Source organism: Centrocercus urophasianus, unplaced genomic scaffold (assembly GCF_019232065.1).
Source record: "Centrocercus urophasianus isolate 14NV4802_14NV808 unplaced genomic scaffold, USGS_Curo_1.0 seq_9, whole genome shotgun sequence".
NCBI lineage: Eukaryota > Metazoa > Chordata > Aves > Galliformes > Phasianidae > Centrocercus > Centrocercus urophasianus.
Window position 1 is genome coordinate 22,255,530 of NW_024885532.1, and position 53,851 is coordinate 22,309,380.

The window sequence follows — 53,851 nt, forward strand, 5'->3', positions numbered from 1 at the left end:
AAAATGCTCTCATTGTTTCTAATGCAGAACAGCAAAATAAAAGCCCGTGGTGCAGACAGAACGATTCGGACTGTGAGTCCCAGCTCTGATCTCTCCGTCGCAAGAAGTGCTACATTTGTCACAGCGTGCCAAGTATTCTTTTGCTAATGCTGTTCTCCTGCACTATGTAAAGGATGTTTATACGGTCCAGCTGCTATGTTTTATTGCTGTTAATAGGGATCACAGCTCTGCTGCAGAAGCTACAATGGTTTAAGTAAAATCTTTGAACCATTTCTGGGCAGGTATCCAGAAGCCAATGTCTGGCTAAGCTTGTAGGGTTTTTCAGACGCAACTAAACCTGATAGTTGACACTCTTTGATTTCAGAGGGGTTAACATTAAGTAGGCTGGTAGAAAAGTATGTGCTGGCACAATAGACACAGGCAGCAGGTAACCTGGTAACCAGGTAAAGCAGGTAAGATCTTTGCTGATTAAAGACTTGCTAGGCTAATTGAATGAGCTCTGCTCAGATAAACTTAACGGAGATGCAGGAGCCTGTGCCCCATGAAGTCTTTAACCAGACCATTTAAATGCCTGTACTCTGAGCCAGCCAGTACAGAGAGAATAAGGTCACCTATGTGGTAATACCTCATTGCTCTCTCTTTGCTCGTGCTCCTCTCCCAGAGGCTGTGCACACACTGATCAAAAACCATCTTCTGGGATTTCCCTGCTTCTGGAACTGTTTCCATGCTCAGAGGTGTTGGAAATACAGAGCAATCTGTTTATAACCTCCACAATTCAGCGTTACAATGTCTGCAGTGACAATCAGCGTAGAAAAAGTGCATATTACTGGAAAACATTACGAAAAAGATATTCCGTAGGCTGTGCATTTACCAAAACTTCATTCACAGCAAAGCAAATGAATGATCTCACTGATGATGATGCAAGTTTACAAGGACAAAGGAAACTCTCCAGTGGTGACAAAACAACAAGCCAGGCTGTGTAATCCCAGGCTGGATGTGACTCTGGGCAGCCAGGTGTAGTGGTTGGCAGCTGTGTGCCCGTGGCAGGGGGGGTTGAAACTGGATGATCATTGTGGTCATTTTCAACCCTGGCCATTCTGTGATTCTGTGATTCTATGATAACGACCAAAACCATCTGGATCACTTCACTACCATTCATTCAAGCAGTAGAACACCAGGTAAAACTCTATTCTCACAGGCACAGAGAGCAGAAGGGGAATGATTTCCCCTTGTGAGGAGCAGGGGAAACACAGTGAAACAAGAATCAAAACACAAAAAGCAGAGCTCTTAGGCAGGATACTCTGAGGGTGTTTTGATTAAAAAACAAATATAAAGAACACGAGGAAAACAGAGCAGTAAAGTCAGGTGCCTGGGAAGCAATCAACCAAAGCTCAACCCTGACACAGTCCAGCAGAAAGGAACTGGCTGTGGGACAAAGCCATGGTGAGGGTGTGTGACCAGCAGCACACAGGGCACACAGAGGCACGTGAAGAGATGCTGAGCACCAAAGCCAGCTGCTGATACGGCACTGATGTCAGGCTTGAGGCAGCTAGCCAAAATCAGTCTATTGGCTGTTGATGAAAGCATTACGGTATCTTCTAACGTAAACTGGGTTGAAACTGCACGGAAAGAGGTTATGGAGAGGACTCATCCGAATGTTCTGAGTAACTGAGAGAGCGGTGAGGTGCTGGCACAGGCTGTCCAGAGAGGCTGGAAGTGTTCAAGGCCAGGTTGGATGGGGCCCTGGGCAGCCTGGTCTACTATTAAATGGGGAGGTTGGTGGCCCTGTGTGTGGCAGGGGGGGTTGGAGATTCATAATCCTCGAGGTCCCTTCCAACCTGAAACTCAGGGACAAATTAAGGTCAAGCTGGAGCTGAAGTGCTCCTTCAAAGGAGACTGCAGTCTGCGAATCCGGGCAGGATCACTTTCCTCGCCCTGCTGGCTATACCCTCCTCTTCCAGTCGCGGATCTCCCACAGCTCGCTGCCTTCCGTTCCTCGCACGACAGCGCGGCGCCCACAGCCTCGCCCCGCGGCCCCTTTAACCCCGCTTCCTCACAGCTTCCCCCCCTCAGGGCGGGGCTGCGCGTTGAAGCCGGAGCGCGGCGGTGCGGGGCGGGGCCGTGCGAGCAGCGGTGCGGAGGTCTGTGGCGCTTGGGCTGTCGGCAGCACGCTGTTTCTCGGTGCGTTCGGCGAGCTGGGCGATGTGTTGCAGGCATCTTGTTGCAATCGAGTTTACTTGTGAGTTTTGGAAGGCGAGTATGGAGGAAGTTTCCTGCTAACCCAGCACGCGTTCCTTTGGGTGTCGTCTCCGCGTTCCTGTTGACGTTCGGGTAGCGGCGGTGCGCTCAGCACGGCCGTATTTTTTTACCGAAAAGCTGAAGGCGTCCGTTCATCTTACGTCCGGAGTCGGATTTCAGGTACTTTTCCATTCGTGCGTGTGATGTGAATTTCTTGAGGAAGCTTCCTGTTCTTCTGTCAGCGTGCAGAAGGAACCGAGTAAGAAGCAAAGCGAGAACTCAACACATCAGCTGGGGTAGACGGGCCGAGTGGACCCGTGGGGTTCCATCCTGCTCCAGTCTCTTCCTAGAAGTACAGAAAGCTGGAAGGAGGATGCAGGGCAGGAATGAGGGGAAAGGCACGTGGAGGAGCTTCTGTGTAGCGGCAGGAGACGTGCTGCGTGCCTTGCACAAGCGGAGACCTTGGCAGCAGCGCACAGCCTTAACCCCGAGGTTAATGTCGGGGTACGACCAGGGAGCAGGGCTGCGAAGTTTCTGCATTAGGGTAGCCTATGCATACATCAAAACTAAAGCTTAGTATCTCTGTGCGCATATAAGCCTCTATTTGGCAGTGCTCGTGCACTTCTGTACCGTGTTAGTGCGCCAGTTGCTTAGACGGGGTGAAATGCAGCCCCTGCAGAAGCACGGGCAGATTTTGGATTGCTATCAGCATTGTGGTGTTTGTCAGAAGTGAAACATGTCTGGTTGTGTCCTGGGCTGGGGAGAAGGTTAAGTGGTAAACTTCAATTTTGTCTATGAAGTCCCAAAAGCAAAGGTGGAGTTCTGTGGTGGTAATGGGGAAACTGAGCTTGGGTTTGTCTCTGTTAATTAAGTATTGATTAGCCGTTAATCACGGTACTGCAGAGGCATGTGAGGAACCTGGAGCTGGCTGTGTGCTCTCTGGCACCGTGTGGCTCTGCTGCTTTCCTGGTAGAGGCTGTGCTAGTGGTTCCTCATCTGACCTGCACTGGGTTTGGCAGGATAAAGGGTGACCTTATGTGCCTTTAGTTTTATTTTCACACTTGGGGTGCTCTGTACAATCCTAAAGGGTAAGAGCTGGATTACTCTGGGCTCAGTTGCAGAATTATTTGGTCTTTGCTTTCAGTTTCTTTATGTTGTGTCAGAAGACTGAAGAACTAGGTACCTTCCTCGTTAAATAAATAGGAAATAAGGGAAGTTCGGGCTGCAATAACTATCAAGCATGCGAAGTGTCTACAACTTCTGCAAGCTTCACTCATACACTGGGTTAACAGCACTTCCAGAGGCAGGAAGTTGCCAAAGCAGGTTAATCTTTACAACAGCCAGTGCTAAATACCTGGCTTCTTGGGGATGTTTTCCAACTGGGCCATGCAGGTGAGTAAACAAAGTAAGAGGGAAGAGCTTTCAAATGCAGTTATTCCACGAAATTAACTGGCAAAGGGTGCTGTAGAGTCAAGGTTTAGGAGGCTCTCATAGGAAATGGGGGTGGAAAGTCTTCATGTTACAAGGAAGATAAAATAGAAGCTGTGGAGACACCTGCTGGTTTGGGGGAAGGCTGGGCCAGGCTGTTTTTACAGCCTTTAGCTCCTTGCTAAGAAGGCTGGATGACTTGAGCACCTTGCAAAGCATATGCCATAGTTCATTAGGATTTGTGGTCACTTTGGCAAATTCTCTTCACTGATGTCTGAATTGGAGCAGGCTTCTGACTGTGGAAAGCCTTACACAAAGGCAAACTCTTCCTCTTTTATGATGATTATAATGATTGCCCAGATATCTATATATCAGAAGGACAGGCTTGAATCCAGGTGCCTTTATTCAGTATTTCTGCCTTGTCGTTGTCAAAGGTACTAAATGGTTTAACCCTTAGCTATTTGGTAGATCCATTTTAAATGGCCAAGGCTCAACATTTTAATAAAAAGTTAGTATATATATTTATGTAATACTGGTTTTATTTGTTGAAGCTTTAAATCATCTCTTTCACAGAAAGAAGAGGTAGTTATGTCAGCACTGAGCTGGAAGCCCTTTCTCTATGGAGGCTTAGCATCAATCACTGCAGAATGTGGTAAGCATTTCTGTAACTCTTTGTGATTCCTTTAACTCAGATATAGTGCCTTTTAGTATGTGCTTGGTTCTATGCTATCAGGGATGTGGTCTTACATGGTATTCTCTAGCATACAGCATGAGAGTGTCTCTTCAGGACTGACTGAACAGTTGCTCAGAACTTTGCTCTGGTTTAAAAACACTTCTGTCTGTACACTCATATCCATGTCTTGTTTTAATATGACATTTGTCTTTGGATTCTGTTCTTGGAGTGTATTGATCTGATGGTAGATATACATAGCTCTTATTTTGCAAGGGAAGGCGAGTAAAGCTGTTGTTACCTGTAAACACAGTGAACATGAAATAGTTGGATGGGAAGCAGGGAGGGCTTCTGACAAGCTGTCTAGAAGGAAAGGGGTGATGAGCTAAAATGAACTGCTTTAGTAGAGTCCTGATAAAACGGATCATATGCTTTTCTTTTCAGGAGCATTTTTATATATGGTGATATGAAATAAAGGCTGGTGTTTCTTATCTCGTCTTCTTTGTCTCCTTTGTTTAGGTGAGCACTTGCTTAGCTTTTCTGTTTGTCTTTTTTCTTCAAGGTACTTTCCCAATTGATCTGACTAAAACACGTCTGCAAATTCAAGGTCAAGTTAATGATGCCAAATATAAGGAGATCCGCTACCGAGGAATGATGCATGCCCTGGTCAGAATATTCAGAGAAGAAGGATTGAAAGCCTTATACTCTGGGTAATACAAATTGAGTTGCAGTAGCATCTGCTGACCAGTCTATTGATGAGTATAAACCCATTGTGGTTAGACTCTTGGGTTTCAGGTTGATAAGGTAATTGGAGGAGATGTGCTGTTCTTCTCAGTCTGCAATTTGAAAGCCTGAGCTTAATTACTGCAGGCTCTGCTCTCAGCATTGTCACTTGGTAGCTTTTTTTTTTTAATGTAATGACCTACTTGAGAAATTGTATAGCAAAGCATAACATTACTTTATAGAATGATGCTACAGTTCTTCTGCCTATGCAGTGCTTCTGTAGTGGTTTTGTTATTCATCTGGAGAAAATCGAGCTTAACTCTTGTTAGTTTACTTTTTCTTACTTTGGCACGTATGAAACTATGCATGTTTTTCTTTAAAAGGTGTAAGTAGCATGGATGTAATTTGCAGCTATTTGAGGCAAGCTTGCCAACTATTTTATTGATCAAAGTTCAAGGCATGCTCTGGAAGTAATCCTCCCACAATTCATTTATGCTCTTGCAGTCTTTATTAAAACGATAAACATACACTCACTAAAACTCAAAACAAGCCTCCCCATCCAACACCAAACAAAAAAAACCACCTTGTTTTTGTCTGGATTAAAGTATAGATTTAAATGAACAAGCCTTTGGTCACTAGCTTGCCTTCAGTCTCCCACTTTACAGAAGAGTATTTGTCAATCAGACTATTGCAAATCTGAGCATAAATATTATCACTGCCCATTTTTACAGGATTGCGCCTGCAATGTTACGCCAGGCTTCATATGGAACTATAAAAATAGGCACTTACCAGAGCTTAAAAAGAATGTTTGTTGAACATCCAGAAGGTGAGCAGTTTGTGTGTGGCTGTTTAGCTTCTTGGGAGGTTTCAGGCTTTGTAAATGTGCAGCTAAACTTCTTTATTTTTTTCATGGAGTAGATGAAACTCTGATGATAAATGTTCTGTGTGGCATTCTTTCGGGAGTAATTTCATCATCTATTGCCAACCCGACAGATGTCTTAAAGGTAATTATGTATTTGTAATTGTAATGCATATGAAATTTGTCCTTAGCATCATCTTTCTTTCCGTTGAGGATTTGCAGAATCTCCTTTGACTTAATGGTCACCTCTAATGAAAAAGAAAAAATTCTTCTGCTTATAATTGAGAAGTGTGTTTCCTAAAAGCACTGTGAAATTCATCCTTCCTAGCCTGGTGTGGTTATTTAAAGGCATTTCTAATGGAAGCTTGTGCTTTAAACAAAGCATCGATTAATTGTTTCCCAACGTGGTGTCTGCATTTGGCTCTCTTTGGATTTCAGCAAAGCTCTCAATACTGTCTTCCATGGTATCATGAGCCAAAATGTTTAGCCAGACAAGTGCATAACGGGATGGGTGAACAGTTGGCAGGTGGGTTGCACTCACAAGGTTCTAAATAGGGTTCCATGAGGCTGCTGACCAGTCATGGTGGGTTTCTCCAGAACTCAATTTTAGGACCAGTTCTCTTCAACATTTTTATAAATAATCTGGATACAGTAGAGTGCACAGTAAGCAACTCTGATCTGCAATGACGGGGAGTGGTGGAATCCTTCAAGGGTAGAGAGGCCTAGAGGAAGATTTCAGCAGATGAGAGGGCAGAGTGATCACCAGCTGTATGATTAGAAGCCCAAATCTTCATCTTTTTACTTTCCATTTTTGAGGTGTTCTTATGAGAGCACTGTAAGGGACATCTTGCAGGAGCCACCTGCCTGTGTAATCTAAATGGTGTAATGTCCAAGTACAGAAATAGAGGTGATTTAATGCAGCTAAAAACTACACCTCATACTGATTCAAAATTAGCATCGTGGTAATGCCAGCTATCAATTTGTATTCAGAGAAATTGACCTTCTTGTTTCAGAGACTGCAACTTGCTGTGTTTTTTAAAACTATCTTAAACTGTTATTGGTCTTCTGATTGAAAAATATTCTAATTTGGTCTTCAAATAATCTCAGATCAGAATGCAAGCCCAAGGCAGTGTGATTCAAGGAGGAATGATGTGCAACTTTATCCAGATCTATCAAAACGAAGGAACTAAAGGATTATGGAAGGCAAGTGTTTCGAACCATATCCTGCGTTTTCAGTATGCTTTGCTCAACTGTATTTCATCCAGAGTATTCTCAAGCAGAACATGGATATGCAGGTAGCTAAGATGCATGTGGTTTGTCTTCACTATTTCACTCCTGGTGTCTCAGTGACTTTTAACAAAGAATTTCTACCAGTCTTATATTCAACCACTAGTCGAGTCTTATTTTAAAAACATTAAAAAAAAAAAAAGACTTAAGTTAGGGTAAATGCTTCTAGGGCTTGTTTTTGCTTTGTAAAATATCTTGACTGTATTCTATGATGTTAACAACAACAACAAAAAAAAATCAGCCAAACAAAAAAAAACACCCAGAAACTCACCAATGAAAATAAAACAAATCGCAAACATTCAAGTTCTCTAGCTCAGGATTTCTTGTACTCAGTCTTGTAGGTTGTCTGTTTTACTGCCTACTGTCAGTAACTAATGAAAGCTTATTTTGAAACAGCTGGAGAATAGAAATGGTTTCCTAAAAGCTTCTCCATGTGTTTTGCTTTTCCGCCCATCTTCCCCTACTTGTTAATTTTGCATTTAGTTTTAAGGGCAGCTGTTTCTGAGATCTTAGTTGACCATTGATGTAAATTTAGAGGTTAAGCAGAGAGGTGGAGTAGCAAGAAGAAGCAAAAATCAACCTTTATTCTGGGAAGTACCTGGCAGATTTGTGATTTCTTGCTTTGTACTAGGAAAGGTGATATTTTCTGATGGTGCATGAAGATGAATTGTGTTTTTGTTTTTGTTTTAAACTGTTCAGGGGGTATCTCTGACAGCACAGAGAGCTGCTTTAGTTGTTGGAGTGGAATTACCAGTATATGACTTCACCAAGAAGCAAATAATCATGTCTGGATATATGGGAGACACAGTGTATACTCACTTCCTGTAAGTTTGTCTAATTAAATTTGCTCCCGTAGCTCACCACTGGCTGTGTGGAATTAATCCTGATTTTATTTCATATTATTTCCCTTCTGAGAAGATCCTATTCTGCCCAATCAGCCTAAATGTAACTATATTTCTGGTGTGTTTATGCTTTTCAGTGTGATAGCACTTGAAATGACACGTAACATGCAAGTTTATTTAGGATCTGAATTTAACTTTCTTTAGAATATGGAATTCTATTTTGTGGATGGCCTGAACCATGAAGATTTGAAAATTGAACTTGGGGAAGTTCAAGTCAAATAATTCTTATTTGAAGAGGTACAAACATCTGTAAAAAGTGTCTTTGTATAGGGTGTGTATATGAAATCTTTGAAGATTAGGCATTGTAAATAAGAAGTGATTTTCACATCAGTTAGCTTGTTGTTTTTTGTTTTAAATAAGCATCAGAAGTGCTGGTTTGACTCTTCTTTCTGTGAGAGGCTGGGTTGTTTTTTTTTTTTTGTTTGTTTGTTTTTTCTATTTTTATTTTTTTTCTCTTTTGTGCTTTCTTGTAAGCATGGTAGGTCAAACTCTGTTAAAACTGTCTTTTCTCAGCTCGAGTTTTACTTGTGGGCTAGCTGGAGCCCTAGCATCCAACCCAGTTGATGTGGTGAGAACACGCATGATGAATCAGGCGAGCCAGCCAAATGGGGGGCACTCAAACTACAAGGGTACTTTGGATTGCTTGTTGCAAGTAAGTAGCTTGCATATCATCTTCAGTAGAAAGTGGTGCCTGGACAATAACATAGGTGTAGAACTTGAAATTCTGAGTTCATGTAGAAATTAATCCAAGTAACTTCTGTATGCTCAAGAGGGCTGCACTGCCTCTATGCTTGGTGTGAAAAGCAGCTGCTGTTGTGGTGGGTCAGAAAAACAGCTAGCTTGGTGTACATACAGTGAACAGTTTTCAGTAATTAGATGAGAAGACTACTTAGCAGCATTGTTTTTTACTTTATACAGAGTTTGGAAGTTAGGGATGTGACTTCTGCAAGGTATTTGAAAACTATTTCATAACAAAAATACCACTGTCCTTTTTTGCTTGGCGGTATGTTTGTATGGCTGTGCCATAGGGATGGCTGCCATCCTAGGTACCTTCCAGTCAAGTAGGAGTGAGCAACAGGGAAGAGGTGAACTTATCTTTTGGCTCAGATTTTCTTATTACAGGCTTACTGCAGCACCCTGGAAGCAGATAAGTTAGGGTATGTTTGACCTGGGAAAAGAAACCTGCAGTTTTTAGTGCTTGAACACACAGGTTTTATCATCTTCCTTTTGCAGTAGGTACTCTCATAGAGGCTGAGAGTAGGCTGTGTTCCCCTTTGTCTGGTGATCCTGTTTTTACCTCTGGGTCTAAAGCAAGAAATGGGAGGGTCATATGCATACTTCATCACTTCTAATTTTCCTCACTGATTGAGTTACATAAATGTGTTCCTGTTTTGTTTTCCAGACCTTGAAGAATGAGGGCTTCTTTGCACTCTATAAAGGGTTTTGGCCGAACTGGTTAAGACTTGGTCCTTGGAATATCATTGTATCCTTTAAAGGTGTGCCAAACAGACTAAGCTAGCCTTGCAACAGGTACTGAGAAGTTGTCAGAGTACTTTTCCTTAATGGGCCATCATCTGGTGGATCATTTCCTTAGTCAGCTGCTCCCAGTCAGTCAGTATATATATTTTATATATATATTCACAGTTGTACTTTGAAGTCTTTTTCCATGTATCTTAGTCTAACTCAACTTTCTCTAGTGTTTTATTGCCTGCTAATCAGAGCCCTGCAGAAAGTGACCTGGCAGTAGTAATGCTATTCCCATGAGCAAACCTACTTCAGTTCATTGAAGCAGAGAAGAAAGTCTCAGGGGTCTCCTGCCTCTTATTCTCTTTCCAAGATTCTTAGGAACAGGGCTGGGAGAACCATTGCCATAGCTAGTCTTGAAGTTCTCCACATACAGCAGTTCTCTGAAAGCAAGTTTGATTGTATTATGTAGTACTACCAACAGTCAACACTTTATGAAGGAATGAGGTAGCAGTGGAAGGAAGTTTGATACACGTAACTATTTTTCACTGTGTGAACGAGAAACAGTTCTTAACAATTGTTTCAGTTCTTTGTGACGTATGAACAGCTGAAGAAATTAGACTTGTGATGTCCTGACCCATATACTGAATTCAGCTCACTGGCTTTAGAGCAACTTGCAAGTTACCTTGAGTAGATCCAAGGAAGAGGTAATCAGAAGACTTTGGAGGAGAGCCATCTAGAAGTGAAGTGACTTCACTGCAAACTCTGGCTTCTTTGACACGGTGGCTTGCTCACGTGATTAAGTGGATGATGTGCACTATTTTTGAGTCTGAACCAAAAGAAAACACCAAAAACAGCAATGCCAAATGGCAGAGACACTCACAGAATCAGCAACAACTGAGAATGCTAAAATGCTGACATCCCACATAGGTCCCTCCCCTCCCCCCCAAAAGGGTGGAGCAGTCTGGAAGGGATGCCATCTTTGCCTTAAAATAGGAACCACTAAAAGGCCAGCCGCCAAAAAGCAATATTCCCCCACATAGCACCCCCAAAAGGCTGGTTCCCTACTATGAAAACAAAACACAGCCTCCAAAAGCAGACACTTCCACAAAGAATTTTTGTACCTCTCCAAAATAGCCACTAACCCTAGAAAAGGTCTTGGAGGTCTTCTCTGACCTTAATGTTTCTATGGAATCCCCGGTGTCTAAAGACCCTATCCGTCAAGTAATAACCCAGATAGGCAACTTTTCCCCCTGGGCTTGTGCTCACTCTGGCTGCCCTGTGGATGGGCATCCCACCACAAGTTCATGGTTAGGAGGTGGGTTGTTAATAACACACGAGGCCATTTCTCAGGTCAGATGGGTTTTGTGTATCTGCTCACATTCATCTTCACTGTAGTTGTTGCCATGCTGCAATTGAAATATTTGTAAATACTTTTGTACAAATTATGTACGTCTAACTTTTATTATGTGTATTAAAGATTTTGAGATAACCAGGTAGTGGCACTAAACTGCTTTCACATCTATTCCAATGGGGGGTGGGAGGGGTGGAGGGTAGCTCTTTAGATACCTTAGGGTCATTCCTAACACTTGGGTCCCTCTGCTCCAGCAGAGACAGCCAGAGCAGGGTGTCCAGGACACGGGGAAATGGCTGCAAGTTGTACCAGAGGAGGTTTAGGTTAGATCTGAGGAAGAACAACTGCTCCCGGAGAGTGGTCAGGCACTGCAATGGCTGCCCAGGGAGGTGGTGGAGTCGCCATCCCTGGCAGTGTTCAGGAGGCGTCTGGATGAGGAGCTGTGAGATTTGGTTTAGTGCTTGTGGTAGCAGTGGTGATGGGAGAATGGTTGGATGGTCTTACAGGTTGCTTCCAACCTCGTGGCTCTATGATTCTATGGCTCTGGGAGATCTGTATGGAGGAACCCCGCAGCCTCAGGGCTCCCCTGTGCAAGGCTCCCTTATGCTGGGCTTTCCCGCGTCGTCCTCCCCGCCGGCAGGGGGCGCCCGCTCGCTTTCTCTCTCCTTCCCTCCTCGCCACGCGGCCCGGCCCGGCCCCCGGAAGCGCCGCCGCGTTCCGCCCCCCTCTCCGTCCCGTCCCGTCCCGTCCGCCGCCGTCAGCATGGAGGAGCCGCTAGCGGCCCTCGAGCCGGCGGGCAGGGAGTCGCGGGACCGCCTGAGCCTCTGGGATCGCCGCCCGCACCCCGCTGCGCCGCTGAGCGACCGCCAGACCGACTCGGTTCTGGAGCTGAAGGCGGCGGCCGAGAACCTGCCGGTGCCGCCCGAGGTGAGGCGGCGGCGCGGCCTGGGCGGGGGAAGCGCGGCGCCACGTCGGCGGGTCCGGCCTCAGCGCGGCTCCCACGCGGCGGTGCCGGGCCTGCGGTGTGCCCGCTGGGCCCTACGGCGGGCCGGCTCCGGGCCGGTGGGATTCGCAGCGAAGCTGGGCAGCCGCTCCCGTCACGTCCCAGCAACCTGCGTGGCCTCAGGGCGTCCTCCTGAGCCCTCGGTTCATCATCGTGGAGCTGCGTTTCTTGTGGCCTCTGGTTTTGATCCGGTTCATAGGTGCTGTCACCGCTGTCAGTTCCTGGTACACAACCACGGCGTGGCTGAGGCTGGCAGTCCCTCTGCTCCAGCCTCTCTGCTCCGGCACGAACACCCAGAGCACGGTGCCCAGGGCCACATCGAGGCAGCTCTGGGAGATCCCCAAGGAGGAGACCCCACAGCCTCTGTGCAGCCTGTGCCAGTGCTCCATCACTGCACAGCACAGAAGGGCTCCTGGTGTTCAGAGGGAACCTCCTGTGCTCCAGTTTGTGCCCGCGGCCTCTGGTCCTTCCATCAGACACGGCTGACAGAGAGCCTAGCTCTATTCATTTGCACAATTTCCGACTGCTCCAGCAGGCAACATCAATCCAGGAACGGCATTTAGAAGCTCAGTGATTTGTTGTTGCCATGGAAGATGTGTTTTCCCACCCAGTTATAAAATGTCATGCTCTGGTAAAGCAGTGAGTTATTTATGAATGCTCGCCTGCTGCTGTGTCTACAAGGGAAAGTTCAGGTTGGATGTTAGGAAAAATCTTTTCTCCAAAAGAGTGGTGGTGCAGTGGCACAGGCTGCCCAGGGAGGTGGTGCAGTCACCATACCTGGGGGCGTTCAAGAAATGTGCAGATGTGGCACTGAGGAGCATGGGTTACTGGGCGGGCAGGGATGCGGTAACAGTTGAACTAGATGATTTTAGAGGTGTTTTCCAGCCTTAATGGCTCTGTGAAAGGGTAATAAAGTTACAGAATCACAGAATGGCCTGGGTTGGAAGGGACCTCAACGATCATGAATCTCCAACCCCCCTGCCACATGCATGGCCACCAACCTCCCTCCTGTTTAATATCAGACCAGGCTGCCCAGGGTCCCATCCAACCTGGCCTTGAACACCTCCAGGGACGGGGCATCCACAACCTCTCTGGGCAGCCTGTGCCAGCACCTCACCACTCTCTCTGTTTACATTTCCTGTGAGAGTTTCCTATTTGAAGAAGATGATTTTGCAGGTTATAATACCATATAGCTATTCAAGTTAGCAGTCAGCAAGTGTTTGAAAGGTTACAGTAACAAAGGAGAGAGAGTAAGCCAATTTCTTCCTGAAATACACCTGTAAAATTTCATGCTTCCTGCTTCCTCTTTTATGTGAGCTGTCAGTAACTGCATGAGTAAAAGCTGGCAGATACCCAGAATGATTTTAGGAGGATGTCCTGCTGTTGGAGGGTGTTCTTAAGGCTCTGTAACAGTTTTGCAACAAGACAGGTGACACATTTGGCAGTTGGGACAATGGGAATGCAGAGACATTAAGGGCTCTGGCTGTTTTTAGCTTTTAATGAAGTGGGTTAGGACAGCAGCTCCTCAGCTGTTGGAAAAGGAGGGTCAGTAGTGGCCACTGGAAAATCCCCTGCCTATTTTGGGGAAAGGGTATATAGATAGTGAGCAAGATAAGTCAGGCTGTGTTTTAATCATAGAATGGCTTAGGTTGAAGGAGACCTTATAGACTGTTTATTTTCAACCCTCCTGCCATGGGCGGGGTTGCTGCCCATGAGATCAGGCTGCCCAGGATCCCATCTGATCTGGCTTTGAAAGCTTCTAGATAAGGGGCACCCACAGCTTCTCTGGGCAGCCTGTGCCATGGCCTCACCACCCTCTGAGTAAGGAGTTTCTTCCTAACATCTAATGTAAATCTCTCCTCTTTTAGTTTAAAGCCATTCTCTCTTGTCTTGTAACTATCAAACCTGCATAGAATGTTGATCCCTCTCCTGCTTGTAAGCTCCCTTCAGTTACTGGGAAACTGCAATGAGATCTCCACAATGTCTTCTCTTTCCCAAGATGAACAAACCTAAATCCCTCAACCTTTCTTCACAGAAGTTCTCCAGTCTTCTGAGCATCTTTGTGTCCTCCTCTGGACCCACTCCCACAGCTCCACATCCTTGTTGTGCTGGGGGCCCCAGGCCTGGACACAGTACTCCAAATGGAGCCTCACTAAGGACAATCCCCTCTCTCACCCTCTCTCTGCTGCCACCCCTCTGTTGATTCAGCCCAGGATACTGCTGGCTTTATGGGCTGCCTTGTGTCCAGCAGAATTCTCAAGTCTTTCTCCACAGGGCTGCTCTCAGTGACTTCTCCCAGTCTGTACTCAATATCTGGGATTGCCTCAACCCAGATGCAACACCTTGCATTTGGCGTTGTTGACCCTCACTAGGTTCTCATTTGCCCACTTTCTGAGCCTGTTCAGGTCCCTCTGGATGACATCCCTTCCTTCCTTTTATTGTGTCAACCACACCACTCAGCTTGGTGTCATCATCAGGGTGCACTCAGTGCCACTGTCTGTGTCACTGGTAAAGATGTTGAAGAGCACTGATCCCAAGACAGTTTAATGTGAGAAACTGCTTGTGATCAGTTTCCACCTGGCCCTAAAGCCATTGGCAACAACCCTCTGGCTTCAATCAACCCTCTGGTGACAATCCAACCAATTATTTATCCACCTGATAGCCCAACCTTCACATCTGAAATAAGGATGTGGAGTGGGACCATGTGAAAGGCCTTGGCCCTTGCCTTTGATGTAGCCTTGGCCTAAGACCCTGGTTTTTTAACATGTGAATCCTGGTTGCTCTTTCTTAGCCAGAATGGTATTGTAATGAACATTTTACTGAGTAAGCAACCTTACAGAGAGCTGCCAGGTTGTTTTTAAAACTGTTCTCTGCTTTTACGTTATTCGTATTATTCTCAGCACTAGGAAACATGCTTCAGTTGTCAAGTGAATCGGAAAGGTCTTATTCTAACAAAGATCACAGAGCAGTCTTTGTTCTGCTAAACTGTTCTCAGTGTATAAGCTGATTAATTGCCTCTAATAGTATTCAAATAAGATTTCTCCCAATTTGCTTGTTTCCATATTTTTATTGCTTAGGAAAAGAAATAATCCTGGTGGGTAAGAATTTCTGTTCAACAGGAACTATTCTTCTAAAAATCCTTTCTTTTGTGTTTGTCATGCAGTATTTTAGGTGCCTGCACTAGAAGTAAATGCCAGCAGTTTTCTCACATTGAAGCTTTGGAATGTGTTACTGTATTTGAGCTGGGTGTACCAACTTCTAAGCTGTCTGACTGAAGTTTTTGTGTGTTTGTGAGCAGCTTCCCATTGAAGATTTATGCAGCCTGACATCCCAGTCGTTGTCTGTTGCACTGACAGCTGCAGTGCCAGAATCCACGGAAGATGTTCTCCTGAAAGGATTTGCCATGCTAGGGATGGAGAATGAAAGAATTGAAACAGCACAGCAGGTAAATGATGCTGGGGAGCCAGTAGTCTTCAGAGGGTTCTTTAAATATCTGTGTCTCTGCACACTTCTTGGAGGCTATGTTAAATTTTTTTTCGTCTGTTTTCAATATGTGTGAAGGAACATGAGGGAAAAACATTGTTGAAGTCTAAGCTTTTGAGTAATGGATACTTTTTCCATTTTGAGTGAATGTTAGAGAGTAGGGCATATCTTTGGTGTGGCTCATAATGTACAAGAATGGCAGCTCCCCCCAGTTTTCAGTGTGACAGCTCTGTTGGTTCTTTGTGCAAGTAAGAAGAGATGAAGTTCACTCCTTTTCATTTTAGTTCAGTGTTAGAGTTGTATTTTCTCTTGATTAATAATTAAGTTGTTGAATGTCTCTGCTTTTAACAAAAGCTCGTCTCCTGAATTCCTATTTCATAAATGTGTGGTGGTTTCTTTTTGTAACTGATTTTATTGCATGTGAGTTGTGTGTTGTTCTCACCATAAAATCTCTTCCAGTTCTTCTCCTGGTTTGCTCAGCTGCAGACACAGATGGATCAAGATGAAGGTGCCAAGTATAGGTACGTGTTCTTCCTCAGTTCCTTCTGTTGTAAGTAACTTAAATCCTGAAGGACTTAACTGTGTCCATATAATCTTAACACACGTGCAGGTTCACCTGCTGGGTAATTCTGCAGCAGCTGATGCTTTCGAAGGCTGAATGTGCTGTTGCCATCCTTAAGGCTGTTGCTGTGTGGCAGAACAGTGAAGAGACACAGATTTCCTTTGGAACTGCCCAGTATATTAATCATGGAGTCATAGAATCACAGAATGGCCTGGGTTGAAAAGGACCACAATGCTCATCCAGTTTCAACCCCCTGCTATGTTGAGGGTCACCAGCCACCAGACCAGGCTGCCCAGAGCCACATCCAGCCTGGCCTTGAATGCCTCCAGGGATGGGGCATCCACAGCCTCCTTGGGCAACCTAGGCTGTAGACAAAGACATGCTAGGAGCTATCCTGTGCCTTTTCTGCTGCCACTGGTGTTGAAATGCCATTCTCTGAGGGAGGCTCTGGGCCACAGATGGTGGTGGTGGTCATTTCTGCTCTCACCATTCACCAATGACTGTATGTGTGAGGTTGTGTCTGCATTGCCAGCATTCCTTGACGCTTTATTCAGCTCCACTTCTGAGGCATGCTATTCTCATCTATTTTTGTCCAACTGACTTTTCCATCAGCCTCTGAAGAGGCCCTTCCCACTGATTTTGTTTTATACCTCAAAAATGTTATACCTCAAGGCTGCATGGCTCAGCCAGATTTGCAGATGGCCTCTTCAGAAACTGGCCCAATTTGAATCTTAACTTACCCTTGGCTATAAAGAGATTGTGCTGAAGTCCTCTTGTTTTTCCATTTAGCTTTGCTCTGTCTCTTCCTCTTGTTCTGACATTCCTGGATGTGGCATTTCCTAAAATCAGAGCTTTAAGCATATGCTAAGCCTGTGCTCAGATCATTAAACATGTAAAGAATGACAGCCTCACTCTATACCAGTGGGCCTGTTCACATTAAGGCATGCAGATGCTCACCGTGTCACGAACATAGAGTGGTTTGTGGGGTGGCCAATGTGTAATTATCTGCAGGAGACCAGAGGAGCAGAAGTGGTTCTTTGCCTGATTGCATGAGACTAATCAGAGCTGTGAATCTACGTGCTGCTTTGTATGTGGTAAAGAAGAACTCGGAAGTTTTAGCTGACACCAGGAGTCATTCATGTGAAATGGTGTTTAAGTCAAACGGTCCACTTGACATTAGAGTTTGTCATCACTGAGCCTCAGACAGGCTTGGTGACATTAGATACAAAGTCTTTTTCATTTAGGCCTCTTTCAGTTCTCATGCTAAGTTTTAACTCTCTGGTTGACTGCAGCTACTTTAGGAGAGTAAAGTCATTTCTAAATGGAAACTGAAAATTGCCTTAGTGGAAGCAAGGTGGGTAGAATTTAGCTGTGAGCAGTAGCCTGCAGTAATTGCTACATTTGTGTTGTCCATCTAAACATTCTTTGCATGCTGTAGACAAGCTGAAATGTGTGTTGCTTCATTCTCTGTAGTTTTGCTGTAAGGGATGCCAAGGCAATGGAGTCACTGCAGTGGCTATTTCAAGAGTTTCTTTATTTCTGGAGGCCGTGAAACATCTGCTTGACATACACACTTGTTTGGTGTGAGTCTTTTATTCCCTGAGACAAATTAACACTAGGAGAGGTAGGGCCAGTTTCCACGTAGGCAGTTGGATTTAGAAATGTGGGAAGGGAAATTTTACTTGTTTCCTGATGATTCTCTTTTTTCTAGGCAGATGAGGGATTACTTGTCCGGCTTTCAGGAGCAGTGCGATGCTATACTGAATGATGTCAATAGTGCCCTTCAGCATCTGGAATCACTGCAAAAACAGTATCTTTTTGTGTCCACAAAGACAGGAACGCTGCATGAGGCCTGTGAACAGCTTTTGAAAGAGCAGGTGAGCTTTGCTGAGAAGATTACTGGAAGCTTCTGATCTACCGTACACCAAAGGTTTTCTTCCTTATGCTGAGGAGATTTGTGAGCTGTGCTGGCAATCCCTACATTTGCTTTGAACCACATTTGCATTGTTTACAGCAAGCTTTGTTGAGATTAATAATTCCTATCATTTACAGACATATTTTGAGCTGTTTTTGTGAAGAAATATTCTTTTTCATTTTCTAGCTTATTTCCCAGGTATTTTCTTTCTCTGCTTGAACTATTTCATCAGTGATATAGGGAACGTGCTTTCTTAGGCTTTAGAATGTCAGTGGTGCAAGGATTTCTTGAGACATGATATAGCATGCAACAAGGTCTGACTACTTCAGAACTTGTAACTTGTAAAGATCCTGCTCCAAAATTAGTCTCAATCGTTGTTTTTCTGACATAGCACATAGGTAGGAGTTCATCTGTTACTTATGCTGAAATGTTTAAAGAAAGAAGTACCTGGTAGGAGAGGGATGCTAGAGAAGATTTGATATCTCTTCTGAGAACAAAAACATGAGTAATTTTTTGGGGGATGTGCTGCTCTCATCTTCACTTACAGCAGTAGCAGTGCATCTTTGTGAATGGAACCACTTTCAAGGTAGCCAATAGAAGAAAGTTCTTAAGTCATAGAATCATAGAATGGCCTGGGTTGAAAAAGACCACAATGCTCATCCAGTTTCAACCCCCTGCTGTGTGCAGGGTCACCAACCACCAGACCAGGCTGCCCAGAGCCACATCCAGCCTGGCCTTGAATGCCTCCAGGGATGGGGCATCCACAGCCTTCTTGGGCAACCTGTTCCAGTGCATCACCACTCTCTGTGTGTAAAACCTCCTCCTGATATCTAACCTAAACCTCCCCTGTTTCAGTTTAAAGCCATTCCCCCTAATCCTATCACTGTCCACCCTCGTAAACAGCCGTTGCCCCTCCTGTTTATATGCTCCCTTCAAGTACTGGAAGGCCACAATGAGGTCTCGCTGGAGCCTTCTCTTCTCCAAGCTAAACAAGCCCAGTTCCCTCAACCTTTCCCCATAGCAGAGGTGTTCCAGCCCTCTGATCATGTTAGTGGCCCTTCTCTGGACATGTCATTCCTGTACTGGGGGCCCCAGGCCTGCGCACGGTAGAAGCCCAGCTGGGGCTTCACAGGAGCTGAGTAGAGGGGTACAATCACACCTAAATATGTAGGTCAGAATTAGAAACAGCAACTACAGTGTCTAAATTGGTATAAAGTCCCTATTTTGTACGTGGTGAGGGATTTTTGTTCAAGTAAAAATAATATGTGCATCAGTGTATAGCCCCAACAACTTTTGTCCTGCTATATATTTGCTGGGTAGTGTGGGCTGCTTCAGTGCACATGGAAGCAGGATCAATGTATTGAAAGAGAAAGTAGCTTCAAATTTAATGTCTCTGCAAATCTGTTCTGACATTTTCTGCATTTTTGTGGATGATTTGAGATACTCAAAACTGGAAAAAGAAGTCTGAACAGCTCCAGTTCTGTAATACAGGTCACTTAGAGTTCTCTGAAATACTAATGACAGCACAGCTTGTGTATGCAGGAGTACCTATGGAATGCTGATAAACCCACAGAACAGACATTTTTGAAAGTTATGTGTCTTTCTCTGATATGAGAGAAAGCAAGTGTGAAAGAGAAGAGCAAGCATGCATACACTGCTGCATTCCTCATCTTTTATTGTATGTGTTTGGGTGCAGGTAATTTGGAGCTGGTTAACACTGATGTGTGCTGAGAGCATTTGAACTTTTAATTTTGTAGAAAAGGAAGCTGAATGTTTCTTAGATATAAAATTGCATGCTAACTTAATGATTTTCCTTATTTTTAATAGTCAGAACTTGTTGACTTGGCTGAAAACATCCAGCAGAAGCTGTCATATTTCAATGAGCTGGAGAACATCAACACAGTAAGTATTATTGCACTGCTAAGAGCATTGGTAAATGAAAGTGTACCAATCTTTTGAGCTTTGTCACTAAAACAAAGTTGCATTGATTCTTGCAATGATACTTTGTCTTTTTTCCAAAGAAACTGAACTCCCCTACCTTGTCTGTGAACAGTGAAGGATTCATTCCCATGCTGGCTAAGCTTGATGATTGTATTGCATATATTTCATCCCATGTAAGTGACTCTCAATTGTTTTTAGTCAAATCTTAAGTTTCACAACTATTCAAGCAGGTTTTATTTTCCTTTAGAATATTCTGTCTGCCACTAAGAATGAGGAGATGACTGTTTATATTTATGCATGTAAAATTTTTTACTGAATATATACTTAATATTCTGCTTGATTTTAATAAAATGCTGCCGTTAGTGTGTGGAAATTATCATTTCTAGCTAGTAAAATAGTATTTTAATTTTTGATAAACTTTTAACACTTCTACTGTTCTTATTTCGAATGGATTTCTTATTTCTTTCAGCCAAATTTTAAAGACTATCCTGTATATTTGACTAAATTCAAGCAATGCCTTCTGAAAGCTATGCACCTTATCAAGACATACACTGTGAACACGCTGCAAAACCTCACAAACCAGTTAATGAAAAGGGTAAGGTGAAACAGTAAGTGGTAACTTGAGCTGTACTGAAATCTGTAGTGTAATACTGTGTAGTTTTCTTCAGTGTTTTTTTGCCTGTTGGCCTGGTTTGTGCCCAGTAGCTCTGAATCAGCCACAATACATGCTGCAGTTTGTGTTGACAAATAAGGGTGCATGACAGAAATATGGAACTGGGGGGATCAGGTTTGGAGGTTGTGGAGAATAATTCAAGGGTTAATGCAAGAGCTGGGAATCAGAGGATAACAAAGAAAGAGGGACTGTAGACATTTTTAAAGAAAGCTGTTGCTGATGGATACCCTCAGAGTAAAGTTGGTTAAATGGTGCTGAACATGTTCCATGTTCAGTTTGTGGGTGTTTTGCTCAGTTCTCTGAAACTTCTAGTGTTTGTATCTGCTAGAATTGGTTGTGGCCAAGTGTTGAGTTTTGTTATTCCAGGACAACAGAGATGTTGTAAGAGATTAAAAAGGGCTGGTGAGAACTAATGTTGTGCCTCGTATGCAAGTGTTTTAAACATTCTGGCGTTTTGGTCTGTGTTTGTTGAAGGAGGATCAGGTTGCTCACAAGAAAGGCAGAAGAGTTTTCCTGTCCTCATGTTGTTTTGAAGAAAGGGCACTTGCTTCTTACGATGTCATAAGGAGATAAGGGGAAGTAAACTGGTAGCTATACAGGATTTCTGCTGTGCCTGTAAGTGCTGGAATTCCTGCAGATTTTAGCTGTGTGCCCAGGTGGTCTGAGAAGCTACAGGAGCAAGTATCTCAAATTCTGACCATCTGAAACTTGAGTGTGACCTGAAATTTTGCTTCTCAGCTTTGGAACTGATAGGTGCAAGGGAAATTTTGTTCCATTGTTGTACTGCAGACCAAAGAACAGCAGTCAGTAGAATGTGGCAGATCCAGAGGAAGCTGTTGGCTCTGGTGGAGAATGCCTTAATTACTGAAAGTAACTTTTGCTATAGAAACTGTTGGTTGAAGCTTTAAATGTGGGGTTTGTTTTGTCTGGCTTGATCAGAGTTCTAAAAGAAGCATACCTTTCTAGGTGGAAAGTGCTGAAGACAGTAAAAATGCAGGCCTTTGTTTTAGAGCCTAATTATCTCAGCCAGTTAATGCTAGAAGCCAAATACAGTATTTTCCATTTTAACCAGTTCTTCATCTCTTTTTTTTTTTGTTGTTTTGAAGGATCCTTCAGCAGTGCCAAATTCTGACAATGCCTTCACGTTGTTTTACGTAAAATTCAGAGCAGCTGCTCCCAAAGTCAGAGTAAGTAGGTTGGCAGGTAACTTAAAAATAAAACTCTGAAGTGGGTTTTGAATTTATTAGTAGTGTGAATGCAAGGATTGCACAATAACTATGCAGGGGGAAAAATAATTCTGAGTTATTTTCCACTGATTACAAATATTCATTTAGTGACAGTAACTTCTTTGTTTTTTGTTGAGTAGACTCTTATTGAACAAGTAGAGCAGAGATCTGAAAAGATGCCAGAGTGAGTATGTCTACAGATCTTTTTTCAACTATTTTAAGTTCTTAAAATCTTTATTTTAGTGAAAATAGTTTAACACATTGCTTCTTTAAACAAAGTGGGCCAGTGCCATCCTAGCCTGCATTAGAAATAGTGTAGCCAGCAGGAGGAGGGAGGAGGTGATCATCCCCCTGTGCTCAGCACTGGTGAGGCTGCACCTCGAGTACTGTGTTCAATTTTGGGCCTCTCACTACAAGAAAGACATTGAGGCCCTGGAGTGTGTCCAGAGGAGCTCAACAAAGCTGTGATGGATCTGGAGCACAGGTCTTATGGGGAGTGGCTGAGAGATCTGGGATTGTTCAGTCTGGAGAAGAGGAGGCTCAGGGGAGACCTCATTACTCTCTACAACTGCCTGCAGGGAGGTTGTGATGAGGAGGGGTTTGGCCTCTTTGTCTGGCAGCAAACAGGACCTGAGGAAAGAGCCACAAGTTGTGCCAGAGGAGGTTTAGATTAGACATAAGGAAGGACTTTTTCTCTCAGAGAGTGGTCAGGCACTGCAATGGCTGCCCAGGGAGGTGGTGGAGGCGCCGTCCCTGGCAGTGTTCAAGAGGCGCCTGGATGAGGAGCTGTGAGATTTGGTTTAGTGCTTGTGGTAGCAGAGGTGATGGGAGGATGGTTGGACCAGATGATCTTGTAGGTCCTTTCCAACCTTGTGATTCTATAAATCTTTAGAAATCAACATGATGTAGATTCCAAAGTGGTTATTAGAATGAAGGCTTTGTTTACCAGAAAGTGAGCGTTAGGGTGCATTTACTGTTCTAATTTCTCTGTCGTCTGATAGGTATCAACAAGTTCTCAATGAAATCCATCAGTGTTACCTTGACCAGAGGGAACTTTTGCTTGGTCCAAGTATCTCCAGCACCGTTACGGAGTTGACCAGTCAGAACAACAGAGACCATTGTGCTCTGGTAGGAGGAGAGTGATTACCTGATTTTCATATGTTTTCATTTCTTCTGTTTTTTTCTTCTCTCAGTAAAAGTTATTTACTTAATTCAACTGTTTACACACAGAATAATGAAAATTATGTGTGTTTTTGAATCACATGAAGTATCTATTGGTATTTTCAAGTGTCTTGTGAAAGATTCTTCTGAAAAAACTTTGCTACAAACCTCACACAGGGGTATTTGCAGAAGCATAAAATGTGGTTACTTAAATTTCATCAGAAATGAAAAGGGTCAGAAGTTGAGCTTCTTGAATTTCACACAGCTTCAGTTTAATCACAACAGCAGTTATGTAACACATGTCCTTTGGTGCTGATGGAAGGAAAATCATTGAATAGTCAGCTATTTGTGCTTGTCTGAATGCAGGTGCGAAGTGGTTGTGCCTTCATGGTCCATGTATGCCAGGATGAGCATCAGCTTTACAATGAGTTCTTCACGAAACCAACACCAAAACTGGAGTAGGTGGTACATGCTGTTTTTGTCTTCCTGCATGTAGTATTTACTGTCCTGTGATAAAGCATTCAGCATCACATGGCAAATGGTGGTATTGAAGCAGTTTGGTGAGAACCAGCAAGAAATAAAATCTTAGATTATTTTATGCATCAGAATTTGATGTTCCTGTCTTGTTTTTTTGTTTGTTTTGTTGTTGTTTGTTTGTTTTGATTTTCCAGTATCCAATATTGGAAAATATTTTTCTCCTTCCAATAATGTAAATGTCTAAAAGAATACACAGTTGCTTTGGAAATAACTGTAGAAGTTTACACAGTTGAGCCAATCAGCGAAGAGTTACTGTGGTTATGATGCAGTTTCTTTAACTTAACAAGAAGCTGTTTCCTGAGATACTTAGGTCTCATGTGAGACATGCTCAGAATTTGGGCTCAGCTGGTTGAAGAGACAATTTAGCTAACACAGTCCAAATCCTAAAGTAAATGTCCTTCATTGAAATCAGCGTAGAGTGTTCTTCAGAAATTTCATAGCTATTGCACTGTATATCAAGAATAAGAAAAAAACTTCTGATTATTTTTGAATCAATTAAATGTAGTTATCTCCCTTCATTAAAAAAATATGTGTGTATTTCCCTTTCTTCCTTGTAACTAATTAAGATGTTATGAGGAAAGTGTTTCAGTGTATAGGTACCTCATCAGCTTTTTCTTAGGTGCATAATAAATAAGCTCCTTTTTTTCTAAAACACTGAGGTGCTCTGAAGAAATAATAGTAAGGAGTAAGGTGTCTGTATACAGATGTAAGAGTCTTGACAAGAGTAGAGATTTGGATTGACAAGAGTAGAAATTGAATGTTGTATTTAATAAGGCTGATGAAACTTTCTGCTTTTAGCCTAGGAGGGCTTACTGTTTTACCAAGTTGCTTGTTGTTACTCTTGTTGTCCTTGTTTGTTTGATTGCCTTAGAATTCAAAACTGTACTTCCATTTTAAAGTCTTCTGCATCTCATAGGAGACTTGGTAGGAAATCAGAGGGTTGTTGTTTTAAACAGTACTTTATTAAGACTTCTATGATAACATGTTTTCTCGTCCTCATTTAAGAAATTTTTGGCATAAAAATAGCTTGTATTTGTGATATGATTTTAATTTGTTACTGTGGGATCCTGAAAGTGTTTTGCTGTGTTTAATTTCTATTTCACAGTGAACTCTTGGAGAAGCTGTGTCTTTCATTATATGATGTCCTGCGGCCAATGATCATCCACGTTATTCACTTGGAGACTCTGTCTGAACTCTGTGGGATCCTCAAAAATGAGATGCTTGAAGATCATGTACAGAACAATGGTAACTCAGATGGAATCTGATTCCTCTTCACTACCTTCTTAATTGACACAATCATTCATTTGCATAGGCAACAATCTCCCTAGATTTTCTTTTCTCTCTAATGAGCCTTAAATGTGTTAAACCTGTGGTAGGGTTATTTGAACTAAATTATAATTTTTTGTGTTTATAAAAGGTCTGTGCTTTATGAGTCTGTTCTGTCTTCACTTAAATTAGTAGACTGGTGTTACAGAGTACTATTTTCTCAAAGTAAGCATTCACCCAGTGTGCATCCATGCTCCAAGACTGATTTAAATGAGTCTTTTCAAATGAATAAATTGCATTACTTGGCTCTGCTGAAGCATCATCCATGTAGAGCTTTGTGTATGCATGATGATAAAAGGAATGCACACCTGATTTTTTTCTTTCTCCTTGCCGTGGTGATTCTTAGACTAGAAATTGGAACTTCAGCTGTGAAGTTGATAGAGATTTTGGAGTTTTAAGTGTTAATGTTCTATTAGAAGTGAGATGACTATAAAGTTAATAATATCTGGCAACTCATTGCCTTTCTCATTATCAGTGTGTAATGGAATAATTTCTCAGTCTTGCACCAAATGATAAATAGAACTCATACTTGGCAACTGGTGTATAACACAGAGAAGCTCTTTGTGTTTGGAACCATGAAGGATTGCTCATATTCCTTGAAGTGGGATTGTAACATAATCTGGAATGAGGAAAAAGCATGTCACAAGGTCTTTAGCTAATCGTAAGAAGTTAGTTTGCTACTTAAACTCAGGCTGCTGCAGTAGTTCTGAAGCTGGACTTGAGCTGCTTTGAGTCATCTGCTCTACTGTGTAGGTAGGTGTGTTAGCTTATCAGCCTTCTGATAGCTGTACTGCAGGCATTGGCTGTGGTAAGACCAAAGCAGATGGGTGAGGTATGCAGGCAGAAATGCACTGATGAACCTAATTTTTAAGCAATCCAAATACTTAACTTTAACATGAGTCTGATGTTGTGAGATCCCATATTCACATGTGATGTGAATTTGGAGAGCTAGAATGGCTGCAATGTCAGAGTCACAAATCTGTCTGCGTGCCGCTGTTCTCAGAATGCTCTGACTTCTGCGGTCAGTCAGTTTTGTGCCAGTTCTATATTGGTGATGCCTAAACTTCTGCATCCATAAAGTTGTTGTGTAGTGAAATTCACAGGTTTGTGTCTTTCTTTTTATAACCTTTGTCAGCTGAACAACTAGGTGCATTTGCTGCTGGCGTCAAGCAGATGTTAGAAGATGTACAAGAGCGTCTTGTCTACAGGACACATATTTACATTCAGACTGATATCATAGGCTACAAACCTGCTCCGGGAGATCTTGCATATCCTGACAAGTTGGAAATGATGGAGGTATAGGATTACATTTTACTGCCCTTGGTTTAGTTTTCCTTGTATATACATTTGTGTGGTATGTTGTTTCTGTTTTTCAGGTTTGTTATTACTGGCACTATCAAAGTGTCACCTTTTTTCTCTCAGTGGTCAGGCACTGGAATGGCTGCCCAGGGAGGTGGTGGAGTCACCATCCCTGGCAGTGTTCAAGAGGTGTCTGGATGAGGAGCTATGAGATTTGGTTTAGTAGCTTGTGGTAGCACTGGTGATGGGAGGGTGGTTGGACCAGATGATCTTCCAGGTCTCTTCCAAACTTGTGATTCTATGATTCTACTGATTAAATTATGACCCTACACTAGATGTCAGAAAGCACTTTATGTCGGACTGAAGGTATTTCTCAAAGTTAATGGTTTTAGCTAACCTTGAAGCTTCTTAAATTTTCCTCTTAGAATACTAAATAGATATTTAATAACCAGCATAATACGAATTCTCCCAAAATAGCTCCTGCCATTCTTTTTGTAAGTTTCCAAGTTGTCAGAGGATTGAGTTGATGAAGAATGACAATTCCAGCATGGCTTGGCGAGATTCATATTTCATTTTTCCATTCTGCTTTACTTTTAAGTACCAGAATAGCTGGCAGTCTTTACAAATCAGAGGACTTAATTGCGGCTGAGAAGTCAATATGTTGTTTGATTTCAGAAACAAGTGTTACTTAGCTCTAAAGCTTCTGTGTTTTATGTGTGTTTGTATTTCTGTGGGCTGGAAGAAAATTTTGTCTAAGTGGACCCGGTTCTGTTCAATTATTGCCTCTAAATGAACAAATATAGTGAGAAGCCTCTTTGTGCCAAATTCACATTGCTGTAATCTTGTTTTATACATGCTTATAGCATTTGCTATGTTGCAGTTCATGCCTTCGTGATGACAGATGATGTTAATAGGATTTTAGCAAAGCATTTACAAATCCTGAAGCAAGTGAGTTTAATGGAATCCTTGCCCTTTATGCTGGAAGTTTAATGGTCAATAAGTTTTTGTGGAGAAGACCAAACCAGTAATTGAGAATCCCACACAACGTAACTAAATGGGATCAGGCAGCGATCAGAAGCGTTAGCAGTGTAACTGTTTGGAGCACGGTATTTCTTACTGAAGTGAATATAACTAGATGAAGGAATGGTTTGGATAATTTTATGTTAGCTATGACTTCTGTAGACAGGTCTCTGTACTGCTTGCCTCTGCAGGATCTTATTTTTTAGCAGGAGTTCTGTGGCTGTTTGCTTAGGAAGAGGAGGAAAATGATCTCTCCAGTTCATTCTAGAGAGCAGTTATGCTGTTCTTCATGTGTCCTCACATGACTCCGTTTTCTATCCGGTTTGGGGATTCATTTTGTTGTTTGATTGCTTTTTATATCTCAAAACCTTATTTTTCAGAGAGACCTTATGACTGAGTAAATGAATTATTAAAATGTTAAAAGCACAGGGCAGGAGTATTTCTTGTGCTGTTCTACTCAAATATTAATGGAGTGCTTTGCCCGTTCTTGCTGCCTGCAGTCGCTTTAAAGCAGACCCAGTGGTGAAAAAGGTTGAAGTGTGGAAGTGTTGAAAGCTTTTTGTTGAACTCCTGCAGGGAATAAACTGGAGAGCACTTCAAGGCCATCTGCACCTAACATTTATAGCAATAAAGCCATCATAGAGATTATCTCTATGAAATCCAATTAAATGTTGGATTGGGTTCCCCTGTTCTGAGCTTTTCTTTCTAGGTGTATCGACTGGTTAATCTTTGGAGATCAGTAAAAACAGGCAAAGTGGAAAGAAAAGTGCTTTACATGCCTCTGGGTAGTGCTTGTGAATCTTAGATTGGCTTGGAAGTGTTTCAGTTACTATTTTGGAAGCAGCTGTCTCTACTTAGTTTGTTCTCATTCCTTTGGTGAGCTGAGTATAGTTGATTTCTTCGGCAATTTAGTTCTCTTTTCTCTATTGTAATCAAAACAGCATAATCCAGTTTAAATAATAAATATAATATAGTTTGTTTTGTGTTGTGTCTTCCTCTGCAGCAAATTGCACAGAGCTTAAAAGAGGAACAGAAGAAGCTGCCATCTGAGGCTTCATTTTCAGATGTCCGGCTAGAAGATCCCGAGTCCTGCAATTTAGTTAAATCTGGTATGAAATATATCTCACTTTGTCAGATTAATTGATTGGGATTATTTACCCTTCAAAGTGTCTCTTTTTCATTCCTATGCCTGCGTGAGCAGCTGAAGTGACTGACAAGTAACCTAGGAACCTCAAACCAACAGCTAAGGTCTTACAGGCCTTCTAATGACTGTGACAATAAGTATTCTGTTGTAAAAGGGAGAAGGATATTGGTGAATTAATTCAGACGATTCCCACACTTGCCACCTAAGCACCTTATAAGGCTAATGATGGAACAAGCACTTCTAAGCACCTCTCCTTTTTTGGATGGTTGCTGATGAGAATTAGAGTTACAGTGTTATTGACTTAGATATTGCCCAAGATTTTAGGAGGAAAAGAAAATAATGCAGGGCTTCTGTCAGGTGCTGTGAAAATCTGTCTTGGGCATAAAGAGGTGTCAGAAGTTATCCAGGAGGAAATGTTTTTTGTTTGTTTGTTTTACACCCTCCTCACTGCAGTAGAAATGATGTTCAAGCCCTGCACTTTCTGCAGCTGTTTAATTCATGTAGAATTATACCCTATAGAAAGAAAAGCATGAAAGAATAAGATGGATGGAATGTTTGTTTTTTTTTCCTTCTGGGTAAGTTGTGTAGTTCTGTGATCACAAACTGTTTTGTTTCCACACTTGTCTGTAATTGAGCATTTCAGCTGTTGAGGAAGGGGAGTCATTGGAGACATGCCTGTAAAATTAATTCCTTCAGAAAGGTGAAGTTGGGCCATCACTGAAAACAAGTATTCATGTCTTTCACAGCTGTGTGCCTTATTATACATCAGTAATCTAGTTCTGTCCTGTTCAGAAGGACAAAGACCAATGGAAGTGGTTGAGGCAGCGTTCCTGGAGGTGTTGAAGAAACATTTAGATGTTGTACTGAGGGACGTGGTTTAGTGGGAAGATATTGGTGGTAGGTGGATGGTTGGACTTGATAATCTTGGAGGTCTGTTCCAACCTTGGTGATTCTGTGAATTATTGTGGAGTCAGTGTGAAGTGCAGTCAGTGCTGCAGTTGGAAGGATGGATGGGGGATGGCTTTGTTATTCATGCATGAATTTTACTTTTAAATAGGTTCAGCGGAATCCCTTAATCCCAGACAGCAGTCCACCATCTCACCAGCAGATCTGCACGGCATGTGGTACCCTACTGTCAGAAGGACCCTTGTGTGTCTCTCCAAACTGTACAGATGTATAGACGTATGCAAAAAGTCTTCTCATTTTTTAAGTGAGGCGTGTGGAACCATTTCTGAATATTTCAGTCTAAAAGGAATGGACAGTTGTTGGCCTCTGTTACCTCTTATTGGTCTTCTTTGCTTTATGTAAAACATGTGGACTGACAAATTCTAGTCATTATTTCCAAGTCAACTTTGTGCTTGTAGAATGAGAAGAAAGTATGCTGGCCTGTACATCCATTCCTTTTGCTATTACAGATGTATTTTCAGTATGTGATGCTTAAGATACGTAAACCAAAGTTGAGGAGTGATGGGGAAAAGGTAGAATAGAAAGCACTGGCTCACTTATATGGAATGACCCTGTTGCTGAAATCCCTGGATGAACGTGTTTCTTGCTGTGTACTTTTCAGCTCCTCAGACAGGGTGGTGTTTCTGATTTAAAAATGCTGGCTCTATTGCTTCTCTATTTTGAAGATGTTCCTCGTGTTTTTTGTACCACATCTTCAAAAGCACAGGGTGCTGACACAGCAAACAATGTTTACATTATCCACAGTTTAAGACAGAGGAAATCTTCATGTCTAACAGAAGCAACTGTAGTATTTACTTCACAAGTATTTTGAGATTTACACGTCAAAATCTGATTTTTGTCTGTCACTTAACAGCTAGTAAGTCTGAGAAACACACTGTGAGTGTTCTTGCTTCTCTGTATGTCTTCCATCCTAATATATGCTTAGTGCATCTCATGGTATCTATGATAGGTGTTAAGAGAAACTGCCTCCAGTGTGGTATTTACTTAAAAAGAAACTGGAAAATATTAATGCTTCATTGCTTGCCTTATCAATCTCATTAAACATAAATGGTGATTTGACATTGTTTTTGGCTAGAGACTTGGAGAAGGGTGACTTTTGAATTGTTGATATAGTTAATTAACAGTGTGTGTGTGCTGGCAGAGTCAATATGTCCTGCCTGCATCCTTTTGGTAGGAGAAGAAGTAAATGAAGTGGTACTGGCACCCCCTGGGACAGTTGGGGCTGCCATGCACTATGTGGAAGTGCTGGCAGAGGCTGCCTGCATTCATAGGGCTGGCTCAGCCATGCAATGTGGCTGCTGCAGCTTGATCAGTGTGCCCCCCAGGCCATGGCAGCTGTCGTGTTTCTTACTAGCCTGGCCCAAAGCAAAGTACTTTGGCTCTGCTTAGGGTTAAACTCACTCAAACGATCTCACATCTGTTGCAAGTTTAAATTTTACACACATGTGCTTGCCTGGGCACTTGAGAAGTAAGGTTCATGTGTGTGGCTGTCGGTGTGTTGGTGTCACAGACTCAGGTGCAGATCCAAGTTGAGGGTGAATTGGGGCATACACATACTTTGGTGTGTACTTGTATCCAGTCTGAGTGCTGTAGCAAACTTCTGTGTGTCAAAGCTTTAGCCTGTTGTATTGCATTTAGACAAGGTGTAGCTAATCTAGAGTTTTATCTACTGATAAGCATAACTGTTGCAAGTCTCAACTCTGAATTCTGCTGAAGCTCTGCTGTTTTTTTGTCTGATTTTCTCTTCCCTGCAGAGGGCAGTGTTTCAGGGATTATCACAAGAAGCCTTATCTGCCTGCGTCCATTCACTGCTCGGAGCTGCTGATTCTATCAGCAAAAACAAGGTCAGAATCTGTGCTTTGGGCTTAGCTGTTTGGTTTTTTTTTTTCTCTTTACACCATGTATGCCTAAAGCCATGAAGCAGCCGTGCAGAATTCCATTGAAATCTTAGTGAAAGCATGTTGCTCTGTCCCCTGAGACATGCTGGAATTGCTAGTGTTTATTTATGGTTAATAAATTCACATGCAAGCCTGTCTGAAAAGGTAAAATACACATCATAGCAGTCGTTTTTACAGACTGCAGCAGCTCATGTGAATTTAGTCAAGTGATACCTGAACAAGCATTCTACTGGAAGTCTCTGCTACTTGTTTGTTGCCATTGCCTGTTATTCTTTTCTCTTTTTCTCTGCCTCTGTTTTTTGAATTTTCCAAAATCTTTCCAAGTGTTAACATCCCTGGAAAGATAGGATAAGTATTCTTTGCTATTCTTTGCTCTGAACTGTCCATAATCAAAAGCTTTGATCTGGCATTTGTTGCTCAGAATTCAGTGCAGTTTCATTGAGTCATTTTTACCTTCCATGCTACTTTTACGTAATTGTTTTGTTTTACCTTTTGGTTGTTTTGTTTTGTTTCTTTTAATATTAGAATTTATTTAATGCAAATACTGTAGTGTTTGCTAATTCCTGTCAGCCAGGAAATAAAATTTATTTTAAAAACAATAGAGAAGTCTTGATAGGCTAAACTTGTAGGAGTTTTCCATATAGACAGTAAGGATTTAGTAATGAAAAAGAGGTAATTGTTATTCACATTATTGTGAAGTATTTCTTTTTAGTGTCCCTTGAAGAACAGAACTTCTTACACATAGTACCTCTAAAAATAAGTTCAAGCCACATTTCCTTCTTGCTTAATCATGTAATTATGTCTTATATATCTAATACAGGTTTCTGCAGCTAATTATCCATCCAGCCTTGTATGGATGCATGTTAATATAACATTAATTGATGAAATTCTGCATGTATGAACAAAAAAGAACCTCAGTAAACTATTCTCTCACGTATTTTTTAGTGAACATTTCTGTGTTTTAAAATTGTAGCTTTAAACCTGGTTTCTTTACTTTTTCATTATATCATGTCAAGTTTCTGTTCCAGCCTGCAAAGGCAAATGCCAAATCTTGAGTCCTCCCCCATTTACCTCAATGAGCCATGAACATGGAAGATGAAAAACTGCATGCAGTATAAAGCACACAGCTAAAAAAACAAGCAGTGCAAAACTAATGGTCTCAAAACGTGGTGTGAACTTGGCCTTGTTTTTTCTTTGTATCTTTGCCATACAGTGTAGAAATTAAGCTTTGCATTTAATGATATGAGAAAAATGCCTCGTAAGATCTTTGCACTGTAGCATGGTTCATGTTTCTCTAATAATCTTGATTAGCTGCCTTTTAGGCTTTTTAATCATCTCAACGATGAAAAACAATCTTACAACCTCAAGTTTTTTCAACTTTATATGAATTACATGAAATAGTTCCTGTCCTTTATGAAGAATAATTTAGTGTCTTTCAAAAAAATGGATGCCTGTGCCTAACGTGGGCATTTAGTCATGTAGCTCTATAATCCCTATCTTCCAACAAATGTGAATAAAGTTTGCTTCTGTAGAGCAGAGTATGTGAGCTGTAAGTAAGTGGAGCTTGTCGATGCTGGAATGTAGTTAATGGCACTGCAGACTAATGGAAAAATCTTATTACTAAGATTATTAGTGCGTGTTACAGGAAGGTAGCTAACACAAGTGAAGGTGTTGAAATTGTTCTTTTCACTTAATGGTTGCTCTTCACATGTAATGCCTATGTTTTTTCTTGTTATGCTCTAGACCCAGGTTGATGGACAGCTTTTCTTAATAAAACACCTTTTGATTCTTCGTGAACAAATTGCTCCTTTCCACACTGATTTCACCATTAAGGAAATTTCCCTGGACCTTAAGAAAACTAGAGGTACTGAGCAGTTGCTGGCCACAGAATGGGATGAGATCATCCTCCATTTCTGTGCTAGCAGAAGTTCTGGGTTTATTTTATGTTCACCTGCAATGACCTGTATGCTTGTTCTAATCTCTTGTGCTTTGTTCTTATCTTCTCTGGAAAGAAAACCAACAAACTGAGCAGCCAACAAACAAGGTTCTTTGATTAAGGGCAATTTGTGATGTATCTAACAAGTTCTTTATTTTTGTATGGAATACATTCGATTGCTCCTTGCTGTTAACCTAACTTACTTATCCACTCCCTTTTAAAAATGTCAAAGTAATCTATGCTTCTGTTGCTCAGAAATGTTTTTACCCTTTTCTGGTCTTTTCAGTGAGTATGTTTTGTTACTGCAGTTTAGCAGATCAGTTTAAAAAAAAAAACACATAGTTGACTTGCCTGCAATAAATTAAGTTTTCCTGGACTTTTCTGTGAGGTTTCACTTAGGAAAGAACTTTTCATGTTGCATGTCCTGTAAGCAGTATTGGTTTTATGTAGCAGTCATGTCTGCTGTAGGAAAAATAGAGAGTAATGGCCTTAGTCACGGTTTTTTAAAGTTGTAGTGGGGTTCCTTGGTAAAAGGCAGAAAAAAAACCCTTTAAATATAGCAAGGAACACTCATGGGCTACGAGAGTAATGGGAAGCATTAACTGGGAAGTTTGGAGAACAGAAGGCTCTGAGGAGACCTCATTATGGTCTTGCAATACTTAAAGGGAGCATAGAAAAGGAGGGAGAACATCTGTTTACAAGACTGGACAGTGATAGGATGAGGGGGAATGGTTTTAAACTGAGACAGGGGAGGTTTAGTTTAGATATTAGATGGAAGTTTTCCACACAGAGGTGGTGATGCACTGGAACAGGTTGCCCAAGGAGGCTGTGGATGCCCCATCCCTGGAGGCATTCAAGGCCAGGCTGGATGTGGCTCTGGGCAGCCTGGTCTGCTGGTTGGTGACCCTGCACATAGCAGGGGGTTGAAACTGGATGAGCATTGTGGTCCTTTTCAACCCAGGCCATTCTATGATTCTATGATTCTCCTCTTCCATTCTGAAAGAGAAAGCTGAACATAATTTTTCTTCTGTGCTGTCTAATATGCTGCTGTTTTAACTTTGGAGCAAGCCATTCCTACACTAACCATTTCATCTGTTGCATTTGAACATCAATGAAACCATGTACCTGTTGAGTAGTTTCTAGTTGACTGGAGGTTAAAGGGTAAATACATCCTTTTGGTGTCTTGTGCTGGCTGACACACAAGTTTGCTCTCCTTTTGTATTTAACTGAATAAATTTTTGTGCCAGCCAGTGCTTTGCACATTATAGTGGTAAGTAATAGAAAACACTTTTTTTTTCATGTCAGATGAATGGATGCTGTTGGAAATTCTTAATGTAGTATTACATAGGCCAGCAAGGCTTTTATATTTGGAATGAGTTGTAGAAGTAAAATAAAATGGCTAATAAGAGTTCCGTTGTCTTCCAGCCAAGCTTTCTGCACGTAGATTTTAATTTGAGATTTATAGCTCCAAGTACTGCTTAATGTAAAAGTCATGCTAACACCTTTTTTTTTTTGTTTTTTTAATTAGTATAATACTAAGGTAATTGTAACTGGAAGATAGAGTAGGGAAAGGTGGTTTTCACAGTGACTGGCTTGTAAGCATCTAATGGTGAACTTAGGCACTTCTTGGAATCAGAAGTAATTCAGAGGACAGAATGAATCTTTCCCTGCAGCCTCCTCTAAACTGCATAGGAGTGCAGATTCTTAGTTCAGTGCCTATGTGCATTCCCTCCCTGTTTGATACTTTTGGCAGCTCTTCTCATACTCACACACATCATCTTTGTGTCCCATTGTTTTATACAGCAACAGAAGCACGGGGTTATTTTTGAAATGGAAGAAAGCTGATGGAGGTGTAGGATAGTAAATAAGTAATGCTGGGCCAACAAGCCACACTGGAACTATATTGATATGTTTTTTACCCTAATTTGACTAGATTTCAGATCAACAACATCCCCTTAATGCAATAGCACTAATTTCAGGATGATGTGTTAATTGCAGGCATTGTTGCTTTTCCTGCTGTGACCATTAACAGGAGTCTATGTGAACCTTGATGTTTTGTTGTTCAGTATTAACTAAAAAAACTAAAGCACGTGGGAAAAGAGTGCCAGTTCCCAGTTCTGTGCAACCATACCTGGTTTTCCTGGGCAACAGGGTCTGCATATTGATTAATATGGGATTTGTAATGTTACAGGGGTCCTACTGGCACTAGACCATTTTATTCACTCATTTACTCATTCAGTTGTGTGTTTCTGGAGCAGAATCCCTTTTATTTACAGTTTGAGTGACTTTCTTATTCACAGATGCAGCGTTTAAAATCCTGAACCCTAAGACAGTTTCAAGATTTTTTAGACTAAACAGCAACAACGCCTTGATACAGTTCTTACTGGAGGTAATATGGAGTCTTATTGCATTCATTAAAAAATGGTCATTTAAGTGGGTGGTGATGTCTGGCAAATAAAAAGGAGGGATTTGTTGTCTTCTGTTCCAGGGTACTCCGGAAATCAGAGAACACTATATTGACTCTAAGAAAGATGTCGATCGCCATCTGAAAGCAGCTTGTGAGCAGTTCATTCAGCAGCAAACCAAACAATTTATAGAGCAGCTGGAGGAGTTCATGACAAAGGTACAGGCATGGTGTGTTGTATGTTAACTGAAATACTGGCAACTCAAGGGAATTAGTAGTTAAATTGGGTTTGGGAGATGGGTCCAATTAGCTGAAGGTAATGGCATTTCCCGTTTTAAAGTTGGGCTTCCTTTGAAGTTCAACAAGGAACTTTCCAAGCATTTTTGAGAGTTACAGATTAAAGGAACAAAGCGTAGGTTAGTTTTAAACGTGACAGACTCTGTAATCTAGAAGCTTTACCTGATTCATTGAGTTGGAACAGGTCTATGAAAGTCAGCAGAAGCTTTTCTGTTTGCAGGAAAGGCACTATCCAATCTTGTCCAAACCTGTAAGCCTTGAAAGAAGTAGTGAGGTCATGCCTGTTCTTGAGGGAAGTCTTAGAGTATGGCTGTTAACTTTGTTAAAGATTTCTGTCTTCGACATATTTTACACAAGGTGAGCCCTTGCTGAGCAGGACTTTCCTTCCAAGTCCTCCCTGTGACAAAAGATCCTGACAAAACTTAGGCACTCAAGGAAGATCAGGCACCTTAGGGACAAGAACAACAAAAAAGTGTCTTTTTAGAATGCATTGATTTGTAAAACCCTACTGCAGGGCTCAGGATTGCAAAACATCTTGAGATGCAACAGGTCACTCTCTGTGCTTTTCTGGAAAATGTGATGCAGATCTTTGTGTACTGAGAGGATGTGTTTTTGTAGCATGAAGGCAACTCAGAAACTGGGGCTACAGCACTGTATGAACATCAGAAACATCCCAGCTGCTGGCTTTTGGAAAGGGATGCCTGAAAGATCTATAGATGGGTTACTGAGATGGATAGATTGTCCACGTGATTCCAGTTGTCCATTTGGGGAGCTTGACTAACCTGATTAAATATAAATCCTTTTGAGGTTTTTTGGTATTCTTAGGTGCTGAAGCATCTTTGTAAATTTAATCCTGTTTTGAATTGTATGTTCAAGAAAGGATTGTGATTCCATTTCTGTCCAGCTGTTTCCCCTGTGTATTGTTGAGTCAGTGCACGGAAAGGAGAGAGCAGAGGGGTCTGGTAAAACACAGTGTCTAGGAGATGTGTGCAATTATTGTGTGATCACTGTGTTGTGATTGCAGCCTAAAGAAACAAACATCATATTGTTGATTGTAATTGTTTTAGGTGGCTGCTTTAAAAGCAATGGCTACTCAAGGAGGTCCCAAATACAGTCTTTCTCAGCAGCCTTGGGCACAACCAGGTATTTGCATTCTTTTACATTTATATTACTTCTTAGATTTAACCTGTTCTAGGCTAACAAAGCCATGTTCATTTACTTGTTTGAGACTTCCATTGCAAATTCATCCAGTGGAGAAAAAGACCATTTCCATTCACCATTTTTGGTAAAGCAATATAAGCTGCATTAGATGGGGCTAGAGAGTTCCAGTGTGTCATTTGTAGCTTTGCATGACTTCTAGAACACGGCAGTTGGAAAAGCTGATCAGATTAATTTGGTTCATGAAACTGACTGATTTGGAAAAATTCTAAGTACTCTCAACCTTTTTCTTGAAAATCTTGGCTTACTTTTTTACTTGTATGCCCATTTACATGCCATAAGAGACTTCCAATCAGATATGCATTTAATTGGAGCACAGGATGAATGAATTGAGTATTTCTCAAGCTGTGGCTGCTCTTGCATGAAAACAGCAATTCCACAAACAAATGAAGAATGTACTTAAGGGATTACTTGGTCACATTGAGATGATGCTATTGCTTTTGTGGAAGGAAAGTGAGTCCATACTGAAGCTTTTATTGTCTGTACATTTGGTAACTTCTTCATTTTCAGAACTCATCCGTGAGTGCTTTGTAGGAATACTTGGAGTAGTTCAGTATTCCTGGGTTTTGCTTTGCTGTTCATATTACAGAATTGTGCTTCTGATGATGTTGAGAAATCGTTTGATCCAATTCATACATTGGAACCTTCTGTGGCATCATATTCTTAAAATGCAAATCCGACCATATTTATTCATTAATCATTGCTGCTTCATGGGTCAGATGCTCTCAAGGGCTGACTTGATCTTCTATTTCCTTTTGTCAGGGATATTCTTAATATTTGTCCAGAGTTAATTGTGTACAGAGGCAGCAGATTTAAGCAGATCTTCTGTTGCTTTTTGACTCATTCGTCTAGGAAACCAGGAGGAAACAGGAGAAAATTCAGATACTGTAGAAACTGAGGAGAAAAAAAAACACCAAAAAACCTTAAGCGTTAGTATATTAACTTTGTGAATTTAAAGCTACAAAATGTATTTTTCCATTACCCTTTAAGCAAAGATCCTGTAAAACCATTAAGATGCTTAGCATAAAGAAAGAAGGTCTTGTCTGAGTGGATTCCTGTGTGGTTGATTTTAAAATTCAGATGTCTGTGCAAGCTTTCCTTGTGCAGATTACATCAGATGAGCAGTAAAGGAGAATTTGTGATATGCTGTTGTCTGTACTAGCACAATTTATTCCCCAGTAGTTTCTTTTCTCTGGCAGTTTTCTGCATGGGTGGGAGTCTATAGAACTTTGTTTCTTTCCTGAAGTCGGAAGGCTGTGATTTGAGGAACCTCAGGAGGATGTGGTGGCTGGCAGAAATGGGTTGGATGCTGCTTCTGCAGAGAAGGAGGGGCTGATGTCTTGAGTAGGTCCTGAAAGACCAACAGCATGTGTGGCATGTTGTGGGCGCATGATGGAGTGAATCTGTGCTGCCCACTCACCCCCTCTTCCTCTTTCAGTCCACCCTGTGGTGATGGTCAGCCCCAGTAAAGTAGAGATGATGTTCTGGAATGTAGATTTTAACCAGCAGAATGCCATTGCACTTCATTAAGTGTGTTTGCTTTTACTTTCAGCAAAGATCAACGACATGGTCTCTTCCACTTACAAGACAATAAAAACAAAGCTGCAGTCAACGTTACGAAGCATGTCACTATACTTGTCCAATAAAGATACAGAGTTCATTTTGTTTAAGCCAGTCAGGGTGAGTAGTGCTACACAGACATCAGCATGTTCTTCTGTAGGTCTTGGGCTTTCCTTTAGTTAAGACTTTAAGTACATTTTGTGGGATTCACCTTGGATTTCTGTATGCAAACTTATATGTATAATATATCTGTGTAAGTAGACACACGTATATATGTAGGGAGTGTGTAATATATCATTGCAGTGCACTGCTGTCAACATTGATCACACAAGCTTCACCAACATCAACAAAAAAGAATTCCCCACACTGAAAATGAACGTAATATCTCAAAGATGGACAATTTATGTAGGCACACATACACATATACTCTTGTTTATGTCTGTATGGGTTTTCCTGGGCTTGCAGTCCAGCCAGCAAACACATGACAAATGCCAAGCACATATAACAGTGAACATAGTGTTGTGGTACCCTGATGAAAAACCTATTGAAAAGGCCTGTGAAATAAAAAAATAATATATCCATGGTTTGTTTTAGCTTAAAAAGAATCCTGTACTGCTGTCTTGTATTCAGCCTGTGTAATGGACATTGCAAGGAAGCAACTGGATTCTGTTCTTTCTGCCACTTGGTCTGAGCTTGGTCTGTTACACATGGGCACTGGAGGTAGAGAGACTGGTACAGATTCAATGGCAGACCCAATATAAGGAGGAACCAGTCTTGAGTTTTAGGTTTTCAGGTTAAGTCTGTAGGATTTGGTGTTTCAGCTTAGCACGTGTTAGCTGAAATTTCTGTATTGAGCCAGCCTGGACTCCCTGGGGCTGTTTGTTGTGTTTTGAGAGAAAATGTGTTCATGTTCAGCCATTTCCCTCTGCCTGGTCGCTTCAGTAGCTATTCCATATACATCACACATATTGTAGTTAATGTTTGACGTGAGTTTTGTGGGTGAGTTTTGTGGTGTTTTTTTTTTTTAATTTTAATATTTTTTTCTTTTCTTTAAAAGAATAACATCCAGCAAATGTTCCAGAAACTCCATGCTTTGTTAAAGGAAGAATTTAGTAATGAGGATCTCCAGATTATAGCTTGTCCTTCAATGGAACAGGTCTGTACTGAATATATTAAAGCTCTCAGATTTATCAGGTGCTCTTTCATGTGTCTTTCTCAAACATTAACATCTCATTTTTAGTACTTTTTAGCGTTCTGTATCTTTTTGTATTTTTTTAAATCCCCCTTAATCCTGGGTGATTAAACTCAGGGCTTTATCTGAACCGTCAGCTCTCAATTAAAAGTTTCCTGTTTGGTTGCTTCTCTATGAATATGCAGTAGAGTTTGTAAATTGGAGGTGGTGATTTATGTTGTTGGGGATTGGGTTCCACGACATCATGGCAGAGGTTTGCCTTTTTTGGGCATTGCCTTTTCAGAGAGGTACAGCAGCTTGTGAATAAAACCTGCACATGTGAAGGTAGTTTTGCCTTTGACAAATGCAACAAGCAGCAGCTTGAACATTTGGGAAGCAGAGTAAGGAATTATAAGGATTCATTTGAAGTAAATTGCACTGGGGAAACATGCAGATTTCTATGGAAATGTAACCATGCATAATAAGATCTTTAGTCTCAGCAATGATTGGAGTTGAGAATTCTCCATTTTAGGATGCTCTGCCACAAACCAAGCCGGTTTTTTAAAATCTCTCTTGGACCTTAATGATCCAGGGAATGTGGATGGAATTTTGATTGTTGCAGGCTGCCAATCATTAAACAGATGATCAAGCTGATGTGCTAGAGGAGTTTGTCTGTAGTGAATGTGGCCTCAGGGGCGTGTGTTAACTATCCTGGGAGCGATGCACTGGAAGGAGGTGGTGTTATCCTAGAGGAGTTGGCTTCTTCCAGCATTGTTTATCTATTTAAAGGTGAAAATGTGAGGCAGATCTTGAACGTAGCTGTTCTGTCTAATGCAGGCTTTCATAGAATCACAGAATGGCCTGGGTTGAAAAGGCCCACAATGATCATCCAGTTTCAACCCCCTGCTATGTGCAGGGTCACCAACCAGCAGACCAGGCTGCCCAGAGCCACATCCAGCCTGGCCTTGAATGCCTCCAGGGATGGGGCATCCACAGCCTCCTTGGGCAACCTGTTCCAGTGCATTGCCACCCTCTGAGTGAAAAACTTCCATCTAATACCTAACCTAAACCTCCTGTCTCAGTTTAAAACCATTCCCCCTTGTGCTATCACTGTCCACTCTCGTAAAGAGCCATCCCTCCCTCATGTTTATATGCTCCCCTCAAATATTTCACTTTGTCTTTCAGGTGAACTTACTTCTGTCAATATCCAAGTAGCTGGTAAGGCTGCTATTTAAGCATCCTTGGCTGAACGACAAGCGGTGAAGGGGATGTGAAGATGTTTGCTTGAAGTAAATGAAGGATTTCCTCCCCCATGCAGTCCAGTCTGCATTAAGACCCTCCAGGCTGCTTAACCCCGTTTTAGGAAAATGTTAAAAATCAGTTTTATTGATTTGTTAAAGGTCTTCCTATTTGCTAGCTTGAGAAGGGGGGAGAAGGAACACAAAACAAGCCCTTTGCTGATTGTCCTTATGGACGCTCAGTTAACTGCCTTCTCCAAGTATTCTCTAATTTGGAGTCCTGTTTTTTGATGTAAAAAGCTTTCATACTTCAAGCTGATTATTACAGTGAAAAACAGCACTTTCAAAAACACTGGAAATGAAATGCAGGAGTCAAATGGGAGCAGCAGTAGGTATTTTGTGAGGCTTGGAGGTGGCACGTTGCTATGACCATTTGACTTAAGAAGGCATGCTCTAATTTGAACACCTGTGAGGATCCTGGTAATCCACTCTGTGCTCGAACATAATTCAGAGGTTTTTAGTTGAGAAGACTGTTTTCACATCTGAAGCACTTCTTGATACACTGGGTGTGCTGTTCTTGTACTGTTGTGATTGGGAGCCATGAGGTCTGACCTGAAGGTTCGTGCTCTGGCCTTACTCCATGTAAAGAATCTCAGATTCCTGGATTTGCAATGGAAAGCTGTGCAATACAATTTCTGTTGGTTCTGAGGGGACTGCGTGTTTTCAGCTGCTTTACAACAAAGCTTAGCACTGAGATTCTCAGGTACTTAGAGTTTTAGGTTAGCAGTTGCCTTACTGAGATTAAACAGAGGTGTTGCTTTGTTCATGGTGGACACTGGGACTGGAACTTGTACGGCCTTTGTGTGCTGGACTGAGTGCTAGTGGAGCTGTAAAGGGGATGCCAGGAATGAATGTGCAAGCACTGACAAATCCCTGTTGTAAGCAGGGGCTCAGTAACTGGTGAACAGTGCACTCTGGTCAGTACGCACTGATCATAATTTGGGAAAGCTGGTTGCAAACCACTCTGTCATGAATGGAATGAAACACTAAAAGCAGCTTCAGAGTATCTCAGTGTGCATGTCTTTGTTGTGCAGCAGTGAGAAGGAAGCATTTGGTGAAGCGCATGGCAGATTTTTAACTTATTTGTAAAAACTCTTCAGAAGTTTTAATTAAGTAGGCACTTCCGTGCACATCAGTGGTGGTTTTGATGTTTTTCCTGTAATAAATCATATGGCTGGAGACTAAAATGGTGTGATTTAGAGCTGCTGTGAGGAGTGGTGCAGCAGTGGTGCTGAGGCACATAAATGGTACTCATAGGACCCGACGTGACCCTTAAAATTAACGAGAGGAATTAACAAGGATGAAAACTTGCCCTTTCTTTTTACTCATGTAGAATTGTAGGCTGTAAAATAATGTCCAGTGCATTGTAATATATGTATATTTGTTTTTTTATAAAGTTTTACAGAAGGATTGCATGGTCACTGTACAAAGCCATGGATGACTTCATACATTGTACAGAGAAGTTGTGAAGGGTAAACCTTTGCAGTAGTCATTCTTGTGTTTGGGGTCTTTTCTCTCCTGGAATACAGCTCTAGGACAGCTGGTTGGAAGATTAGAAGAGCTATCAGTTTATACAGCCTGTTTGCTAAACGAACATTTGTTTAAACATGTACAGTTTCAGATATTTACGTTTACAGATAGTGTAAATACTTTCAAAAGATTAACTTAAGATGCTTTATATTATCTGACTAGAAACTTGCTGTTTTTAATTTTTTTTAAATAAAAATGTTGCCTCCTATTTTGGTCAAAGAGTAAAGCTTTATTCTGTATCCTGAGGCTTGTCTGTCAAGATAACTGTAACGCAGCGACAACAAACACCCTGTAAGCACAGGCAGGGAGCGCGTTACTAAGAAGTGCTGTTCCTTTTTAGCAGTAAGAGAATTGACTTCATTTGCACAGATGTAGACCTGAGTGCTGAACATACAGCTAACTGTTGAAGTAATCTCTCATTATGGTTATAATAAAGTAAATTTGTATTTTCTTTACTGACAGATTTGTATCTTCTTTACTGACAGATGGTCTCGTGTGACTGAATGATCTCTTTGTTTGGAGTTTTATTAGGGGGAAGAAACCACAACTAGAACAAGAACAGATTTAACTAGATGGCCTGTACTAAGAGTAAACTTGGAGGTGGTGGCAGGAAGCACAAGTATTATTTTAGCTGTTAGTTCTTCTTGCTACCTGAGTGCTCACTGACTTATCTACCACATGGTATTTTTCTGGCCCTTTGTATTGCAAAAACATGTCATCCAGAGGCTTGTGGTTTGTTCCCTGAAATGTCAGTGTGAAGCATCCCTCTACTCTCTGGTTTTGACAGTGTCATTTGAATGAACCCATCTAAGGAAAAATGCTGCTTGCTTGTGGAATCCATCTTCTGTCTGACTGGTGCAGGCGGATCCGTGACCTTTGCTGCCTGAATGCTCGGAGCCTCCTAAAAAAGTTTGGCCCTTTGGATTGTGTCTTCTGGGATGTGCAGTGAATGGCAGAACAGCTGGCCAGGCATTCACTCTTTTGTGCCTATACCAACACTGAGTATTTCCCAAGCAAAAACTGCTTTTCTTTCCTCACACTATTCCTGTTTGGTGTTGACAAAGTTTTCAGATGAGATCGGCTTGGTGTTACAAGGACTGGATGTACAGGAAGATAAGCATTGTGAGCTTGGAAAAGGAGCTTTATTGTCATTGCAAAGTGACTGGCTGTTATCACGTTGATGAAGGAAGAGTTGATCTGAAATGCTGAAGATAACTGTTTGCTGCACATCTTGATGCCTTCGTTTCAGTCTTTCAGGCAGACAGATGATGATGAGACACAAGGAGTGATACCACTGAGGCTGAGATTGCCAAAACTATTGCAAAACTGACTGTATTTTGGAGAGCAGGCTCCTGAGCTGAGTCTTTTTGGATTGAAGGAAGCGCTGCTCTTCGTTTTCTAATCCTTTCAGTAGGTGACTTGTCTCTGGGTCTTTCAACTGCAAAGAGAGCCCGTGTAAAGAGAGGAACATTAATACTGAAGGGAGGCTGTAAAGAAGAGCATCCTTTGTAACTCAGCTTTCATGCTCACCCTTATCCTGGTCTGCCCTTGCCCTTCTCACACCCTTGGAGTGTGCTAACCCTATAATTTCACTTGGGAGATGGTTCAGTTTCCAGTGTATGCCCAGAACTCAAGGGGTTAAACTCCATGGGGAGCTGGGGATTGGGAGATGGGGATGCACAGCTGCAGGCTGGGACAGTCACTGGCACTGAGAGCCCTGGTAATGCAGCTTTCCACCCCCAGAGAAGGGTCAGAGGTAGGAAACCTGAGTGGCAATGAATACCAAAGGATTTCTATTCCTGTACCCAGATGCTTGTTTCATGTTAAGTGAAATGCTGTTAAGATAAAATCAGGAGCATTGTGTTTGTATTGACATTTAATATAAATGTTTTGAAAAGAAACAGCATTTCAAAATGAATTTGTGAGATGTGCTGTTCTCGCCCTTCAGTGGCAGCATTTCAATCTTATCTAAATGCTTCCCCAAAGTGGAATTTCATTAAGATTCACACAGGCAGGAAATTTGCTTTGGAATGAAATGATGACTTTTCTACCTGAAATCTGTGGCCAGCCCTGGGCAGCACTCTGGCAGGATGTGGTGTATCTCAGGTCGGCTGCTCTGCACTGCTGCTGCTCTCCCAGCAGCCAGAGGACAGGGCTTGGCTGAGCACATCCAGCACATCAAGCACTCACCTTGAGCCGGGCCCCCAAGTTAAAATGGATGCAGTTGTTGTGGCTCACAAACCATAGGTGAATTTTATCCTGAGTCACAATTTTAAGGGTAAGGTGGCTGTTCAGTTTCATGGTGATAGGCTGGAAGGGAGGGCTGTGGACGTGGTGGCTGAGGTCGTGCCAGTTCCAGTGTTTTTGCCTCTCCCCTGCTTGGTCAAAGCAGATTCCTGTGCAAGGGCTCAGGATGGTTCTGGGGACAGACATTGGGTGAATTCAGAGGCAGCAGCTTCCCCCTCCCAGCTGCCATCTTCTGCGCTTGGACAAAACTCACTGTAAGAGTCAATGATGGGTGATGGTGTTCTCATAATAGCTGTCCTGCAGAATAAGCCCACTGCAGAAACTGTCCTGCCCCAAGGTGGCCAGCAAGCCTTTGGAAGGCGAGAAAAATATTGGGATGAAGCATGGGCTGCCCATCTTCCCATTGTACTTATACATTTCCTGAGAGTTACTGGGCACTCTCATGTCTATGGCTCTAGCAACATTTATACTCAAAGTAAGTGCCCTGCACATGGCTGTGCATGTTTCTATGTGTGGCAGGACACAGGAAATGGCCCTGCTGAAGAACAAAGGGGAGAGAAATGTGCTGTGTGGGGGGAAAACAGCCCACATTTACAGCATCCAGACCCAAATCAATACTACTCATCTTGTGACAGCCCTGGGAGCTGGAGGCCCCCCAGTGTAGCATGTGGGGCCATGTGTGCCCCTGGGGGTTGTGGTTGGCCGAGGGGGGGGTGATGCTTTGGGATCAGCACTGAGCTGTGAAGCCTGGCTTGCTGTGTGATGGATGAGAGGCCGATGTGTCTGCAGGCAAGCGGCGGGGCTGCAGTACTCTAATGGACGTGTTATTACAGAAGCTATTCAGAATGATTTGTAATAGCTGGTTAGACATTTAATGCAGCCATTCATTAGTCTCAATGCAGGGAGGACTTGTGAAATTGAGCTGGGATTTACTGATTTCTGCAGTTCCCAGCTTTCTAGAGGGAAACTTTGGAAACTAGGGGTGGGGCTGCCAAAAACTAGCTCAGACACCAGCAACTTCACTGAAAGCCATTGGTCACCTCGTATTATCAATAAGCCTGCAAGAAATCAGTCATCTAAGTCAGTCTTTGCAGTGAAGAGCACTCACTGGAAATGAAAAACAAACCAAAAGCAACGTTGATATCAAGCTCAGTGTCTTCAGGAATTGCAGTGTCCCCTTGCATGCAAGTAATAACTGTGATTTTCTAGCATGGCCACCCTATGCTCCATGAGAAACTAGGGAAGAAGATGTGTGCTCATCCCTGGGCTGAGCCATCAGCAATGCACTGTGCCTCACCAGGCTTGCACCTACCTGGGGCGTCCATTGGAGTGGAAGCTGACCCCGTGGCCACGGCTCCCAAAGGCTGCCTGAATCCCTGGGTGCTTGTTGTCCTCCAAGATGACATAGGTGAACTGTGCTTCCTCAGTAAATGCAATCAGGATGGCTATGTTGCCTGACGGATAGCTGAGAGGTGGTTAAGGATACACAAGCCCATCGAAAACCCATGGAAAGCTTGGTGTGAAAAACATTGTGGGGCTCTGGGGGGGGGGGGAGGGGGGAGAAATAACTCATCCCTCTATCACTCACCCTTCAAGCAGCCAATCCGAGGGCTACTGGCTCTGCAGACTTTATTTCCATAGAGAAGCGATATTGACCCACCCAAGTTGTGCAGTCAAATGAGTTGTGCAGCCCAAAATGAGCTGTAGTTGCCTTCAGCTGTGCCAGGAGAGGTTCAGGTTGCGTATTAGGAATAATCTATTCTCAGAAAGGTGAAGCACTGGCACAGGCTGCCCGGGGACGTGGTGGAGTCACCATCCCTGGAGGTGTTCAAGAACCACGTAGACGTGGCACTGAGGGGCACGATCAGAGGGAAGGTGGGATGGGCTGGTGGTTGGACTAGGTGATCTTAGAGGTCTTTTCCATTGTAGTGATTCCATGGTTCTATGAAAACACAGAGGGAGGAGAGCCACAGCTGTCCACTTGGAGGTATGACATGCCCAAGTTGGCTCATCTATGTGAACTGGATACTAAACCTGACCACTTCCATCTGGGAAAAGGAGATAAAATGTCTGTCCATCAGGATAGCATCTCCTCACTGGGCTGGGAGAGCGGCAGAGCTGCAGGAGCAAAACCGGAGCCATGAGATGCAGGTGGGTGCAGGCGAGCACTGGAGGGGTGTGCAGGACATGGATGCTCTGCACTATGCCTTCCTCTCCCTGTGCCAATGCCAACCCCAAACCATCACACACTGTGCTTTCCACCTAGCCATCATTTGTTTGTTTGCTTACTTTTTAATTAAACCCCTTAAAATTACTAAGGGAAACCCATCCTTCAGTCCTGTGTTTTTGCATTTCATGTGCAAAGCTCAGCTCTTTTTTATTTTATGTCATTAGCTGCTCTCTGATGATATAATTTGCCAGGAGCCCTCTTTCCATTAGACACACAAATAATTTACCCAGCAGCATCCTGACAAGTGAAATAAAAACATCTCTTTGCTGAGGGCTTAGCTCCAAGCATTGCCAGGGAGCTGGGTTTGGTGCTTTCTAATAGGAATAAGGAGCCTGGAAAAACAGAGAGCTGCTTGTTTTGGTTGAGAAGGGGAAGCGAGTGAATTTGCTGCTCCCTTTTAACATCATCATTCAAAGCAGCAGCTGATTGCCAGGTGCTCAGATCTTGTCTCTCATTGGGATTTGAGGGACTGCTCCACGGCAGTTTCCATTTGGTGCCCAAGAAGGAGCTCATTTCAGCTGCAGCACTCATTAATAAACTGAAGGTGCATGCTTTGGCACTGCAAACCAGCTAAGGATTACTGCTTGGTTGTAAGGGATGGAGGGGAACAGAAAAGCAACAAACCGGCAATCTTGCGCCTGCTTTCATTTTTCAGGCTTTTTATGAGGCTAAAAAGACAGGCAGTCCTAGGCAGGAGGATTTGCTGCCCCTATATTTCAGGAGGAGAGAGCAATATAATGCACTTCTATGTTGAAAATAAAAAAGCCGACAAAATCACTGATTGTGTGATAAATCACAGGTGGTTTTCTGATATGCCTGCAGAAACTGCAGAAGCACTTTGGTTGGGAGAGGAGAGGAGAAGCAGAGGAGAGAAGAGGGGCTGAGCTAGGGGTGGGGACAGAGCCCCTGAAATGTGCTTTTGCCACTCTCCCAAAAACCAGCTTCCTGATCCTTAATCATCTTTCTTTTGGTCACGTTGGTCTGACTTTCCAGAGAGAGCCTCCACATGAGCACCCTGCCCCACTGCTTGCTGGACACAGCAGTGATGCCCCTACTGATGGACTCAGTGCTTGCTGGACCATGTAAACCTTTTGCCTCTGCTATCAAATCGTTGACCTAGGGCTTGACCTGGGTCCAAGAGCATTCCTAGCTGAATAGCTCAGATCCCCACCTGGCTGTCTGGGAAAGGCAGCCCGGTTTGGAGTGTAAGAGGGATGGATAGTACACAGCTAAGTAGAGCAGAGCCTGAGGTTTCAACTGAGGTGCAGATAGCGGCATTCAGGCTTCAAGCTGCACAGTATGCTCGTAAGTAAGACATTTACACATGGGCATCATCCCAGTAAAACCCTGGGGATGCCTGACTCAGCTTTGTACCCCCTCCACAAACATCTGATTAGGTCCATCTTTCAACAGCCACAAGCATGTAGGTCCCATCAGTGCAGTGCACTCACTGGTGAGCATTTCACAGGGCCTGAGGGAATGGCATGGAGCTGTGTCAGGGGAGGGAGGGGTGGGGATTAGGGAGAGGTTCTGCCCCAGAAGGTGGTGGGCATGGAACAGCCTGCCCAGGGAAGTGGCCATCGCACTGAGATTGCCAGGGCTCAAGAAGTGTTTGGACAATGGTCTTGGACATATGCTCTGATTTTGGAATGGTTCTGGCTGGAGCCAAGGGTTGGACTTGATCCTGATAGATCCCTTCCAACTTGGGTTAGTCTATGATTTTGCTGAATTAGGATCTTCTCCATATCTCATGATATCTAAATCCCCACCTGAAAAGCAACGTGAAGAGCTTCAACTCTACACCCACCTTTAGGTGCTCTGCAACAAAATCCTTGTCCATCTCGAGTAGGTTTTCTGGAGGTGCCAGTGTTGGTTGGTACTTCATGAAAGGGTCAACCTTTGGTCTGATGATGTAGTCGCTGGGTTTTGAGAGTCTGAAAGAGATTCTCTTCTCTGAAAAAATAAATGTTTAGGAGGTTGGTGTTGAGAACAGCACGAAGTATCTCTGTTTCTCCAAGCCTTCTATCTCCAGTTATTTGGAATGGAGAGGAAATGGAGGGAGGGATTGAGGAGTTTTTGTGTTTTCAGCTTTGTTTGAGGAGAAGCAAGGGGGAAGATCTAGCCTGAATAGGATGGGATAGGCTCTATGACAACGTAGGGCAGTTTTCCTAAGAAATGTAATCCTAGATTACATAACTGAACAAGGAGAAATGATCTCCTTGCTCAAAACAATAAAATGTCCAGCTGAGAATTGCTTATAGCAAAGCATGGACTAAACGTGAACAGGCAAATTTCTTCTGTACTATCTCCTATTCCTTTCAACCAGAGGACATACAGCGTGTAGATGGCTGGTCTCATGGGCAGGGAATTACGCAGACCTCTGTTTTGATGAACTATGAATGCTCCTGGCCACTCTAGTTAGGATTTTGGCACCATTTAGTACATAGAAGGCTGCAGTCTCAGCTTTTCCGAGTGCCCTAACATTACTCAGATGTATTTTTGCCTCCAAATCTAGCCCAGCAACCACAGCAATTCAAGGTACTCACGGGAAACAATTTTCAAGTACTGCCGAAGGATTTCCCTGTAGTTCTCAAAGCCTCCCTCACCTAACCTGAAATTAAAAGAGGGGAGGTTGACAGTAAGATCAAATTGTTGGCGGTGGTGTGATGCTGCAAGCAGGTTTCCACCAGTGAAATCCCTTGGAAGAGAGCAAAGGGAGGTGCTGATGGGCCTCCCTCCTCCCACCAGGGTCTGGGGTCTCTCTGGGTTCCTTACTGTTGCAACACCTTCTCCTTGATGCCACTTTGCAACTCAGCTTGTAAATCATCAGCATGGGAAGCAGAATACATCTCATTTGCTTCATCTTCATGCATCAGGTCTTGGATGGCAGTGTTAAATACCTTCTTATAACTCCTGCAGCAAAAGACCTGTGGGGTGAAGCACACGTCAAGGGTGATGTGGATCCTGGGCAGAACCTGCTTACACTGCAGCATCCCAACACCGTATGTGTAGACTCACAATTTCTTGTGGTTTTTCCTTCAGATCTGCTGCTGTTGGGATTGGTTTTTCAGGAGCACCACAGAAGGTACACCTTGCAGACTCTTCAGTTACAGTAGTTTCCTCAGAAGACATAACAAATTAAGTATCTACTTCATTAGTTTAAAAAAAATAAGAAATGTGCTTAAATGTAGGCCATTCCCATAAAAGCAACCAAACCCACTGCATCTCATCTAAAGCCAGCCCTTCTTTTTGCCATGCATTTATAGATATATAGATACATATACTTAGGAAACTCAGTCTGTATTTTATTATCTATGCTTTCAAACAGGTGTAGTTGTCATGCTTACTCTTCCTTCTTAAGACTTCAATGGAAAATACCAATTGATTTTTATATGGAAATTGGAACATCTTGATTTGACCTTCTTTTAATGTCCTGTGAAGCACTGAGAATGTGTGTGTGGGGGGGGGGGGGGGAAGAGCAAAATACAGCTCAAATGAGTTTTAAAAAGCAAGTCCTGTCTCCTCTTTAAGAAAAACCTTGAGAGAATACATTAAAAAAAACAAGACGTGCTCAGGTTTTTTAGGGGAACTTCAAGGGAAAAGAGGATGTTTGCATTTTGAAAAGAAAAAAATTGTGTTTGCAAAGCTTTTATGATGGAAATATTTGTGTTCAGCTCTTCTCTATCGTGGTAGTTGCTTGAAAGTGACTTAAGAGTAGCTTTAGAGGCCTTTCCCTTTCTGTTGTATTTACAGTTGTCTCAGTGCCTTCTATTCCAAGCAGAGATGCCATCTAAGCGCACCACATCTCAGCCCAGATTGCATTCTGGGTGGCTATTCCTCATCTCTCAGCTCACTGTGATTGGTGGCCCTGCATGTGACAGGGAGGTTGGAGATTTATGACCTTTGAGATCCCTTCCAACCCTGGCCATTCTGTGATTCTGTGATTCTGTGATCCAACAACTGGGTGGGCTGGCCAACAGCACCCACTGTAGTGGCATCAGCACTAATGTAAGCATTTTGCACCATGTGTGCCTTAGCACAGCCCAAAAGACACTTCCTGTCCCAGTCACTGACATTTCTCTTCTTGACCTTGTCAAATGAGACCTGGTTTTGGATGGTCAAGCCTAACCCTCATAAGGCAGGGAGCCTTTGCCCTTTTGAGTAATGTTCAGCCTGACTCATTTGCCTACAACAGCAGTGGCATCACTTCATCCTCTTGCCCTCAACCAGGTTGCCCTGAGGAGAAAGAAGTGCCTCTTGTTGTTAATGCAGAGGACCCTGGCACCTCTCCCAGATGGGCTCTGCTCTTGAGAAAAAAGCCCACCAAACTGCCAAAAAGTGCATGTAGTAGAAACTCGTGGTTCCTTGTACTGATCCAGGCCTCACCTGGGCTGTGCACTGTGCAGCTGCCATCCTGTTATCTTCCTGCTCTTCTGGGCTGGATAATGACACCTCCTCTGGCTCCAGCCTTGGACTTCTGTAGGTAGGCTCAGCAGGCTCACACACAGCTTTTTGCAAGGAAGAACTGCTGTTTAATTGCCATTCATTAGCAGCTCACAGATTTCTGTGCAGCAGTTTTCTCAAAGGAAGGCTTTGCTAACCATTGCTTCCCTTGCTCAGAGAAGCTGTGGGTGCCCCATTCCAGGAGGTGCTCAAGGCCTGGTTGGATAGGGTCCTGGGCAGCCTGAGGTGGCAGGGGGCACTGCCATGGCATTGGGGTTGGAGCTGAGAGGGCTTTAGTATCTTTTCCAACTCAAGCTGTTTGATGATTCCAGGATTCTGTCTCCTCTCTCCAGGCCCAATGTTGCTTGTGTTCCTATTTGTGCCAGGGGCTGGCTTCAACAGAAAAAAAGGGCCACCACCCAGGGGTCTCCTGATGGACCCATATGGTCTGGAGGAAGGCAAATACACATCCCAGCAAGTAGTATCACTCCTACATCTATTGCAACAAAGAGAGGGAGATGTGCCAGTTAGCCACACCGCCGTCTGTGCCCAGAAACACCGTATGATCCCCTCATGACATCTAAAGAGCTTGGGAGAACTGCATTGCTTCCCCCTCCTTGGGACTTGACACTTCACATCTCCGAGAGGAGCTTGCCCCATGTTTTCAAACCATTCAAAACTAATTTCAAAATAGAGGTGAGTGGAGAGAGGAGAATGTTGCTGGTGATAGTCAGGGTGTTTGAGGCAACGAGATGACTGTGAAGAGTCACAGAAAGATCCTTGTGGCACTGAATAAAAGGTTAATAAAAATCACTGATGTAGATAAATGTAAAGTGATGCACAAGGGAAAAGACAATCCTAGCTTTACATATAAAATAATGGGCTCCAAGGCGGCTATTTCCACTTGGGAATGAAATCTTCAGGTTATAATAGATAGCTCTATGCAAATGTCATCTCAGTGCTCAGTAGCAATCAAAAAAAAAAGCAAACAGAAAGCTAGGAATTATTAGAGGTAGGGAGAAAAACAGAGGAAGTCATTATGCTGCTGTATAAATCCATGGGCTCCCATCTCCTGAATACTATTGTGCAGCCCTGATTCACCAATCTCAAATATGATACAGAAGAAATAGAAAAACTACAGAGAAAGGAAATTGAAGATGATCAAAGGCATAAAAGGGCCTCCATTCAGGGAATGACTGAATAGATTAAGACATTTTATGTTGGAAGAAAAATGACTGAAGATAAAATACGATCAAGTTTTGTATTGGGAAGAGTGGTGTGACTGGAGAACAGCAGTTCACATCATTCAGAGCTCTGCAGAAGAAAAGAAGGATCACCAAACAAAACTATCAAGTGGTATGTTCAAAATAAGCAAGAGATTTTTCCATAGCAGTGCTGCTCAACATGAGGTGGGGTACATGTTTAACGTTTCCATTGGTTCAGTAGGTTGTAAACTGGTAGATGGGAGAGGAATCCATCAAGAGCTATGGTCAGTGGGCATGGTGGGGATGGGCTGATGGTTGAACTAAATGATCTTAGAGATATTTTCCAACACTGATGATTCTACGATTCTATGATTCACAGTAGGGCTCCGCACCTGAATGACAGAACCTCCTCTACTCTTCCGTCCCTCTGCACTTTTCTAAGGTTGCCTTAGAACTCATGCCTTAACTCTTTCCCAGCTGACCCATGCAAGCCCTGAGCCTCACAGCATGCTTTGTCTCCAGCTAGAAATGAGAATGAGGGATGGTAGCTATTACAAGGTAATCACGCCCTGGGGGAAATTACTGAGCTCAAGTATCTCTGCTTCCCAGACTATGGTAATCTCCTCGCACACAGTTAGACATTGGCAAAGCTTGTCAAGGCAGGCTGGCTTGTCACTCTCAGCCTTTAGCAGCCTGCCCTACTTCTGGAGCCATCTGTATCAACCAGACATCCTCATGTTGACATCGCATGCTCAGTATTGTGGAGATGAGGCTTATTTTCTGAATATCTACCATTTTCACCTATAAAGACTCATCTAAAGCAAATGTAAGGTCGAATTCTATTCATATTGACACCTGTGCAATTTTGCAGCAGCTCTGAAGGAGCGATGATGATATACATTGAAGCAGGAGGGCAATCAGACACCTGTCTGTTCAACTGATCTTCAAGAAAGGTAGCACAAAGAGCTCCATTATACAGACTGAAAAAAATAGACTGATTGCAAATGTTATGGGGAAAAAGCAAACAAACACTATTTCTTGATCTCTAGATTTCCAATAGGCAGGAGTCGCTGCTGTGTTGGACTCTGTACAAAGATGAAGGCAGAGCCCAGAATGAAGAGTGCAATCTGCAAGTGGGTGAGAGGAGAAACCCCCTCTTCTTCCTCTTCCTCTTCCTCTTCCTCTTCCTCTTCCTCTTCCTCTTCCTCTTCCTCTTCCTCTTCCTCTTCCTCT

General features: G+C 42.7%; 2 protein-coding genes across 3 annotated transcripts; both read left to right on the forward strand.

Moving 5' to 3' along the window:
* Positions 1-2,123: 2,123 nt before the first annotated feature.
* On the forward strand, positions 2,124-11,076 carry SLC25A30 (solute carrier family 25 member 30). The gene is made up of 10 exons (XM_042839250.1): positions 2,124-2,418; positions 4,240-4,318; positions 4,899-5,046; positions 5,791-5,885; positions 5,978-6,063; positions 7,026-7,121; positions 7,905-8,029; positions 8,621-8,759; positions 9,510-9,590; positions 10,158-11,076. Exons 2-10 carry the CDS (start codon positions 4,255-4,257, stop codon positions 10,197-10,199), a joined length of 876 nt encoding a protein of 291 aa, XP_042695184.1. The 5' UTR covers positions 2,124-2,418; positions 4,240-4,254; the 3' UTR covers positions 10,200-11,076.
* Positions 11,077-11,687: 611 nt separating this feature from the next.
* COG3 (component of oligomeric golgi complex 3) lies at positions 11,688-42,954 on the forward strand. 2 transcript variants are annotated; one of them, XM_042838889.1, is made up of 23 exons: positions 11,688-11,852; positions 15,227-15,373; positions 15,871-15,932; positions 17,685-17,850; positions 19,716-19,790; positions 19,910-20,002; positions 20,299-20,424; positions 21,609-21,689; positions 21,869-21,912; positions 22,730-22,856; positions 23,256-23,347; positions 24,532-24,671; positions 25,888-26,048; positions 28,075-28,180; positions 29,273-29,397; positions 30,936-31,025; positions 32,823-32,943; positions 35,316-35,404; positions 35,504-35,638; positions 36,784-36,859; positions 38,487-38,614; positions 39,552-39,650; positions 40,851-42,954. In XM_042838889.1, the coding sequence occupies exons 1-23, from the start codon at positions 11,688-11,690 to the stop codon at positions 40,878-40,880; spliced, it is 2,478 nt and encodes an 825-aa protein (XP_042694823.1). In that variant the 3' UTR covers positions 40,881-42,954. The 2 variants fall into 2 exon arrangements, with proteins under 2 accessions (XP_042694823.1, XP_042694824.1); XM_042838890.1 differs by lacking the exons at positions 11,688-11,852; positions 15,227-15,373 and having other exon boundaries at positions 17,689-17,850.
* Positions 42,955-53,851: the final 10,897 nt, after the last annotated feature.

Coding starts and splice junctions, on each gene's coding strand:
- SLC25A30 (XM_042839250.1), top strand. CDS start 4,255: ATGTCAGCACTGAGCTGGAAGCCCTTTCTCTATGGAGGCTTAGCATCA. Junction 4,319..4,898: donor ATCAATCACTGCAGAATGTG/GTAAGCATTTCT, acceptor TTTTTCTTCAAG/GTACTTTCCCAATTGATCTG. Junction 8,760..9,509: donor CTTTGGATTGCTTGTTGCAA/GTAAGTAGCTTG, acceptor TTTGTTTTCCAG/ACCTTGAAGAATGAGGGCTT.
- COG3 (XM_042838889.1), top strand. CDS start 11,688: ATGGAGGAGCCGCTAGCGGCCCTCGAGCCGGCGGGCAGGGAGTCGCGG. Junction 23,348..24,531: donor AAACCAACACCAAAACTGGA/GTAGGTGGTACA, acceptor TCTATTTCACAG/TGAACTCTTGGAGAAGCTGT. Junction 32,944..35,315: donor GGACCTTAAGAAAACTAGAG/GTACTGAGCAGT, acceptor TCTTATTCACAG/ATGCAGCGTTTAAAATCCTG.